The following is a 67720-nucleotide window of genomic DNA, read 5'->3' on the forward strand; positions in this document are numbered from 1 at the left end:
ATACCTGTCCTTTGAAGATTACAAAGGAGAGACGCCCGACTTCAAAGCCTGTCAATTGTTACCGTTACGTGACGGCGAGGTTCTTTTGATGTACATCAAAGGAACGAAATAGTCTTCTCTTCTCGTCCACAAGGTTCTCCATATTGAGCCTTCAGTTTCGCTATGACATATTCCAGGGGTGCAAAGAGCGGAAGTGAGCGTAACTCCTGGATATGGAGGATGAAGCTTGTCAGCAAGAGTGATAGTACAACAATTAGAAGACAAGTATTCGAACCCCGGTCTAAGCGAGGATGACAGGCTTAGGCTACCTGGTCGACGGAAATACACCGGCACAACTGTGCTACAGTTAAATATTAAACAAAATTATTGGGAAGTTTTTGAGTATACAAAACCCCACTCTACAATAGGACAAGGATTGTTAAACCTTGATTGAGTTCTCTCAGCATAATTACTGCAATTTCGTACATTATGACGATTAATGAGTCAGATATTAACCACTCTATGAATTTCTTCAGAACTTGAATCTTGATAAATAATATAGAAGATAGGGAAATCGTACCTGCGGTCTGTCAGGAAGTCGATACAAACCCGATAATAGATAGGAAAACAGTCAGGAAAAGGGCATGGCGACCTTTTTACTACATGGTCAATGCTTACAGACATTTGATGCGATTGTCCCACTGATGCTGTCATAAGCTGTAAAAACAAAACAAGAAACTGATTGATCAAAGTCATGGACATTTAATGATTTTATTTTTATTTCTGTCATTATAGACTTTGTTATTTCTCTAACCCTAACCCTATTTATCTATAAAAAAATCAGCATTTTTTGTTATGAGCAATAAGTTAAATATAATATTCCGAACATTAATGCTTAAGGATCCCTTTATCACTGCAAAAAACAACAAGTGGTTGATATGTGTTCTTTCTGGCATAACTATATCTTTGATCAATCATTTCTGATCAAATAATACAGATGAAATAAACTTAATCTAAGCAATAATAACGTTTCCAGTGTAAAAAAGCGGGACTACACCCAAATTCAAACCCTGGATTTCAGACCGCTTAACAACCGCTCTAACAGACGGAGCTACCTGGTCGACGGAAGTCTTAGATTCAAACGGATCCTTTATCTATTTTTTGTTTTATTTCGAACACTCAGTTTAAAACAAAAAACAAAAACAAAACAAGATACATTAAAAGCAATCGGCTATTTCTATAATTCCCGTCATTAATGTCAACAGCTATTTGCTATTTCTGTTATTACGAGCGTTAATGCTAAACACGATGAGCGAAATATGTTATTACGAACACTAATCTTAAAAGAATCGAGCAATTTTTGTCATTCCTAATATTGATGTTAAAAACAATTACTGTTTTGGTGTTATAATCATTAATGCTTAAATCAATAAGCTATGTCTGTCATTCCAAACATTTATGTTAAAACAATTGGATATTTATGTTATTCCACACATTGATCTTAAAATCAAGTAGCTATTGCTGTTACAACATTGATGTTATAAAATATAATATAATTCTGTCGTTCCAAACATTCATGTTTAAATAACTAGCTATTGCTGCCATACTAAACATTAATGTTAAAAACAATCAGATATTTCTGTCACTCCGAATATTAATGTTAAAAACATTTAACATCAATTCCTGTTATTCCAATCATTAATGTTGTAAACAATAAGATTTTATTCTTAAAATCAATAAACTATTACTGTTTTTCCAAAAATTAGTGTTTAAAGCAATCAGCAAATTCTGTTATTCCGACCATTAATCTTTTAAAACAAATATGTATTGCTGATTTTCCAAACATTTATGTTGAAAACAATTAGCTATTTCTGTTGTTCCGAACATAAATCTAAAAAACAAATAACTATTGCTGTTATTTCAAACGTTAATATTGAAAACAATAAGATATCCTGTTCTTACGAACATTACTGTTAAAAACAATTAGCTGTTTCTGTTGTTCCGAACATAAATCTAAAAAAAAAAAAAAAAAAAAAAAGTTGCTGTTATTTCAAACGGTAAGATATTCTATTCTTCCAAACAATTAATGTTAAACAATAGTATTTTTCTGTTATATCGAACATTACTCTTTAAAACAATTAGCTATTGCTGTTTTTCAAAACACTAATGTTTAAAACAATTAGCTAATTCTGTTAATCCCTAACATTTATAAGCTATTGTGTCATTCTGAACATTAACATTACAAATAATTCCCTATTTCTGTTATCCCAAACATTAATATCAAATGCAATGACTATGTTTATCATTTTGAACATTAAGGTTATCAGTTATTTGCTTTTTCTGTTTTTTCCTAACATTAATGTAAAAACAAGTAGCTATTTCTGCTATTGTATGTATCAATGTAAAAGAATTTAACAACTTCCGTTATTTTAGACAATTATGCTAAATGATAAAAGTTATTATTATAATTAATGTCAATGACTAAGTTTGTTTCGAACACAAACAGGAATTGAAAACTTTTCTTGCGAGCTTTTGAAAACGTCTGTTTCCTTTGTCAAGCAAAGAGTGCAAATGACCGGTGTCTCGACTCTAAACCACTGAAAACAACTCACAAAGACTCTGTGGGCCGAATCAAGTAAAATCAGCTGTTAAAAATCATAGGGACTTTTCGTCGAATTGCACTCTAGTACTGCCTGAAGTCAGGGGGGCAGGTAACGTCTTTACCTATTCCGCCCTTTATTGGATGTTAAAATGGGGTAACAGAGATGGCTCAGCTGATGGCCCCCTTAGTCTCTGTTCATCAAATCTATTTCTCTCCCAACCCAGATGGATTTCTTGATTTTCCTGACTTTTCAGTTGTCCTCCCTTGCAAGCATTTTCGAGTTGATGTGGTTGTGTGCGTTATCTCGAAAGTGCCTGAAAGGGAGGACAGCTGGAAAGTCAAGAATATACACTTTAATACTTAAAATATAGTGAGCATACCAACCTCAGATATTTAAGCATACTTATGAACATAAGTTGTCTAATATAGGATGATTTTGATCCAGCATATTTAGGCAAAACACCATATCAGACACCGTCAGGTAGTAATACTACAATATGTTTCTAGCCCAGCAAGTTGCATTTATATTGCTGAAACATTCTTTAAACGGTGACTAATATAAACATCTTCTTACTTACGACAATTAAGACAACAGCTACAGCCCATGTAAGATTTAACATCATTGCTCCTCCGAATGATATTAACTATTGCGCGCACAGATGCATTAACATTACAGTTTGCAATGCATGTACCCCTGAAGCCGTTTGTTTACCCTAACAACAGAATAGTGTTACGCAATTTTAGATATTGATTTAAATTACCCCTCTACCATATTGTAATGAAGCATGTCGTCCGAACAACACTGTTATCAGAAATACCTAAAACAAACACTAGTGATAATGACAAGTGACATTATATAACGATAGTGACAAGTGACCTTATATAGCCTGGCTCTCGAGGTGTTGGGATGGGGTAGAGGAATGCATCGCCCTTCTCTATTCTTGAGAGTTTGGAGTTTTGTATATATGTTCTATTAAAGCAACACTAGCCTGGTGTTTATGGGGCGGGTTAGATGAATATAGTGCGATTTAGATATTTCAGTGAGAGGGAGTGTTCTTTGAATGGCGGAATCACTGTTACGCTTTCCCCCACCCCCACCCCTCCCCAACCATAACACATACACACTTACACCTACAAAATGTACATCATCGAGCTTGATATTAACTTCATTTTAATGTTGCAAATGAATTGTTGATTTTTTTAGATATAAAATCCCACATACAAAGAGCCCGAGCAGGCCAGAATCACAATTGAATATCAAAACACTGTGACAAGGAAACTTATACACCATATAGCCAGTTACGTGCAGGTAAATGTAATTTAAACTAAATAGTGAATGCGGTCATGTAAACGGTCACTTAACAGTGAGTTTGGTCTCAAAATACAGATCCACACCACCAATAACATCAGATTGTTACCCGTGTTTCACACTTATATCCTGGCTAGTTCCACGTGGTTTGATACAAACCACTGTTGCGATCATGGTTGTTAATCCATGTGCAAGGTAACGGTACTTGACACTGATAAAGAACTTTTTTATTGCCTTTTGTCAGATAACCTGTTTTTCGTAACATATAGAAGTTATCAGCTTAACTTACAGCACCAATATATGATGCACGCGTGGACTAGTTATTTAACAGTGTGTAATGGAAAGACGCATTGGGTGATGTGTATTTAACACTGACATTGTTAAAACACACACGAACACAACGTGTAGAAAAAGACGAGTAGAAAAAATTACAATACGGTGACAACATAAAAAAGACAAAGCATGAACTTCGATTTGAATTGTGCAAGCATCATGGTTTTAATTATTCATTTCAAACCAGACAGTATATACATTAAAGTATCAGTTGACATCAAACAAGATCTTCTTCATAAACATACAACAAACTGTGAAGGAAATAACTCATGGTAAAAGGACCCCATAGAGAAATTTGTACTGGTCAATAACTATAGGAAAGGACGTGCGTGCGTAAGTAAGGCCCGTGCAACAAAACTCCTATCTGGATATTGATCGGGTTTTACACGTATTGTGCTTAGTTGCATGAAAATGCACCACGACAAAAATCGATCCGTACCGCGATACTGGTTGGGTGTGCATGTTTAAATCACAGGAAAGCAAACATGGCAACTGTTATAATTATATATATATATATGACATATTTGTTCTATACATATATACATCTATTGTACTTTATCGTCTCCTCACTGTATTAATAATCATCAAATGTTTCATACATTTTAATTCGCCAGGCTTATGTTAAAATAAAATGACCTAGGATTGCTCCCCCATCCGCTGTAATGTTTTGTGTTTGGGTGGTTTTTTTTGGTGTTTTTTTCTCTTTCAGTTTATTTGGTCTTGTGTCATGTGTCTGATGTCATAGGTTTATATATATTGTTGTTGCATCAGTGTCTCAGTGTATGTCTTAATGTATGTACATGGGATTGGCAATTTTTTAATATCTGCTTATGCTATCAAATGAAAATGATGACATAGGATAATGATGGCTGATGATGATGAGGATGATGTCAGACAATTATGATGATGATGATGATATTGATGTCAGATGATAATGTTAAGAATTATATCAGATGATGATGATGATTATGATGATGATAATGTTGATGATGTGATATGATGTCATATGATAATGTTAAGAATAATATCGTATATGATGATCATGTCTGATGATGATGTCAGATGATGGTGATGAGGATAATGATGTTAAGAATTATGTAAGGATGTTGGTGATTATGATGATGAGGATGATGATGGGGATGATGATGATGTAACATGATGTTTAGAAAAATGTCAGGATGATGGTGATTGTGATGATGATAACAGATGATGACGTTGATGATGTCAGATGATAATGATGTGAAATAATGATGAGGATGAGGATGAGGAGTGTAAAAAAAGTTTAAAAAACTATTTAAAACTTTATAGACACCTTTGTTTAATATGCATGAACAATCATGTACTTATGAAAAATGTCATATATGTTTTGCCTAGTCTTGTAAAAATAATAAAAAAAAAAAACAATAAAAAAAAGATGATCACCAGATTGGTTCTCCTTTACATCACTTAGACATGGATCAACTGAGTTATCTTCCCTTGTTATGACCATATCCAGTGTGTGGCCATGGGTGGGTGCTTCTGTCACATGCTGAATCAGACCCCTTGAATCTAGTAGCCCAGTGAATTGGCGAGCATCGACATTAGATAGATCGTCTAAGTGGAAATGTAGGTCACCCGTGGTGATAATCTCTTGTAGTACAACAACTTGGTGGTCTAAAAAGGTAGACCACTCATAAAAAACACTGTATTTCGGAAAGCATTCTGTTTAGATGGAGGAGGCCTATAAATGATACACAATCATCAGCAATGACAGAACAAGTCATGTGCTCAAAGTGTATATAAACATTATCATGGCTGGAAGATAGATGCCTCACACATAGGCCTTTCTTAAACAGAACAGCCACCCCACCTCCACGATTGCCGATTCTAGCATTGTGAAGGAATCCATAGCCTGTTGGTATTATCTCAGCTTGTACCTGGTCATCGATATCTGAACCTAACCAGGTTTCTTTCAATGCAAGAATGGCAATGCCCTGAGATGTTACAATATCTCCGATGGACAATGACTTATTCTTCACCGAGCGACAGCCCATTTTCAAGGTCAAATATGTTAAAATAGTTTAACGACTTCTCCTCATTACCCAAGAGGCCTATAATGATGATATTTGGTCAGTAGCATGTTAGGATGAAAGGCTACATGATTTGTTTAAACGAATGACCTTGACAGATATTTAATGTCGCAGGGGTCAACTATGTTAAAGCCTTTATGAATGACCTTTACTTATATTCAAGGTCACAGGGGTCAAATATGTTTAAAATCTTTAAACAACTTCTTCGTAACCAAAAGGCCTAGGATGTTGGTATTTGGCCAATAGCATGCTTGGATGAAGGGCTACCACGTTTTTTCAAATGAATGACTTTACATATATTCATGGTCGCAGGGCTCAAATATGTTTAAAACCTTTAAACGATTTCGTCTGAACAACCAAGAGGCCTAGGTTATGATACTTGGTCAGTAGCCTGCTGGGATAAAGGTTTACCATGCTTGTTTAAATTAATGACCTTCGTCAATTTTCAAGGTCACAGGGAGCAAATATGTATGAATCTTTAAATGACTTCTCCTGAATAACCAAAAGGTCCAACGTAATGATATTTGGCCAGAAGCATGCTTGGATGGAAGGCTATAAACTCTGTTCAACTTAATGACCTTGTTCGACTTCCAAGGTCACAGACGTGGTATGTTTAAATCTTTTAATGGGTTCTTATGAATCAAACACTGATATTTTGCCTGTAGCTGTATTTTAGTCCATTATTAAGATTACAGGTGTAAGATTAATATCAGCTAGGTAAGCGATTCAGGTCCATTTGGGCCTCTTGTTTAGAATTGCATTAAAACAAGCTCTAACATGCACCTTGTAAATTTAATATATATATATTATACCTACTAGAACCACAACAGAGAACGCCGCGTCAGTTCTCATCGTGTCTAGTGTGTAAGTGACTTCTACACGACAAGGAAGAGAATGTACGCTCAGAATCGAGCTTACGTATGAATGTTGTCTATGAAGCGATTGTATGATACGTGCATTAAACATGCAAATCAAGTGTTGATCTTATAAACGATATATATTGACATGCCCTGCCATCATGTCGTGTCGAGTTATCTATAATAATGAGATATATAAATTATAAGGGTCGTTTCATTCCCCAATATTTCTGTATAAATTGCAAAAGTATGTGAATTAAGATTTCCTTAAAAGCATCCTTTAGATACGAACATCAATAGACTGATCAGTTGTGTCTTAATTGTTTCTCTTGTAAAAGAGTATAATATGATGAACTATGCTATTTAAGATAATTTCTTTGTAGAATCGCTAAAACTACTGTATTGTATGACGTGCTAAGATCATTCATTCTTTACAGAACTAACCGAATTATTCTGACGTTTTATCGACTTTTTTTGTATATCGGTCTGTTAATTGACGCCAGACCGATATAAAAAAAGTCGATAAAACGTCAGAATAATTCGGAATATTACAGAACCTGCTATGATTGTGACGATTATTCAGTTGAAGGACTTAATATGTTTATCCTTCGTAGGGCGATGTAAGATTTTTCTGTTGTAGGACATGCTAAGATTTGTCATTTCTTATGTCCTGCTACGATTATCGCCTTCTAGGACGTCCTGTGATTATCGCTTTGTACGACGTCCTACGATTATCGCTTTGTACAACGTCCTACGATTATCGCTTTGTACAACGTCCTACGATTATCGCTTTGTACGACGTCCTATGATTATCGCTTTGTACGACGTCCTTTGATTTATCGCTTTGTACGACGTCCTTTGATTTATCGCTTTGTACAACGTCCTACGATTACCGCTTTGTACGACGTCCTACGATTATCGCTTTGTACAACGTCCTACGATTATCGCTTTGTACAACGTCCTACGATTATCGCTTTGTACGACGTCCTATGATTATCGCTTTGTACGACGTCCTTTGATTTATCGCTTTGTACGACGTCCTTTGATTTATCGCTTTGTACAACGTCCTACGATTACCGCTTTGTACGACGTCCTACGATTATCGCTTTGTACAACGTCCTACGATTATCGCTTTGTACAACGTCCTACGATTATCGCTTTGTACGACGTCCTATGATTATCGCTTTGTACGACGTCCTTTGATTTATCGCTTTGTACGACGTCCTTTGATTTATCGCTTTGTACAACGTCCTACGATTACCGCTTTGTACGACGTCCTACGATTATCGCTTTGTACAACGTCCTACGATTATCACTTTGTACAACGTCCTACGATTATCGCTTTGTACGACGTCCTATGATTATCGCTTTGTACGACGTCCTTTGATTTATCGCTTTGTACGACATCCTTTGATTTATCGTTTTGTACAACGTCCTACGATTATGGCTTTGTACGACGTCCTACGATTATCGCTTTGTACGACGTCCTATGATTATCGCTTTGTACGACGTCCTATGATTATCGCTTTGCACGACGTCCTGTGATTATCGCTTTGTAGGATGTGAGTAGAGCATTCTGTTGTAGGATATATCAGATTTTTGTTCTGTAAAATATGCTATTTTGGTGATGAGTTATGACAGATTTTTCTACCTATATCGAGTTTACCTTACATACAGTTCCAGGTAATATAAACTACCTAATCTTTACCAAACGCAACAAAATACAAAAAGATATACAAAAATACCGAAAAGTAAACATAACAGTGCTACTTTGTAAGCAAAGAAAATAGTACACTGGAAATTGAAAGGAGAAAAAGATCACAGTCCGTATTTATGAAATCGCTCTCGTCCTTGAACTCATGTTACGTGTTCAAGGCCAATACGTTTGCCCTGTTGATAATTTAATAAAAAGTCACATTCTGTCGATGATTTTGGAAGAATGTTTTGGGGACACTTAAAACCGAATACTGTTATCTATGTTTACGGTTGACGTTTCAGCGATGTCATATGACTTAAGCAAGTTACAAAAAATTAACTCTCTTTGGAGTCAGATGTCGCTCCTCTGTAATCTTCAAAAGTCAGTTATTAGCCTAGCGATGGGTAAGTTTCTTTTCGTCTGAAACCAAACACATAGCTATTACCGTCTGACTTCGATTTTGTCATGACATATTCCAGGGGTGCAGAAAACGTGTTTATCACGTTGAGCTATTGCAATTGTCCTCGTGGAAATGACGATGTAGTATACGAGCTTACATTTTTTGATCACCCGTCAATTGTGACCTCGAAATCCAGGGGTTACGCTCACTTTCACTCTCTGCAAATGGGATCTGGAAGTCAACATTGATAAAACAAAAGTCATGGTTTTTAGAAACGGGGGAAACATAAGAAATAATGAAGTGTGGAAATATAATAATGAGAACATAGAAATTGTTGACTGTTTCAAATATTTGGGAATGTTTTTTAATTATAATGGTAAATTTTATAAAACCCAAAAGCATTTAGCGGACCAAGGAAGAAAGGCTTTATTTTCATTATCATCCTCTTTAAAGAACCATTGTTTGAATTTGGAAACCCAATGCTCTGTCTTTGATATTTATGTCAGCAGCATCTTAAGCTATGGTGCAGAAATATGGGGGTTTCACAAAGCTCCTGATATAGAGAGAGTTCATTTGAATTTCTGCAAAAAAGTCCTTAGAGTATGTAAATCTACATTCAATGATTTAGTTTATTGTGAATTGGGTAGACTACCATTAATTGTTACAAGAAAGCTAAAAGTATTCAAATATTGGTTGAAGTTGACGAAATCTGATAATTTGATATTAAAAACTTGTTATGATGAATGTGTCAACGTGAATGATCCGTGGATTTGTAACATTAAGAATGAATTAACTGCCCTAGGTCTTGGTTATATTTTTGAATCGAATCTACCATTGGTAAACACTTTTGAAATTATTGAACACAGATTGAAAGATGTTACTAAGCAAAATATGTTGGCAAAGATAGCAGCTTCATCAAAAGGTAGACTATATCAATATCTTATAGACAGTCATAGTATTCAGTTTTATCTCCGTAAATATATTGAAACAAAATACAAATATATGTTAACTAAATTTAGAACGTCGTCTCATCAACTGAATATCGAAAAGGGTAGACACAATAATATCATTCGCAGAAATAGAAACTGTAGCAAATGTGATTTGGGAGACGTCGAGGACGAATTTCATTTCATTTTTGTATGTCCTTTTTATAATGATTTGAGGTTAAAGTATATAAAGAAGTATTATTATAAGAGTCCCTCTGTTTACAAACTTGTCCAACTTTTATCTGTAAATAATGTCAAAGAGTTGTCAAATCTAGGTAAATATTTATATCTAGCCACTAAGCGGCGAAATTGATTAATTAGCTACACGTATTTATAATTTTTATGCTTTTGTATTATGTTCTTTGTTTAGTTTGCACTTGTATGCTTATAGTCACTCTCCTATAACATATATACATGTACAATGTATCATGATTGCTTTGTACCTATAAATCTTAAGACTTTTGGTGAATAAAGAAATGAACTTGAGCACCCCTGGAAAAATTGAAGACACGAAGATAGCTGTTTGATTGGTCTCAGGTAAAATAAATAAAAAGACCAATCACTAGACTGATACCTGTCCTTTGAAGATTACAAAGGAGAGACGCCCGACTTCAAAGCCTGTCAATTTTACTGTTACCTGACCGCGAGATTCTTTTGATATATATCAAAGGATCGAACTAGTTTTCTTGTTTCGTCAACAAGGTGGCGCACACCGAGTCTTCAATTTTGCTATGACATATTCCAGAGGATGGTCAATTGTTGACTTTGAAAAGAAGAAATAATGTGAAATATTCTATAGTATATTAAATATATGTTTTATCGGGATTATTGATATTGATGTTCTGAGTTACAGTCTACACATCTACTGTTTATTGATTATCAATACCACGGCCCTGGTACATGTCAATGACACAAGCGCATTCCTAAATACACTAACACTGAGAATCACTTAAGAGCGAAAAAATCAATTCTACGACTTAATCTACCTTATTATACCAGTAAACTTCAATTAGCATTGAATTTTACAAAACACAATCTAAATCATAAATTCATGACCGAACTTAATGACGTACCAGCTAAATAATCTATGCATGGCTAACTTAATGATGTACAATCTAAATCATATTTGCATGGCCCAAATTACGGAAACACTCTCCAAATTAGCGGAGCACCATTTAAATTTAAAAACCATATCCAAGTTGTCGGGACATGGACCAGTTTTCAGGAACAACAACCAATTTTCAGGGACAACAACCAATTTTCAGGAACATAACAATTCAATAAGATTGTGCCTTTGTTCCCGAAAACTGGTCGTTGGCCCCCGAAAATTAAGTCGTTGTCCCGCTCACTCGCACAGCGGTATTCCCTTTGATGTAGCCGCGCTCCGGCGAAGCCCGTACAGGTGAGGCAGTCTATAGTCCCTGCCTTGCTGGCCGTGTTGTCGGTATAGCTATGCAACGACGGTTGCTCTAATTCCGTAATCAAAACGATATAATAACACAGGTCGATAGTACACTTATATTTACTTCGAATGAAATAAATAAAGACCAAGGAAATAATGCTTATTTTGTACTACGGCCAGGGTTAGGATCGAAATGAACGACCATTTGAGAATAATGCATAACTTTTACCGTATTGCTGAACTGGTGCTTTGATACATCACTCCAGGGACACATGAAGCCAGTATATACGTCTCTGATCACTCATATAATAATCAAAGACACAATATGAACTCTCAATATTAACGATATTTAATGACGAACGATAAGTACGTCCCGATGTCGTATACAACTTATATTACGTAAACTATATCCCCCGGCTCCGTTCGGTCCGAGGTACTAGTTGTCCAGTATTTATTGATAAACTCGTGCAAATGATGAACCGATTGTGTAAATGTTCATAAACGAACCACTGTATATATATATATATGTTAAGACAGTTTACGTTCCTATTTTGCTTCATATACCTTTCAATCGTTTTTTATGTTGTTAATAGTTTTGTGATTTATATAATCCTCTTAGTAAGGAGATTCCCGATCACCTGTCCTCTCAGCTTTTAATTTCTATTGTATTTAACATAAATGTATTTTATTCATATTTTGGTGTTTTTTTAATCATTACTGATATAATTTCAATTAAATGGAACTTTATCTTTCCTGTACTGTCGTAAGAATATCCCTTCTGATTTAATGTTTCATGTTATAATATTTAAGGTTGAACTTTCTATTTAGTTTAGGTTATCGGGTGATAAAGAAAAAATAATTTACCCGGGTTCCATTGTAGTTATCACCCGATAACCTAAATTGAATAGAAAGTTAATCCTTATATTTATAGCCTTTTTCTTTACATAAAACGCGTCCATTTATGTCATCAAAGTAAACGTATGTAAATGAACACACAATCCAGCCGTCCTGTCAGTCAACAACGTGACGTCATCGGAATGTATGAATTTCAACAATGTATGTTTACATTTCAACAATGTATCTTTTGCATGAATACACTAATGAGTTACACATCTGGTATCCGAGGTACTCCTGTTAACTTCCTAAAACAGCAATGTAAGCTCCCGGGTTGTTGAAACTTCGAGTGATAATGACAATGATCTCCACAAAGGCTTTCATTAGAAAAAATACCATTTAAGTTACGTACACTTATGTGTTTAAAGTGAACGAAATTTTCGAAATATCTTGTTTCTTTATTCATTTAAAGCGAACTTAACCATTTCAGAAAGATAATGTGCATCCGTATGTCAGTTATCAAAACTGTATAAAGTAAAGAGAGAAAAAAAATAGAGCATTATTCTTAACCAGAGACGTTATATTACAATATATACGACTTTGGTGTATAGTCTAAACAGTTGCTCTCGTCTAACGAACCTGTGATTACTAAAATTTAGAACCTATGAAACTTCTTATATAAAAGGCTAAGCGTGATCCGGTTGTTAAATATATGAATTATCAGAATTAATATTGAATATTGTATTACCTGTCTTCAGACAGAGACATATAAAGCCGTAAGTAGTATATACGTTTCCGCTTCAGGTCAACCATGACAATCAGAATAATATATAAACTAAAGGTATTTTGTTTTGGTTTCCTTTCTATCATAACCAGATACCTTCTCTGTATTAACGTAATATATTAGGTATCAGTACATTTCACTCATAGTTCCAGTAGTATTAGTAATCATTATCAAATACATATATAGATAAAATATATTGCCGTGTGAATGATGTAATTGATATACAATATGTGTTAAGATAAGTTCTGTGCACTGATCTTACACGAAAATGGCACCGTTTCATTGGTTGATATACCTGTCAATCACGCGCGGTAGAGAGGTGGGCCCTCGCGATGATTGGTTGATGTTCTTGTCGATGCTCCGCTGTTGTTTGATTGACAAGAATATCACGGGCCGTAATTCTCGTCACATTCTGGTGCATGTACTCGCAGTGACATTTGGTATTTCTTTTTCTGTTTCCTGTTGTACAATATATTTAAACTTGAAAGTGACATTCGTTCTGAATTCTTTTTTAATTGGTGCAAGCATCCCATGCATACAATTTTATTATGAGAAAGTAGGTTTACTTTGTTTGTAATGTATAATCGTGCACAGAAACCTTACATGTGGATGTACATTGTATTGGACATGTATGTTGAAATTGTAGGTGTATAAATATAGCTGTTGGTCTGTATGAACTTTCTAACTAAGCATTGAAGGATAATTAAATGTAATCACTACTTGTAAGCGTCAAGGAAAAATCATTAAACTAAGGAACTGTGACAATGTATTATGAGAATTATCGGTGTTCATGTTAAAATATAATAGACAAAAGCAAATATTTATTTATAGGACTGTTTTGCTATTGCTAATACTGAAATACTTTTTTCCTGCTAACACAATGTTCAAATACTAAAGTGACATTTGTACTGAATTCGTTTTACTTAGCGCAGGCAGCCTGGTCCTCGCATAAAATGTTAGTGAAAAAGTGGGTTGACTTGGTATGTAATGTATAAAAAGCTGTATTTGACAAGAGGGTATAATTGTACAAGTATGTGCAAAATGTTGTTGAATGTATAGGTAAGTGGTTGTTATGAAAAAAACATGTTGATATGATTGATTGTACATACGTGTGCATGTTTATATGTTTGCAGGTAGGTTGGCCCAGTTAATTATTTCTTTAACAAAGGAAAAATCTTGTTATTTCATTATCTGATTAAGTAACCAGCAACCGACCGTGGAGAAGTTGATTTGTACTTTAATTTTTAAATCATAGTATACTGTAAAAGCATATATTTACGTTGGTGGTTAAATTTCGTTGTTTTGGATTTGGGACAAGTTCGTGGGGAAAATATTTCGTGAAATCAATATTTTCAAACCCAGTTATTTTATGTTTGACACCTGGACAATAAGACTTACCGTACATCGCCCGAGGTGATCACCCATCCACTCCAGGTGAAATTTTCACACCTCGCTTCACCCCAGTCAGTGGAAAACAATAGATCGACCATCGCCCGATGGTCACCGTACTGCTTGCGAGGTTCAGGTAAGACCCGGCGAGATAAACTCACACTATGGGTATCGGTCAAATCCGTCATGCTCTATAATTTACATACAAAGAGCGATGTAACAAACGCTTGATTGACGCGCTATAGTTATAAGTGTTTAACTCTGTGTCTGTGACGATAAGTACACCGTTTATCATGACCTGTGTCTAAATGTAAATACAGCATGGTTTGTAATTAAAGTAATAGTTTATTTCATATTTTCGCTAATTTCTATTTCGTGCGATTAAAATTTCGTTGGGATTATATTTCATGGTTTTCTTTAAACCACGAAATAAACGAAATTAAATCCCCAACGAAATATTATGCTTTTACAGTAATCTGTATTTAACGTTGAAATAGTGTCTCATAGGTCAACTTGGCCGGATAATTAATTCTATCAATTTTGTTTCAACTAGAAACTTTAAATTGTGAATGGATATGTGACTCTTTAATAAAATAAATTATTATTATAAGGGTTAATATATATCACAAGACATCCAATCGACATTAGCCTATAATTGGATGACAACACGTAATCACCTTTTGTCATGCTGTGTACACAAACGCCAATCATGTCGTCGTTGAACAGCACTACTACGTGACCAGTTTCTGTGCAGGATTATATATATTGCAAAGTTACTGTACCGTTACAGTCCAAATATACGGAAATGTATCAGTGAAAAATGTTAACAAATAACTTCAACGTTGGTGTCTTCTGTGTTTGAGTGTCAAAAAAACGTATAGCATATTTTCGGTATTACCGTTTAATGACAAATTGACTACACTGTGTCGTCCTTATGTTAGGTCGACAATTCAAATAAACAACAAAATACCGACAGTTACACATTGAATATCATTATACAATACAGTACTTATTGATGCGATGCTAAGTTATATCGAGGACTTAGATAATCTGAGTCCGTGATTATATTTATCTCGAAAATATAATTGAATTATGAAGGTTAAACTTTTTCTCTCCATATACATGTAATATACACAAGTTATAATTTAACATCTTGGTTCAATAATGTAAAGCAACTCGATCCACTCCTTTAGCCGGCTTAGTTTTAAAATTTGGGTACAGGTACATCACACTAAACACACCGTGTCCAGTGCTTGATTGATAGGTTTTGCGTCCGCTTCACTACCGAGTAGTTTGGATAATCACAGGTAAAATATACAGGTGTGAAACCACGTGATTATGTGGCTTTTCAAAGCAATAAACTGAATTGAATTGGATTACCAGGTACAGTTTTCTTACCTGTGGGTCTTACCTGGGAATCTCCAATTAACTCATTACAGCATAATTATGACAGTGGTAATACAGAACTTGTGTGGTGTTTGATCACACCTCTAACCCCCTTAGAGCACAGGTCTGTTATTTCAACCGGCAGGTGTGATATGCTTGAATCTACCTGAAACTATGCTTTACCTGTGACTACATGTGCCATTGTAATTATCCATGTATACAGCTAATAATGTTTAAATATCATATCAGCATGGTAATAATGTAATGTGATCGCACTGCCAAAGTATTATAAAACATTTCTAATTTACATTTATATCATGGCAGCACCCCTACCTCTACAAAATTATAGAAACAACCTATATACTGAAAATATTCCGTTATCATAATTCTAATCAAAGACGAATAAAACCAGTATATACGTACGTATCCGCTATAATTTTGTTTATGATACATTGTATCTTATTAAACATTATTAATTCAATTCAGGTTATTGCATTGGATATCCACATAATCACGTGGTTTTCACACCTGTACATCTTACCAGTGATTGACCGAACTACTCGGTAGTGAAGCGGACGCAAAACCTATCAATCAAGCACTGGACACAGGTGTGTTTAGTATTTTGTACCTGTCGCAAATTTCACACCTAAGCCGGCTCAAGGAGTGGATCGAGATGCTTTTCATTATTGAACAAAGATGTTTAATTATATCTAAGTCCGTGGCATTACACATCAATAAGTACTGTATTGAATAATATCAAATGTGTAACTGTCGGTATTTTGTTGTTTATTTGAATTTTCGACCTAACATAAGGACGACACAGTGTCGTCGATTTGTCATTAAACGGTAATACCGAAAATATGCTATACGTTTTATTGACATTCAAACACAGAAGACACCAACGTTGAAGTTATTTTGTAAATATTTTTACTGATACATTTCCGTATATTTGGACCGTAGCGGTACAGTAACTTTGCAATATATATAATCCGGCACAGAAACAGATCACGTAGTAGTGCTGTTCAACGACGACATGACTGGCGGTTGTGTACACAGCATGCACCAGAGTGTGACGAGAATTACGGCCCGTGATATTCTTGTCAATCAAACAACAGCGGAGCATCGACAAGAACATCAACCAATCATCGCGAGGGCCCACCTCTCTACCGCGCGTGATTGACAGGTATATCAACCAATGAAACGGTGCCATTTTCGTGTAAGATCAGTGCACAGAACTTATCTTAACACCTACTGTATATCAATTACATCATTCACACGGCAATATATTTTATCTATATATGTATATGATAATGATTACTAATACTACTGGAACTATGAGTAAAATGTACTGATACCTAACATATTACGTTAATACAGAGAAGGTCTCTGGTTATGATATAAAGGAAACCAAAACAAAATACCTTTAGTTTATATATTATTCTGATTGTCATGGTTGACCTGAAGCGGAAACGTATATACTACTTACGGCTTTATATGTCTCTGTCTGAAGACAGGTAATACAATATTCAATATTAATTCTGATAATTCATATATTTAACAACCGGATCACGCTTAGCCTTTTATATAAGAAGTTTCATAGGTTCTAAATTTTAGTAATCACAGGTTCGTTAGACGAGAGCAACTGTTTAGACTATACACCAAAGTCGTATATATTGTAATATAACGTCTCTGGTTAAGAATAATGCTCTATTTTTTTTCTCTCTTTACTTTATACAGTTTTGATAACTGACATACGGATGCACATTATCTTTCTGAAATGGTTAAGTTCGCTTTAAATGAATAAAGAAACAAGATATTTCGAAAATTTCGTTCACTTTAAACACATAAGTGTACGTAACTTAAATGGTATTTTTTCTAATGAAAGCCTTTGTGGAGATCATTGTCATTATCACTCGAAGTTTCAACAACCCGGGAGCTTACATTGCTGTTTTAGGAAGTTAACAGGAGTACCTCGGATACCAGATGTGTAACTCATTAGTGTATTCATGCAAAAGATACATTGTTGAAATGTAAATATACATTGTTGAAATTCATACATTCCGATGACGTCACGTTGTTGACTGACAGGACGGCTGGATTGTGTGTTCATTTACATACGTTTACTTTGATGACATAAATGGACGCGTTTTATGTAAAGAAAAAGGCTATAAATATAAGGATTAACTTTCTATTCAATTTAGGTTATCGGGTGATAACTACAATGGAACCCGGGTAAATTATTTTTTCTTTATCACCCGATAACCTAAACTAAATAGAAAGTTCAACCTTAAATATTATAACATGAAACATTAAATCAGAAGGGATATTCTTACGACAGTACAGGAAAGATAAAGTTCCATTTAATTGAAATTATATCAGTAATGATTAAAAAAACACCAAAATATGAATAAAATACATTTATGTTAAATACAATAGAAATTAAAAGCTGAGAGGACAGGTGATCGGGAATCTCCTTACTAAGAGGATTATATAAATCACAAAACTATTAACAACATAAAAAACGATTGAAAGGTATATGAAGCAAAATAGGAACGTAAACTGTCTTAACATATATATATATATACAGTGGTTCGTTTATGAACATTTACCTCGGACCGAACGGAGCCGGGGGATATAGTTTACGTAATATAAGTTGTATACGACATCGGGACGTACTTATCATTCGTCATTAAATATCGTTAATATTGAGAGTTCATATTGTGTCTTTGATTATTATATGAGTGATCAGAGACGTATATACTGGCTTCATGTGTCCCTGGAGTGATGTATCAAAGCACCAGTTCAGCAATACGGTAAAAGTTATGCATTATTCTCAAATGGTCGTTCATTTCGATCCTAACCCTGGCCGTAGTACAAAATAAGCATTATTTCCTTGGTCTTTATTTATTTCATTCGAAGTAAATATAAGTGTACTATCGACCTGTGTTATTATATCGTTTTGATTACGGAATTAGAGCAACCGTCGTTGCATAGCTATACCGACAACACGGCCAGCAAGGCAGGGACTATAGACTGCCTCACCTGTACGGGCTTCGCCGGAGCGCGGCTACATCAAAGGGAATACCGCTGTGCGAGTGAGCGGGACAACGACTTAATTTTCGGGGGCCAACGACCAGTTTTCGGGAACAAAGGCACAATCTTATTGAATTGTTATGTTCCTGAAAATTGGTTGTTGTCCCTGAAAATTGGTTGTTGTTCCTGAAAACTGGTCCATGTCCCGATAACTTGGATATGGTTTTTAAATTTAAATGGTGCTCCGCTAATTTGGAGAGTGTTTCCGTAATTTGGGCCATGCAAATATGATTTAGATTGTACATCATTAAGTTAGCCATTCATAGATTATTTAGCTGGTACGTCATTAAGTTCGGTCATGAATTTATGATTTAGATTGTGTTTTGTAAAATTCAATGCTAATTGAAGTTTACTGGTATAATAAGGTAGATTAAGTCGTAGAATTGATTTTTTCGCTCTTAAGTGATTCTCAGTGTAATAAGAACCCTCGATTAGATATATTAATCTTCCGATCATAAAGAGTAAGAGAGGTGTTTTTATTGATCAATACTGTGAGCGGAGTAAAATTAAATTTTATCCCCTTTGTGTTTTCCACACAACTTGACAATTTGCAGCTCCGTCGTCAGGAATTGTTTTATCCCACATACTGTGGATGTATTACCTAACACTAAGATTTCTTACACAGGAGAAATGTGTTAACGTACCTAACGCTGTGAAGAGTTACCACATAGAAGATTTACTTTGAGATAATTTTAAAATATCGCCGAGGTAGAACAACCAATAACCTCCTTTTCGGCAACGTAACGCAATTATCACTTGTCCAATTAAGCATTTTAGTAGATACAATGTACCTTTGTTAGAGCCGATTGGTGGACAGCCTGATACCATCCGACTTTCTGATACGTTTTGTTTGAAGTCCCATGTACAATGTACCTCATTTGCATAATAAAACACATGTAATAGATATTTGCCAATCTTAAATAGTATTAAATAGAAACTTAAAATAAATTAGATCAAACCGGAGACATATAAAGCCATACAAACGTCACTGATCAGTGTACTTTCTGAACATTTTATCGAGCTACATATTTTCAGATAAAATAACATGAATCAAAGATAAAATCATGCACAAGTACTTGCACAAATTTTCGAATGACTCACGTTTTAATACTGCACTTTTACCTGGAATGCGACCTTAGCATATACGTAGCGTTAGCACATTGCTATTCATTTAGCAAAACACTTCTGAAGGTTTTACCCTCTCAGCCGATACTTTGTATCACGTGATTGTAGAGAAACACACTTAAAACCCGTTAGTATGCGACGATGGGGGTTTACCAGGCGGTTACAACAGACTAATTAAAATAACCTGACATAAGATGTGGGGGGATTGAGATGCAACTCCGCTTTTTGAGTGTTTCCAACGTTCTAGTTTCTATAATTTAGGGATTAAGATTTTGAATGTCACTTACAGCCCTACACTGTCTAAATATATAACCTATACTCCGTGGCGACTAGCAATTAGCCTACTCTTTTTCGAAAGCCAGCAGATCACTCACTGATACAAGTGCATTTTACGAGGTAGTACGCTGCAAATGTTGTGTTTGAAATTTTGTTTTTATTTATTTAATGTGATATGGGAGTGGGGCACAGAGGAGGTATAGCCTCCCTGGGTATCATTGAAAGAGAATAATATAGACATATGTATTACAATGTGTGCTTTACTGTATTTCAGATTGTTCCATCATTTGTGACTTACAAATAAATAGATCAAACTATACGAGTTCTTATCTACTTGGGACTTACATGCTTTTTGGTAATTAACGGTTTTTGTTTGTGTTTTGTTTTTAATTTTATAGGTATTTATTTCATATCAACAACACAGATCATTCATTTTTGCAAGGTCACCTGACGAGGTGTGAAGCTGTGGTTGTTTGTGTTGAAGATTTTATTTAATTATGTCATAGTTTATATATTTGTTTAAATGTCTGAGGCTATTCGAGAGTGTTGTAGATGGAGTCCTATCATATCGGTCTTTAATCTTATAAACATAACGTCACAGATCATTCACTGATACAAGTGCACCTGACAAGGTGGGGCGCTACAAATGTTGTGTTTGAAGTTTTGTTTTTATTTATTTAAATATACAGAGGAGGAGACTCCAGACCTCCTGGAATCTCAGTATATACAAATTCATGGGCAGACGAGTAGCAGTACACACTGGTATAGCCTTTCTGGGTATCCTTAGGCTTTATGATTATTAATGCTTTTTATTTGTGTTTTGTTTTTAATTTTATAGGTATTTATTTCATCATAACAACACAGATCATTCACTTTTGCAAGTGCACCTGACGAGGTGTGAAGCTGTGGTTATTTGAGTTGAAGATATATTTTGTTTTATTTATGAATTGGTTTCATTATTTGTTTATATTGATCTATACATAATCATGTCTTTTGACCCTGCATCATTCCCTTTGTTTTATAACGAGTCACTTTCCCGCCTGCAGGGTTTCAAGTGTAATGTATCTAAGACTCGCGTATTGTAACTCATTTTTATTTTATTTCTGATTATTTTTAACTTCCTTCGATAGAACACTAGTTCACTGTGGGATGGGAGACAATTCTCATGAACAGAACGTTAACTCCCCGCCTGAGGTCGGAACAGAGACGTTGCAGCAATCTATTGTCTATCGGAGGATCCTATACCTATATATATGTTCCGTAACGGATAACCAAATCTAGTTATAGCAACTTAAATTTAACTATCCCCACGTGTTCCTATATATCCCTGTTTTGTTTCGCTGACGTAATTTGTTTCGATATAATTTATGGCAATGAGGTAGTTGATCAAATACTCGTAAACAAGTTTCATATGTATTTTTGGTGAATTTTATAATCTGCCCTAACCATCTGTTCAAATTTAGCTTAGGTGTGCATCTCTTGTTCTGGTCAACGTCCAACATGTCGGTCAATTGTAGCTATCTCTAACTGCAGATTTCTGCAGATGCAGGCAGTTTTGTTTCTGTATCCAGCATCCAGGTAACCCCATACACTAATATTAGATAGGAGAGGGATTTCTGTTCCCTATACCGTGAACCCATTATTTAATGTATTCCTACTCAATAGCCAGGCCCTAAGTACTGAACTAATTTATTAGATAACAAATATCCCACCTACACAGCACCTTTGCTATACTCCCCTGCTGGTAAGCCTACCGTGCTTCATTCGTCCCCATATCATGTCAACATATTTTATTTAAGTTTGGAAGAGCTCAATTTGTCACATTCGTCCCCTTTTCAATAAGTAATTTGATTGTGTAATCAAAGTTATATAAGTTGCAATAATCGTTCAACCAACTTTAAAAAAAAAAAAAAATCCCGCCACCTAAGTTTCTATCACCTACTTTTTATTCAGTCATATATAGACACATGATCATAATGAGGACATGGTTCTAAAAACAAAGTAAACATTTAGATTGTTTCCTAAAATAAGATTAACCTAGAACGCACTATTTCTGTTCTCATTTCTACAAGTAAACATAATATTCAACTATTATTATCATAACAATATGATCGTCATCAATAGTGTTATAGTAGCATTCAACAATTATAGTAGTAAACAGTGTTCATAGGATACCTAGTTTTCCGTGTGAGGTTTACTTTACGATACTGCGAATTTCAAAACAAATACTGAAATATATCATTTTTACAAATGATTTTTCAGCTTAGATTTTTATGATATAATGACAACCCGTCAATACAATAGAAATGCCGTTTTCAAACATTCCGATATCCAACAACTATGTATCCTCTTACGCGGCCATTCGGATTACCTAGCAACAATGAGTTATAATTTGTAATAATAAGCAACAAAACACGTTTTCTTACGTGTATATACTGATACACATTGTTAAATTAAGTCAATAATCCATTCACTTAGTTTTATTGTTGACCAAAGCTTACATTCATCGTTCTTAGCCCTATCTGATTATGCACAACCGTCTACGCACAATTACTATCGCCACATGAAAACTTTCCGGAATCCGCCACCCGGCATACCCTTTTTTTTGCTTATCTAGCCCGAGTGTCAATAGCCACTCCGTTTAAAAAGACCAATATTTTTGTCAGCTTACTATAGCTTATCACAGAGACGTATATTACATATACGGCTCTGCTTATCATAAGATAATATAACACTGTTACGCATTGGTGTCAAAATAAACTTGCATTTAGAGACTCCAAAAACGCAATAATATACAATATTTACATTTGCATGGCATTGTCACTATATAGCCTCTTTGAAAGCTGTGTCGTTGATGGAACTTTAATTACCATGCATCACGAGACACAATTCTTAGCGTATTAATACAACACTGACCGGAACTACAATATCCAATATAAATAAATATGACGGCTGCTGAAATATCGCTGGGCATTGTGAGATTTGACAATGCCATTGTAAATTTATGTGCAAAATAAAAAGTAAAATAAAAACATTTTTATTACAACGAAAACAAGACCAATGTCTGCAATATCGTACAAAATGCACATCGGTTGAAATCACCAATGCCGGCAATGGAAACAATTTTAACGCTCATGCAATTTATCAGAAATATCGTCTGTTACACTGCACTGATCAACAGGGGTTCGTTACAAATGTCTGAAATACACATATTATATAGACCTACTGACACATATGTTACATACCTACTGATATGGGTCACAGCACACATAAACATTTCAAACATTTGTAACGAACCTGTGCTCCGTCGCAAGATCACTCACTTCAAACGCTATCTTTCACGCGTCTCGCAGCTCAGAGTTCTATTGATAAACTTAAATCATACGCAATTGTATTGATACTGAATTGTGGAATAAAATTGAAGTGTTTGTTAAAATTTCAAAGTAATACTTTGTTTGCCAATCAGCACGCGACAATACGCTGTTCAAACTATTGAACGAAATTGTGTGTACTGTCGATAAGGCGGGCATTTTTTAATTTTAAATATAAATCATAAGTTAACAAGAATACCGCGAGCGGTATATAATACGCCCGTCACACATTGAATGAGCAGTTGTTTGTATGATTGAAATATATGAAGTATTTGTGAGTAATTGATATTAAAAGAGAAATCATTCAACATAACTGGTAGATCAATGAGTGCAATACAACATCATGGAACGCATGCATCGCATTAATGAAACCAAGGGTAATAACTCCAGTAATTATGGTCGGATAATGGCGGTTATCGAACTTGTCCGTGGTTTCATGGTAATTAACCTTGTTGTGAAGTTTGAAGTTAATCCGTTAATAATTACTCGAGATATCGAGCGGACACTGTTTCGGCAAGTCCATAAAGGGGCATAACTCCACAAATTATGGTCGGATAATGGCGGTTATCGAACTTGTCCGAGGTTTCATGGTAATTAACCTTGTTGTGAAGTTTGAAGTTAATCCGTTAATAATTACTCGAGATATCGAGCGGACACTGTTTCGGCAAGTCCATAAAGGGGCATAACTCCACAAATTATGGTCGGATAATGGCGGTTATCGAACTTGTCCGAGGTTTCATGGTAATTAACCTTGTTGTGAAGTTTGAAGTTAATCCGTTAATAATTACTCGAGATATCGAGCGGACACTGTTTCGGCAAGTCCATAAAGGGGCATAACTCCACAAATTATGGTCGGATAATGGCGGTTATCGAACTTGTCCGAGGTTTCATGGTAATTAACCTTGTTGTGAAGTTTGAAGTTAATCCGTTAATAATTACTCGAGATATCGAGCGGACACTGTTTCGGCAAGTCCATAAAGGGGCATAACTCCACAAATTACATAATACGTCCCCGTCTTCGACGGGCGTATAAAAAGGACAATGTTGTTTGCTTGCAAAGCTGTGTCATTCAAATAGATCATAAATACCATAAAAAAAACAGTTAAATGCTTAAATATTTATATAATAATAAATTTACAAAAATTGCATCTCTGGTACCACTCCCGGGCTTGGTTTAATCATGTATGCCGATGACACGGTCTTTTTTTCTGAGGATGTAGTTGACCTCCAAAATATGTTGGATTTTTTAATTACTTATTCACGACGTTGGAATTTGTCTGTAAATGTAGACAAAACAAAAACAGTTGTTTTTAGAAAAAGTAATTGATTGTATCCAAAATGTCTAACATATCGCCTTCATTCCGAAGATAAGATCTCTTCACCCTCGCCTCGTAGGTCTTGTATTTCTTCTTTTCACGAACTAAGTTTTCTCTATTGCTAACGTTTACATTCGTTATCAAACCATGGTTTGTCAGGTTCCTTGACATTACGTCTAGACTTCTGATGACAAGAACAATTACAAGTACGTATACGTTTCTCCAAACAGCAAGACTTGTCAAAAATAGAGTGAACATTGTTAACCAGTACTTCCAAACATTTGTCAATACTGTCCGCAGTATTCTCTAAAGTATTCACTCTTGCTTCTTCTGTCCAGGACACAGACTTAGTAGTACTAAACGTATTACTGAAGTCACAACAATTACAAATATGAGTGTCTGCTTTTAAGGTGAAAAACAATGGCGCGTGGTAAGAATATTCATTAAAGTCCCCAACATTACAATTTTAGTGACTTTAGTAACATCACTAACCTTGACCTCGACCTCACGGACTCTCATTGGCAACGACAATAGCGATGATTGGACGTCATCTATTTTCTTAACTTGATATTCTATTGCCTTCAACCCTGTGTCAATATCATGCATGAAATCAGCAATAGAGTTGCCAGAAAGGGCCGTTTTACTTAAAGATTGAGAGGCCATAGTGTCCGAATCCTCGAAAATGACTTGGCTGAATTAGATTGTTATCTAAGTCCGTGCTCTACCTAATCTTATTGTTCTAATGTAACGATGTGGTGATCACCCTGTCAGTTGGGAGAGGACTATATACCATCTATTGGAATTGTCACCTGTGGTTTCAAGTACAAATGGTCACCAGGAGTGATCTATTTATTATACCTATTAAAAATATAACTTCAAAAATTTCAGACTATAAACACCTTCCTTAGCATCACTTTATCAGGTGAATAATAACCAATGTTATAGCATCAAAGCCTGGCGTGTACATCCTTTTCGTTAGGTGTTGCCCTTGGGTATATGTATGCATACTATTTCACAATAAAAGACAAACAGTTATAATTAAATCACAATTCATATTTATGACAATATAAATTAATATTTAATTGCCAAAATGCTGGCCTAAACAACATGTACATGTAGATTCACACGCATTATCAGGTGAATCTACAGAAAAGCCCCCTCCCCCCATTCATAAACTAACATGAAATATAAATACTCTACATTTTAAAAAAAAACAACCTCGAATAATACCGCAAACTCAGAAAACTATTCTACGCCTCACTCAATCTGTTTGTCAATGGAAACAATGTCCGATACATTCTTGCTTTCTACGCTCGGCAGAGCTTGAAATAGTTTAGAATTACATCTTCAGAGAACAAAATTGAAATGTCACAAGTCCCAATCTCGGAAAAGAGAAGTTCTTTATATTCTTTGGTGGCAGAAAGTAGTATACATGTAGAACTGACATGACAATTCTAATTAATAAGTTCTATATACAAAAAACTGTCTTTTTCTGAGTTGAAAACTTTGGGCAACACCCCAAATTAATTCCTGGGTCCACCGGTACCCCTGGTACCTACAATTCAATGAACCATATATAATGTTGAAAATGCCAGACATCGACAAAGCAGCAGTTCTATATATTTGTAAAATGACCACTTGCACAATCGAAAAGATTGATATTTGTTAACTATATAGGAAACCGTATAATGATATAATAAGGCATTTTATTACAAACTGTCATAGTACATTTATCTTGAGAGATACTTTCATGTCAAAAATAGTAGATTATTACGGTGTTCAGTCATATATTGCTCTCTCAAACGTAACAGAAGAATGTCTACTTCAGGCAATATTTAGAGGAACAATTCCAGATTTTGCCTCGTTAATAAATGTCCAGCTCCAGTACTTCTTCTGTGAATGCGGCGAGACTCAAGTTAAGTGTGACGGCTTGTTGTTTATTCTTGAATGAATACTCATCAGCTTTCTGGTTATCCATCGTTTTCAGAATCTTTTGTCCTAACTCTTTCGCCCTGTCTACGTTTACTGTTGTTTCCGCCGTAACTCCTGTTTCAATGTTTCTTAAACTGTTGTCCCCGATAAATGGATTCCTCTCGGACAGAAACTTTGACAGGATCTTGGCATCTTTGGAATCACGTTGTCGTCTTGCCTCGCCGTCTTCTTTGTGTTGTCCACTTGTGTTGAATTTGACTCCTGTGAGATCCTGCATTGCGTCATTCATTTGCGCACAATCTGGCATGGACAAGATCCATTGGGCGCGCTGCATTTCTGCCATTCCCCTTCCTATCGTAAGTCCACCGGTTGACTTTATGCTCCTCATCAACACGTGTTCTATAGCAAGATCAGATGATATACCGGACCAGTACTTGTCGCTCCGTCGTATTACGCCGTAACCAGACCTAAGAAAACCATACACTTCTGGGTTTTCTGATTCTAACTGATCCATTTGTTTGAGTTAAATCCGGGCCGACTTTACGTACAAATTATGCCCTGAAGCGGCCAAATATGGAAGCATAGCTCTAACAGTTTGCAGATGAAGCAACCAGTCTCCTATGCGCTATGCTTTGATGAACTTCTGCAATACGCTGACCATATCATGATACATAAACCACAACTGTGCAGTCCAATGATTTGCATGCTGTTCTCTGAACTCGTCGAGCTTGGCCTGTATTTGATCCAGAACATCGTCGTTGCAGACATCTATAGCGGTAGTAGTTCCTTCTAAAAGTCCATCGAGTAAGTTTGCAGCGTGTTGTATGTCCCTGTTGTGTGATCCATGCAGGTTTTCGAGAGTAGCAGAATGTTCCGATTCCAACGGAAGTTCGTCGATAACTGCTGAAGCTGGAATTGGAACACCATGGACATGCTCAATGACAACCGAGGTAAGTGCCCGATCAACAAGAAGATGTCCTCTTACTGCTCTGGAAATCGCTTTCCCGCTAAGCATGTGAATAACTGAGTTTGCAGCATATATAGTCTCCAACAGCTCCGTTAGTCCCGAACCAGCCATCAGATGACCTATGCTTCCTGTATAACTCATTTCTGTGTGAAATCCGCCAAGTTTCAGTACCAAAGACTTCAACGGACTGCCCTGTGGTTCATTGGCGATTATAGTGGCCGATTTCCAATACAGTGGTTGATCGAACGTAATGATGGGTGTACATTTATGGGATTTGGCTTCCTTGCACACAAAGTGAAGAGTCGAATTGATACATGTCAAGTCACTTGGGTTCATATCTATGATAGGGAGAAACTGTATAGAAGACTTTCCTGGATATGTACCTTCCGTAGCCTTGTGCATCATCGCCGACCAGCTTGGACTAAGACTTCTGAGAGGCCAACTTACAGATGAGAGCAAGTCCATTTTCCATGTTGGATCTTCAATTGCCATTTCCTTTAGAATATCAAAGACGAGGGAACCAGGAAGTTTAGCATAATCAACTATATTGATTCTGGCGATATTGGCTATTTCCTGCAGGGAAGGATTCTGCCGGGGAACGATCCTCTTTCTGATGATACCAGGAGTGATCGCCGCTATGATACCCATACCATGGAAAGTTCCGTGGCCGTCGATGGTACCAACATTGTGATCGACGTTATCAGCAACATATTGGATAAATGTTCCTTCAGGGAGGGTTGTGACATTCTCCTCGACTGTAGCTGCGTTTAGCTCATATTTTTGCACCTCCGAGTAGGATACAGCAAACCCCAAGTTGTTTAGGACATCCAGAAGAAAGCGGGAACCAAAGTGGTGGTGCATCTGGACACCAAGAGCTAACTGAAGGGGAGCTATTACTGTTCTGGGACGCGCTGCCTGGACAATAGCTTGCCCGATTGCCGCAATCTTGTTGTTGGCATCTGTAAGGTTGAAAATTTCTTTCAGTAACATCTTCAAGGTTGTTGGGAGGTAATCTAAGTTTTTGTCTGATGCGGAAATGTCCTCTGGAATAGGATAATGGGTCTTTGTTGTGTCCATTGATCGTATGTCAGCTTTAATGAGCTTTGCCGCCATTTGTACTATCGAATGCTTTTCCTGATCAGGGTCCTGTTGCGGTCGTTCGTAAAAGGTTTGAAGAAGCGTGGACACATTTCTTGTAAAGGTAAGCACGTTGTTCTTGCCGTTGATGTCCGTGACGGTAATATTTGATCCAAAGTTATTTAAAACTCTGTTTTTCATGTGGGCTGTACCGAATGCATCCTCACCACAGAGTTCTTTCATGTTTTTCACCAGATCGGATATAGCAATCTGCTCCACTTCGCTGTCTTCCAGTTGTCTAATCACTTGTAGAAACGCATCTTCAGACCTTGAACTTTTTGGTCTCCCAGTATCGCATGGTACTTTTTTCTTCGGTCGGCCGGGTGTTGCTTTCCCGTCGGATTCCATATGTAGAGGTCATTTGGCATTTGTCTTCCCGTACGAAAATTGACGCTTCACGTTTGATAATAAACTGCATCCGCTGCGTGTAGATCTGATAATGCAGTTTCCAGTCTGTTTAAGATTTGTTTCGACCATTCATCGTTCCTTTTCTCACAAGCGATTGTCATGGATTTCTTAAATCCCGTTGTTCGTACCCGGATAACATCGTAACCCCTTTGCGGTCATTAATTTTTGCGATTCGTCCACAAAACAGACAGTTATTTTTGAAATTTAAAGTGTGCGTCCTTGATCTTAAATGTTTGCACGTTTGGTTGTGGACATTTGCCTGCTGTTAACGCTTTCGCATTGACATAGTCCCGTCGGCAGCATTGATGCAGTTTCTGACCAGGAGAAGCGATTACATTGTCTCGTTTTAGCAAACTAACTCTGTTTATGGTGTCACTGCCCTTTCCCCTAAGAAGCGTAATGGGCCTGCCATCATCTAGAGAATCCCCACATATTCCGCAGGTTTCCATTGACACCTGCAAAAAATGTAAAAACAAAAGTTGTTTTAAGAAAATTATCTTATAGTCCGGAACACAGTTAAGTTATATCATGTGTACATGGTTATGACGGTTTAATTGCTATTGGAAATTGAAAAGAAAATGACCTAAGAAAGAAATAATACTTAATAGGAAATAAGCAAATTAAAGCAAACAAAACACACTTTAGAAAATAGGTCAAAACACAAGATGTATATATACTCACCACACATGTCTTCACAAATAATCTCCGTGGTAAATCAAGGTCAAAACTATTAAAATGAAGATTCTATAACAAAATTAACTATATAAAATTAAAAATAAATTAACAAAAGATAAATATTTAGAGTAACACACGCATTTTTAAACGTCATATGACAAAAGAAAAATTGCAAAATGTGTACGCAAAATGCCATATTTTGCTATTTTTGGCTGTGCTGGGCTTCCATACTTTTATTTTTTTGACAATCTGAATAGTAGGATTTTCATAAAATAAATTATGGCTAAAAACTCTAATCGTGTAATATAATGTACGAAAACAAACTTATTAACTACTCTTTACGTCATTTAGTTAATCTACTTGGGGGTCTTGATAAGTTTTCAACGTCTGAGAAAATGTAAACAAACTGAACAAGACCGGTCTGTTTCCATCACGTAGTTTCAACAAATAACATATCAATTTATGTTGATTCATGTTGAAAACATCAACATATAATATGTATGTGTCAAACATGTATTACAAGCCATAACAACAGTTACATATACTCACCAATATTAAAATTATCCCAGCGAGAAAATTCGTCTGCATATCGGCATTATCGTCTGCATATTGGCATTATCTCCCTTTGGTAACTCTTTAGTCTACGGCGGCCCGTATACGTACATGCCATACAATTTACGATCAAAATTGCAATATTTAATCAGCGAAATAAACAACTTCCCGATTTTTTTCGTCGTCCGATTTTTTGTGGAGGGTTAATAGATGTATATAATTTGTGATTCAAGTGGTTTTGTCTTTGTTGCAGTTAATTATAGGTTAAACCGTAGTTTGATTAGTCTACAAGCATTTTAATATAGTCACGTGATGTTGGTGTCGATTCCGAAAGGCTCCAGGAAGTTAAATTCAACTAGGCTGGAGTTAGTCGTGACATATCAGAGAGATAAACACGGACAGCATGGCTTTAACACAAATAGGCATGGTCAACAATCCCGTAAGTATATTTATTCATTTCGTGGAACTGCCAATTATAAATATCTTGGACTTTTTAATCAGTTTATCTACTGTTATATATAATATCAGGCCGGGGACAGGAAGACAGTCAACGTTGACAGTTATCTGCTTATATTTTCCCGTCCATTGTTTAACAATTACCATTCTAATGGAATGGATATCATAGTAGAACTGATTGTAGTCGGTGCTTATATTATTCGATGTGTTTACATGCATGGATAAATTGAATAATATATATTCCTCTATACGAATAAAGTATGAGAAAACGAAAGTAGATTTCTTTGAATTGCACACAGGTGCATAGATTTTTGCGAATTGCACACAGATGCATGGATCGATAGCGTCCGTCTCTACAACACCCTACCACCCACTTAAAGTTTTCCGGTATTGAGTAAGATTACTACCACTACTACAGATACATGTACCGATCAGAGTAGTCTTGCTGAAGTCCGAGTTTGTGTGCAATAATTTATAAACACACATATTTATATATTTGTGTTTGAAAAATATCTCAAGTCCTGTTAAAACATTCACATTGAAGAGAGAGAAAAAGAGATAATAAGATTTTTCCATACCCAGGCTGAGGGGTGTAGGATAGAGAAATTCCACCTTCATATGACTTCAAATTGGTGCAATAATAATTTATGTCAATTTAACACTGTTTTTTAAAAGCACTTTATGCTTCTAAAGGCGTTTCCTTGTAAAACTTAGTTGATCAGTCCGGCAACACTATAAGAAGTAGGTGAAAACTTGGACTATTCATGGTGCCAATGTTAAGGCGTGACTTGAAAGAGTTCAAGGATTTTGGCCACGATTATTCATAATTATATATATTACGGTCATTTGATGCAATGATACGTGTAGTGACCGAGACCCTGTCTCTCTCTGTACTCAAATGATAGACAGGCCAGCTGTGACGCCCCATCTATATCTTCCTTAAGTTAGTATATATAGTGAGTATGCATATTTTGAACTTGGTACGAGGTCACATGATATATGTGGCACTGGCATGACTCATACGATATCCTGTTCATCACGTGTACCCATTCTGACACGCCCCCTTTACATATATATATATTATCTGCAAAACACTTTCAGTGTGAGTAATGACAGCAACCAATATATGTTGTATGGGTAAAATCATCAATCGACAAATAAAGACATTAATTCGCTCCAAAAGAGAATCAAAAATCAAATTTGTGTCCCTGTTTTTTCTATCATTGATCTTTCGTGTCCTTTGGTTCACTAATTTTGTCTCTTTATATTTCGTGGACAATTTCTTCCTTCATATTCACTTTGATTCATTTGGTTGACGGGTGATAAAGCAAGAACCAGATATTACAAGAGAAAAATGTCACTGTCCCTTCAATCTAGGTATGTGGAATTTACTGTATAAATGTCATGTAAACATGATCTCTTAGTCAGAAAATGATGCAACTTAAAGTTACTGTTGACGTGACATTAATTGGTAAAAGTGGCAAAAAGATGGAAGGAGGAAAGGATGTAGGATGAAATCAAAGTTCTACTGTATAACATGAAATGTTCGTTGTGTAGAAACATTCGTGGGTTTCGGGGTTGCTTTTGAACCACGATAATAAATACAAACAAATTTGGAAGATATACGACACGTGTCTACTGTTTGTTGATATACATTTGTAAGATGTCCACGAAAGTTTGTACCATGAAAGTATCTAAATGATTTCAAACCAGGAAGGAAAGTACCCACTAACATTTCGTGTTATACAGTATTATAGCTGATAATCAACTGAGTTTGTGTATATTTCAGACTCTCCCATACACTGGGAGTATCCCAGGAGGTCTTTCACCCGGAAAGCAGATCTTTATCCAAGGGGTCCTCCCCATGACTCAGGAAGGGTAAGTAAATTAATTAGATGGCATAGGAAAGACCAGATTTATTTGCTGATTGACATCATACATATACTCATATACTGTAGTTGCCAATGTGAAGCTGCATCTATAATGTATAAGCAAAATAGACTTAAAATTTTCTTATTTTCTCCTGAAATTTTATCAACCATAAATTGTTTTTCCCTGTGATACCCTAATATCAACTTAGTGGATTTCAGTTAGCTCAGATGACGTTGGTAATGTGATGAGATAAGACTAATATGAAGGGCTGTATCCTCGAATTTCTAAGGTTTTGCTCTTTTATGTTCCCTGCACCCCTGGAATATGTCATGATGAAATTGAAGGCTCTGCATGCACCATCTACTGGTAGACTCATTTGATCCTTTGATGAAATCAAAAGATATTTGCACGGAAGCGTATTGATAAAATTGACGGACTTTGAAATTGAGTGTCACTCCTCTTCAAATCTTCAAAGAACAGGTATCAGCCTAGCGATTGATCTGGGTTTTTTTAAACCTGAAACAAATCAAATAGCTAACCACATATCTTCAATTTTGTTATGACATTATTATTGTGACTATTTATCAATTAAAAACTCTCCTTCAGGTCCATATAACCACATTTGCACCAAAAATGAAAATAAAAGTCCTTAACTGATAGATACTAAAGGTGTTTTATCATTATTTTAAACAAAATAAAAAATACATCGAATTTGTAAAAACTTTTGGGTGCAGTTTTGGCAAATTACAGTGAAGCAAAAACAAATTATCATATAAAAAAGACTGATTCACGACTTCTGTTGACTACATGTACAGTGAAATCTGTCTAATCCAACATCATGCAGGACACAACAGACATTTATGTTTGTCAGATTAGACAGGGTACCTGAATACACAGTTCTTTGTATTGTAGTGTTCATTAGAAATAGTATTTTACATTATTATTTTGTATAATATAGGGTGTCAGTTATTCTGGGGTCGTATAACACAGGTTTCAGTGTAGTTGTAAATAAGTTAAATATGGATATCTATTTTGACTCTGTGTATCGACCATTGTTGTATTACAGTTTTGCCCTGAACCTTCAATGCAGTGCTCACACCTATCCTAAGGTTGAGGTCGCTCTTCACTTCAATCCTCGCTTTAATCAGGGTGTCGTGGTACGAAACAGCCACCAGAAAGGCTGTTGGAAGAAAGAGGAGACGTATGGCAACTTCCCATTCCACCCCGGACAACCATTTGAAATTATCATTGCTGTGGAGACAAGCCAGTTTAAGGTATGATACCGTACATCGTAGGGCTGTTCCAGACTCAATAATCGACTAGTATACAATTAGTTGAGTTTACATGATATATAGAGGATATTGATTTTATATGGACTTTTGTTGAGGCTTTATCAACCTGGGAAAGCAATATTGACGGAGACGAAGTTAATACATTAACAGCTTAGTTGTTTCAGTTTTACAATAGCAAGTAATCTAGTATGAAAGGAAGAAACTTTCTCAACATGTATGTATCTGCTTCACTACCTTAAATATTTTATAAATGATACTTTCACCACTTTATAAGGATTGAGCTGTACAAATGTAAGCAGTAAATTATAGTTTGATCCATGCATGCCAAAGCATCAAAATTTCAATAAGCTGTTGAATACATTTTGCAACTTCTTTTCAAGGTGATGAAATACAAAAATGGCAGGCATGTGATACATGCCCAATGTACCTTTTGTTTCATTGTAATACACTATAAAAGTAAATGTTTTTGCAATTATGTTAAATTGGTCAATAAATGTGCAGATTTTAGATCTATTGGCCATTGACTAATTTTTAGCTCACCTGCCCAAGGGCAGCTGAGCTTATGCCATGGCGCGGCGTCCGTCGTCCATCTGTCCGTGCATCTGGCGTCTGTCCGACGTCCGTCAACTTTCCTTTAAACGACTTATTCTGAAGAACCAGAAGGCATTGAGTCATGATATTTGGCTGGTAGCTTCCTTATATGGAGCCCGACAAAGTTTGCGAAAAAAACAGAATTTGACAACTTTCAAGGTCACAGGGGTCAAATATGTAAAAACCTTCAAACAACTTCTTCTGAAATACCGAAAGGTTTAGAGTCATGACAATTAGTTGGTAGCTTCCATGGAATAAGCCGAACAAAGTTTGTGTTTAGAAAATGGCCTTGACTTACTTTCAAGGTCACAGGAGTCAGATATGTCTAATGCTTAAAACGACTTCATCTGAAGAACTGAAAGTTAAAGAACCTAAATATTTGGCTGGTGACTTCCTGGGAGAAAGCCCGACAAAGTTTAAAATGAAGATGACCTTGACTTTCTCTCAAGGTCACAGGAGTTAGATATGTCTAATGTTTAAAACGATTTCATTATGAAGAACTGAAAGTTATAGAACCTAAATATTTGGCTGGTGACTTCCTGGGAGAAAGCCCGACAAAGTTTAAAATGAAGATGACCTTGACTTTCTCTCAAGGTCACAGGAGTTAGATATGTCTAATGTTTAAAACGATTTCATTATGAACAACTGAAAGTTATAGAACCTAAATATTTGGCTTGCGACTTCCTGGGAAAGAGCCCAACAAAGTTTGAGAGTGAAAATGACCTTGACCTACTTTTAAGGTCAAATGAGGCAGATATGTCAAACACTTCAAACGACTCCTTCTGAAGAACTGGAAGATATAGAACCTTCATATTTGGCTCGTAGCTTCCTGGGAAAGAGACCAACAAAGTTTGAGAATGAAAATGACCTTGACCTACTTTCAAGGTCAAAGGAGTCAGATATGTCTAACGCTTTGAACAACTTCTTCTGAAGAACTGAAAGGTATAGAATCTTTATATTTGGCTGGTAGCTTCCTTGGAGAGAGCCTGACAAAGTTTGAAAATGAAAATGACCTTGACTTTCTCTCAAGGTCACAGGAGTCAGATATGTCTAATGCTTAAAACGACTTCTTCTGAAGAACTGGAAGGTATAGAACCTTAATATTTGGCTTGAAGCTTCCTAGGAAAGAGCCCAACAAAGTTTGAGAATAAAAATGGCCTTGACCTACTTTCAAGGTCACAGGAGTCAGATATATTTAACACTTAGAACAACTTCTTCTGAAGAACTGGAAGGTATAGAACCTTAATATTTGGCTGGTTATTTCCTGGGAAAGAGCCAAACAATGTTTGCGAATGAAAATGACCTTGACTTACTTTCAAGGTCACAGCGTTCAAATATGTCAAACGGTTTAAACTAATTCTGATGAAGAATTAAAAGGCATGAATTTATGATATTTGGCTGGTGACTTCCTGGAATAGAGCTCACTAAAGTTTGCGAATGAAAATGACCTCAACCTACTTTAGAGGTCACAGAGGTCAACAACATTTTAAAGGATTTGTTCTTAAGAACTAAAGAAATGGATTAATTAGATTTGGCTGGTAGCTTTTTGGAATAGAGCTAACCAAATTGAGAAGAAAAATGACATTGACCTACTTAAAAGGTCACAGGAAAAAATATGTCAAGCAACTTCTGAAGAAGAATCAAAAAGCATAGAATCTTATAATAATATTTTGCTGGTAGTTTCAACAGATGGAGCTATGACTGATTAAATATTCAGGTGAGCAATACAGGCCCTCTTGGGCCCCTTGTTGATTTTAGTTTCGTAGTATTTTTCACGGAAATGTCACGAAAATTAGAATCCTGGAAAGAATTTAAAAAAAAAATCTTTAAGTTTATATATCATTAGGATGAGTAAAAGGGATTACACACAATTGATTTCGTTCTACAGATTGCTGTCAGTGGACAACATTTCACTGAGTTTCAGCACAGGATGCCAGTCCACCAGGTGAACACCATCAACATTAGTGGAGGGGTGACTGTGTTTTGTATCAGATATGATGCCCCAGGTCCGGTGAGTATGGGTACTTTGGGTCTCTAAATAAACCAGGGTTTAGGTTATGTGACAGCCATATTTATCTGGCCATTAGCCCATGCCTGGTAATATATATATAACCAACCATGTATATTGCATTTTAGTAAGTAGAATGCAAAGACCTGTGTCATGATCCTGTAATAGGCTCACCGCTATACATTGAGTCTGATATTATGTGTTAGCCCCGGGGCTTATTGCATGACAAATAAGGTATGTATATATGTATTACCCAAACCATTTCTTTGAGAATTTTGTTAAATTTTATGCTTGATAATCAGCAAAAAAGAATACCATAAGAGTTTATTTGTTTCTACATTTGTAGGCCCTGCCAGCTAGTTATCCTCAGAATTTCCCTTATGGACAACCCCCAATGATGCCACAGCCTCCTTTTGGGTTTGGACAGCCCCAAATGGCCCCTCATCCACATGTTGGGTTTCAACAGACTCAGAACAGCACCGAAATTTTGAACCCAGTAAGTCCCTTGATGTGAGAGCCTAGTATTGTCCAACAGGTGACTAAGATATGGTACACGTGCAATATGTGTATATACATGTATGTATGATGCATATGTGAGTACATACATAAAACAACATATTCACAATCTCTTAATTGACAATCTGTACATTTTTCGTGTTTACAAAATACATTCTGAGTGAGTAAAAAGGATATTCCTCCATGTATATTTTCCTAATATAAGTCAGGACTCCTAAATTTATACCTAATGTTTATATATATTCACTATGAAATTCATCCCCAATATATTTATGAGGCTGAAATTCATTTTTAGAAGATGTGTATAACGCCCAATTTCTTGAGAGATTAACTTCATAGTTTCAAATTTCATCAATGTATACCAATTCATGAATAAATTTATTTCATTTAATAATGGTTTGCACTTTAGCAATGAAATACATAAATTTTGTACAAGGCTGCAGGTTGATTTTGAATGATTTATATTTTCAATCTGTTTGCATAAAGTGGACAATTAAAAAAGTGTAATATGAAAATTATAGAATTCGATTATTTACAATCAACAAAAAAGTCATTTCTGCCTTGTAAAGTGCACCCAACACGTATTTCATAATATCTGCAAACTGAAACACTCAACAAAAATAAGCAACTAAACATCCTCCATTTTAAAATAAGTGCATCAATGACTATTCAATGTGTTTTAGTCGGTTCCCTATATGGGTGATATTCACGGAGGTTTGGCTGCAGGCAAATCCATTGACATCCAAGGGTCACTGCCCCTAACACAGGAAACGTAAGTCTTTGTACTTGTGTTGTCAAAATGCTTTATAAATGGATAAACCTATTTTTATATTTTTCTCGAAATATTGTGTCCTATTTTGCTTTCAAACTGTGATATAAAATAATGATTAATTTGTCTACCACATTGATCTACACCACACTAATTGTAGCCATCCTAAACTACTCCATAATCGTTGCTATCCCAAGATGTTCAATAGTCATTGTCACCCATAGATACTCAATATTCCTCATCATCCCAGGATTCTTTATACTCACTTTCTCCCACCTTTCACATTTGTGTCAAACTTGTTCTAGTCATTAAATATCAGTTTATCGCTCCTAGGGAAATGTATCTCTGTCTAACCTTAGGGTCAAGACATGGGTATTCCCTATCATATAGTTGTACGATGTCGCATCAACAATGCATTGATGTTACATCAACAATAGAAGATCTTGGAAGTTAAATATGTATTACTCAATAATCATTGACTCCGGATCCCCCAGGTACATGTTAGTAATTGTCATCCCAAGATACTATACTTAATACTCATTGTGTCCTAAATCAACATTTTGACAAGTTATGAATGGTTCCAAACTCAAAAGCCTCGTGGAAGAGAGTGTACTGAAAAGTTTATAGTCCTGACATCACTCCTAAGCTCAATCATAAGCCAACTCTGTGTATTAATGGGTGGATATCAGGTTTTTATTCTCATTTAAATATACAATTAACGTACATGTAAACTTGGAAAAAGTACCATGTGCTTTCTCTTTCATTCAAGGTTTGTCATAAATCTACAATGTGGCCGACAGGCATACCCACAGCTGGAGGTAGCTCTCCACTTCAACCCACGGTTTGACCAAGGCTGTGTGGTACGCAACAGCCATGAGGGCGGTTCCTGGAAGAAAGAGGAGAGGTTTGGGGTTTTCCCTTTTCATCCTGGACAACCCTTCAGTGTGAAGATCGTTGTGGAGGTGAACCAGTATCAGGTAGAGTTTACTGGAAAATTAGGGGGTTTTCAGTTTATGATGTGACATCACACAGTGAGTGGAAATTATGATGCACTAACAGCTTTTGGTGAAACACATTTCACCCTGGTAAAATACTAGTCGCTTCCTACCGACTAGGCAAGGGAGAATTTCTCTTTAGCTCATTCAGTTGAGCGTAAGACTAGTAAACCAGAGGTGCCAGGTTCGACTCCTGTTAGCTCAGCTACAACACATTGCCTGTGAGGTTGTTCCATATAGTGTGTCAGCACATCCATCACCATCTTTTACATGTAAAAACAACTTCTGCTAAAGAAACGTAAGGCCAAGAGTTAGGATATTTACCATGTTGCCTGTTGAAGTGCAATCAAATTATTATTAGTTCAAATTAATTTTCTTGGTTTGAAGACAAGGTCAAAGAGAGCAAATGTATTAGAATAATAAACATAAGCTCTTCTGATGAACCAGGAGGCTTAGAGTAATGATATTTGGCCCATAATTTGCTTTAGAGAAGGGCTCTATTGTTTGTTCTTGATGAAATAAAGTAATCATAGGAACCTTGACCCACATTGAAGGTTACAGAGGTCAAAATATTTTGAAGTTTATAAACAACCTATGATAAACAATTAACCTAAAGTACTATTTGCTTAGCTTATTTCTAGCTTACTTGGTGACAGGCTATCTGATTTAGAGATTGTTGAATATAACAGTAGTAAATATCATCTTCAAGAATTTCATTTTTGTTCCCAATCAGATCCATGTGAATGGGCAGCTCTTCACAGGGTTTCAGCATAGGATTCCTTTCCATCGAGTCAACACTCTCAGCATTTCAGGAGGCATAACAATCTCCAGTGTGCGGATTAGCAGTTCAAGCATGGTGAGTTATTTTTCCTTTGACTTTTCTTCACAAATACTTACAAAAAACTGTTCCTCATCTGCTCTTTACCTAGTCATATTTTATACACACATCAATATGTCTTGTTATATGGAAAAAAAGATGCTTCTCAAATATATTAAGTCTGTTTAAAAAATAATGAAATATCACTTTCCCGGGACTACTACAGTTACCGGTTGCTTTTGAATGGACTGCATTATTGTTTCGTTTTTGGGATCAAGTTTCTGTGCCAACATCTTTGAATAACCCTGAGGGTAGAAATTTGTTGTATAGATTGCTCGACCAAACTAGACTGTATGCTTATAAACCATAACAGAGACATCAAGGTGGACATATGTGTAATTGTCTTTGTACTGTGTTATCTTCTCGCACCTCTGAAATAATTTGAAACATGGCAAATTAAATTAGGGAAGGCATGGGCCATGGATGATATTTATTTTTAATTATCTAATACTGTCAATTCTTTCATGGACAGCACAATTCTGATAGAAAGAATGAAATCAATAATAGATACAATAATTTTTGGATTTTAAAATATAAAAACAAATTTCACAAACTTTTGTCAGGGAATACAGTTCTTATTCTGTAGATTTTCAAGAATGTTTAGAAAGACAGTTTGTTTCATTATGCATAATGTGGAAATCAAATTGATAGAGAGATATAACTATGAGTCAATGGAAGGGCACATAACAATGCCCTAGCAATAGATGACATTGCAAAATGTTGATTGTGGAAAGGGTAACAGTGCAAAATGTTGACTGTGCAAAGGGTAACAGTGCAAACTGTTGACTGTGCAAACAAGATGGTCATACAGTAACTGTCAGCTGCCATGTTATTTTTTCATCATGCTTTTCTAGAATGACATTCATTTTCAGTCATGATGTTGAAGTTTGAATTGCTGTCATTATTGCTAAATTTGATATAATTTCTAAATTTGTTACCCATTTGAAACCTGTGATGTTGATTTTTAGCTCAACGGTCCGAACGGCTAGTGAGCTTATATCATGGTGCGGCGTCTGTTGTCCGTCCGAAAGGTTTCCGTAGCATATTTCCCGTGCTGTTTCACCTACGGTTATGAATCTTGGTTTGTGGGTACATGCATAAAGGTGGTGTGTCCCAAACCATATGTAGGTCACTGTGACCTCTACCGTGACCTCTGACCTATATACATGTAATATCGTCAGAAAGGTTACCGGATCAAATATCTCCCGTGCTATTTCACCTACGGTTATGAATCTTGGTTTGTGGGTACATGCATGGAAGGCGTTGTGTCACATACCATATGTAGGTCACTGTGACCTCTACCGTGACCTCTGACCTACATAGTGTTGTCGGAAAGGTTTCCGGACATATCTCCCATACTATTTCACCTACGGTCATGAATCTTGGTTTGTGGGTACATGCATGGAAGGTGGTGTGTTGCTTACCATATGTAGGTCACTGTGACCTCTACCGTTACTACGTTATCATGTATCAAACTACCTTCAGTACAAATACTTGCAGCATATAATCTTTTCATTTGATATAAAAATGACTGATGTACTTGTATCTAGAAAAACCATCTCTAAGTTGCTTCTGTTGTATAGGTTATCGTTACATGTACAGTGGCTTATAATATACCTTAGCTGAAGTTGGTCAAGAACATTATGTTTTCTCCATTCACCACATTCCAGGAATAATTCTCATCTTTACTTGTATTACATAAATGATATCTGTTTAGTTTTACTCTATTGTATTTTTCCTAATTTAACCTGTAGGCTACACAAAGCTCAACCTCACTTTCTCAGGTAAATCAGTTGCCATATATTGTATCCATTCTAATGACTATTGAAACCTTGTTATACTGCCACCTGTATAATGTCACCATATTTTGAGTAGACATGAAAAAGAAATGGGTTAATTAAAAGAAAGGCTTAGGGAGCCTTCATTGATATATAATGGCAGTAAGTGAGGGGCATAGGGCTATTTCTGGGTAAATTGGGAATAGATTTCCAACATCTATTTGGAAACATTATGAACACATCATCTGTCATTTGGACAAAATCATTCAATATAGCGGCTTGACTTGTGTCCAAACAACACACAACACTTGTTTGTGATGTTTTGCTCCTTATTCGATATTCATAGAGCCAGTTGTATGTCTTTCCTGAGATCATTTCTTTAAAAATATTAGCTGAACGATTAAAACATTCATATTTATCAAATATTATTTCAATTTTTGTCCCAAAATAATCCCACAAAAAGCCCAAGGGCAGTATACCTGGGTTGTACCAGAGACGTATAAATGTGTTATATACGTCTCTGGTTGTACTGAAACTAATTATTTGTATATCAAATTTCCACAATGAGGAGATGAGGCGTTTTTTTTCAGACCTAAGAAGCAGTATGTAATGTAATCTGAAAAATTCATTAAGCACTCTCATAATCTTTCCACTTTTTTGAATGAATCAATTTTATCTAGACCTTTTGAGCATTGTGGAGATTTGAATCATCTATCTAACTTACTGAAAGCATTCTTGTTGTCAAGCTTGAACTCCCTCTATTTTGCCTCATTTTACCTGCAGGAAACCAGATCTATTGGCAACTATGTGTCAGTTCATCAGGTAACTACGTTCCATTCATTGACTGAAACACTCCTCTTTAAGGATGTACTCTTCTGAGGTTTCAGTCACGTTCAAGTCTCGTTTTGATCTGGTGTAACGGGTTTTTGTAATATTTATCAAATTATGATAGGTTTAATAGCAAACACACATCTGAAAAACATTTTAAAAAACTAGATGTCTGTTGTGTGTAGATTTTTTTTTACAAGAATTTGAAAAAAATGACCAATTTGGCGGCCATTTTGAAAAAGTGTATTTATGTGAATTTCTTGCGCTTCAGAAAGGGCAAAATTTCACCTTTTTTGACACTAGATTAATCACTTAAATTGTCATTGTGTCACCATTTTAAAATGTAGCAGGTTCAATTTTGCTGTACAACTTTATAATGTTCAATATGATTAAAATAATATGCAAAAAAAAGGAAAGTTATATATTATTGGTATTTTGTTTTTACATATTAGGGTAACTGAAGCACTTTTGATTTTTGACCCCGAAAAAGGTGAAAAATAACAAATAATAATGGGACAAAAAAAGAAGCACACCGACCCCCCATTTTTGTGGCTGTTTTAGAAAGAGAAACACATTTTCTTTTGATTCATTGAATACCAAAAAAAGTTTAATACAGGTTTTTTTTTATATCAAGCGTTTAATCTGCAAAAAATGGTGAAAAAATGTGCATTTTTTCATTAAAAAATAAGGGGTAGGGGTAACTAAAATCGCATTTCTGAGCAAAATGAATAAGATTAAGAAATTTTATTTATATAATTTAAAAGAAAATAATATTTTTATCAATTCTACAAACATTCATACATATCTGATAACACACTTGGAAGAAATTGTATGAATTTGTTCTGCAAATGGTCAAAACCCGAAAATTCACCTAAAATCACCTATTGTGTTAAAGGGACATCACGTCAAAAGGCGTTTTTTTTTAATGAATGTATGTATTGTATGCACTTCTACTTATGTTACCACGCTATCCCCATATTCATAGTCCGTTCCAAATGTCCAGTTTGACCACTTGAATTGTTCAGGAAAGCCCTGCTATAAATAGCGCCATTAACGTCACCTGACTAGGCAGTAAACACAAGTGGTGCGAGCGAGATGAAACGGTTTCAAAAGAGGCCCCCAGAGAGGGGCCGTCAGGCAATGCAACTTCTTGCCGCACTATGAAACCAAGTTATATGATTTCTAAGTCCGTATTCAAACTTATTGAACAGTAATTATTCATCATTAGAAGTTAATTGCACACTTGCCAATATTCAGAATTTAAATTTATTTAGCTTTAAACATAAATGTGTTGCCAATAAAATTAAACAAGGGATGGGGCACAAGTTTTTACAATTTATCTCAGCCTTCTCCCGTCATACATTTACAATTAAATGTATACAATGATAATAGGCATAAACATAAAGTAGATATATTTAAATATATATTGAATTTAGTACCGAAATGTGACCGGTACAGATGGTACGTGGCTAAACACCTTCCCTACACCAAGGGACAAACCTTTCTGATTTTTTTTTATATGTTGCCGGGGCAGAGGCCGGGTATTCATATTAGTACTAATTTAAATCTTGCATGTAAAAACAAAAATAATCGTTTAATTCAGCAATATAATTAAATCATACCATATTATTGAACCCGGTAATATTATAAATTATGTAAATCCACGGACTTCGATAACACGTATCTTGGTGACCCAGAAAATATGCCGTGGGCCATCACAACAGTTATCCCTTGGAGGGCCTCATGGAAAAATCAAACTAACCAGTCTCTTATCCCTTCCTTTCAGATAAACCACTGTATAATTATAAAAACACAAAGTAAACTCTCTCCAATACATGCCCATTAACAAATTAAACTAAGTGCATCTGTGTTCAAACTCAGACAAAGATACTAGCGAGCTTAATAGTTTTAGATATTTATTCATAACATAAACAGCGCTAGCATTTCTGTCGATTCCATTTCAGCTTAACCGGCTATCCGGAAGAATACATGCACCGTACTAATTGCTACGGCAGTTATTTTCTCCTTTGAATACTGCCCACCTGCAATAATGATTCCGTAACGTACTCCTTGTGCTATCTTTTTACCATTTGGCAACTTTTCGTTTCGTAGCTGACACGGTACAACACTTTTCTTTCGCTTACTTCACACGGCCAGTCATTTTGTTTACAAAGAAATGGTGTGCTATGTGCATGCACTAGTAGAGGGAAATCCCTGAACAAAACGTTGGTCAGACAGGTAGAAATACTGATGATTTTCTTAGATTTAATCATTTTTATGAATCTATTTCAGCCAAATCCGATCGTTATTTTCCATAAGGAGTCTCACTTGATATGTTTATGTAGTATTTTAAAAAAAGACAAAAAATAAAGTTACTTCACCGTTATGCCCCTTTAAATTGGTATCTTTGACCGATCATACTACAAAAACGAACACACGGACATATATATTTTTTTGCATTTTCTACTATGCCATTATCTCCTTTTTCCAAAAATCAATATAAGAAAAAAAGTTTATTACAGGAATTATTTGACTTCTCAGAGGTGTACATCCTTAAGCCAAAAATCCTGGAAAATGGTTTACAAGTTTTCTTAATTTTCAGATTTAATTAAGTAATGCTATCACCTTTTGTCCATTGCCTTCTGCTTTATGTCATACCTCATTTTACAAATGTCTATTTCACCTTATGCCATACTGCAGCGTCCATCGTCCGTCGGTCCGTCCGTCCGTCAACTTTTCCTTTCAAACGCTACTAGTCCTGAACGGCCAAGTAGATTTCGACTATATTTGGTCTGGAGCATCCTTAGGCCAAGGGGACTCAATTTTGTATAAATGGTGGGTGTGGCCCCCCTGGGGGCAGAGGGGCGGGGCTCAATAGGGGAAATAGAGGTAAAACCTTCAAACTCCTTCTTCTACCGTAGGGATTAAGGAATTTTATCCTTATTAAGTCTAGAGCATCCTTGGGCCAAGGGGACTCAGTTTTGTATAAACCGTGGGTTTTGCCCCCCAAGGGCCTGAGGGGCGGGGCCCAATAGGGGAACATAGCAAATTATTCTTTAAAATCCTTCTACTTCTGTAAGATTGACAGGATTTGGTCCATATTTGGTGTTGAGCATCCTTGGGTTAAGGGAAACCAATTTTGTATAAACGGTGGGTCTGGCCCTCTTGGGGGCTGAGGGACAAGGCCCAATATGGGAAATATAGCAAATTCTTAAAAATCCTTCTTCTGTAGGAATGACAGGATTTATTCCATNCCCCCGGGACCTGAGGGGCTGTGGACCCTATAGGGGAAATAGAGGTAAAACCTTTAAAATCCTTCTTCTACCATAGGGATTAAGCGATTTTATCCTAATTCAGTCTGGAGCATCCTTGGGCCAAGGGGACTCAATTTTGTATAAGCAGTGGGTGCATAGTGGTCTCCCAGGGGGCAGAAGGGTGGGGTCCAATAGGAGAAATAGAGGTAAAACCTTTAAAATCCTTCTTCGACCATCATGATTAAGGGATTTTATTCTTATTTAGTCTGGTCATCCTTTGGCCAAGGGGACTCAATTTTGTATAAACGGTGGGTATGACCCCCCCCCCTAGGGGCATAGGGGTTGGGCTCTGTTTGAAATTTGTTATAATCTCAAGTACTGGATGGATCTTTCTGAAATTTCCTATGTACTTACAGCACCTACCATGGAGTGCTATATCTTTACTTCATACCAATTATTTTAAATATATTCAGGTGAGCGATACAGGCCCTCTAGGCATTACCTCGACTGATGAGGTGTATATATTTGTATTAGATGTAGATGCACTGATGGTTACGTAAAGGATCATACCACTGCCAAAAATACCATCATGACTATATAGCTTTGATGAATCATTTCGGGAAAGCGAACCATATATACTTTGAGGGACTTTTATGAATAATCACAAAGATGAAATAAATAAATATAATCAACAACAGTGTTCTGAATGTAAAAAAAGTATCAGCAGGGCTGGACCGAGATTGGAACCCAGGACTACAGATTGTTATACTATTGCTGTAGCTGATTGGGCTACCTGTAAGTGGAAGTGTGGCGCAAGCCCAAAATTAAACAGTTATATCGTAACAGAAGCTAAGGGGAAGCTACTATATATACAAAATGGCAGTGCAGTCAGACTGATATCCTTAAGTAGTCACACTTTTATTCCTTCGTCATTTCAGCACTGATCGATATTTGCATGGACAGCATCATTATATATTACATTGTATTAACATTTAATGTAATTTTGGTTCTCTGAAAGTATTAATACAGAGTTAGGGCCATTTTGGAGCTGATATTTAGCACCTTTCTCAATGGAAAATAGTCTTATTGAAATTGAAAGTTATTTTTAAGAAAAATATAAGCTTGTAGATGGCAATGCAATTAATGCTAACATCAAAAATGATCATTTTGCACAGATAAGGGCATGTTTCTCTTTAAATGTTTTTCTTTGTAGCACTAACAGAATCTTAACAACTATGCATACTCAAATCTAGTGAACTAACCTAGTACGTGTTGATTTATTACTACCTTATTCACTGTAATTAGCACCTTTTCTCTTTTTGGGCACTTCATTAATTGATGTAAGCTCCCCTTTCCTGATCGTTCTCCATGCTGACCCTCTCCTGACAACAAAATACAGTATTATTATAAAGTCACCTAATATATTGACAGGTTGTTCCTGGTGTTTTTGAGAAAAGAATAAGAGAACAGTTTTGAAATTTTCCTGGGAATGTGTCCAACAATTACATCATTACATCAACTGCCACACTCTGTGTTTGTTATCTCAATAAAATTCATGTCCTTTTCAGACATTTTTTCATGTGCCCTGGGTGCTAATTATGGTGACCATGGTACATTGTACATTGCATTGCTGTATTGAACTGCTGTTAAGCTATTAATGATCACGAGAAGAACTAATGCTTTTAGAGTACATATAGCCTTTTTATAGTTCGCTTTTAGTTATTCATTAAGCAATTTAAAAAAAAACACTTTAAAAGTTATAAGTTACACTTATTTTAGTTAGAAATCAAAAGAAACATGTTTTAGATGCAAGTTTGTACTTTTATTTGAAAGAGTTTTCAGTTTGCAATTAAAACAAATATAGACTAATCACTAATTAACTAATGACTTGTTGAAAGTGGATTGAGCTCTCTGACTAAATACTTACATTTATGTGTAAAAACTGACTTTACTTCAATCTGCTTTTACCCAATGTTGAATGACCTCAGATCAGTCTTTTCTGGAACATGGAGGTTTTACACAAACTGTTGTAGTCTTTTTCCTCATTCCATAGTTAGGGATCCCTGTCCAACAGCAATGTTTTTTTTTCTATATTCGACAACCTCTCCTTAAACTTCCATTTGATAATCTATCTTTGTTTATTTTTAATACCGAAGTTTGTCCACAGCATAACTTCCATGTTATTTGACCTACGTTGACCAAACTTGCTATAGTTTTAATGTATCTTGAGAAGTACGAGTGTCGCATTCTAAATTCGGGTTTCGTGCCCCACTTTATAAAGAGACATGGCCTTTTGTTCATTTTTGATACCGAAGTTTGTCTTTTGGCTAATAAGGGGAGACATATGTTTTTGTTCACAAAAACAAAATTCTAGTTTATGTTTGACCAGTCCAAAAATTTTGAACCTGATTCATCCATCATTCTCTTTCAACCAGATTGGGAATCTGTCCAACAGATCGATACTGTAAGACAATGTGGACAGAACTTGTTTTTATGAAAATTGAAAATTAATGTGCTCTAATCATCTGATTAATATATATATGAGCTTTTTTATTTTCAAAGCCAATGAGTGCAGCAGGATCAGGATTTGGAACAGGAATGGCGTACCCTTCATCAGGAGTAGTGGCACCTATGCAGCCTATGTACAACCCAGTAAGTCATAAAAACCACACAAAGTGATAGATGGCCGGTCCCAAATATGTCTATCAAGTGTCTTTTGAAAACTGCCCTATTGGGAATACAGTTTGACTTCTTTATCTGGAACTCTTATCACTTGAGGTGCCCGTGTAATGCCAAGTACATCTTCAGTCGCAGCCAAACCTCTTCCATGTGTGTTTAGTGTAAAATCACATAGGGAATATGATAATGAAGGAATTTCTTTTTATTTTACAGTGAATGTTTTTTTTTTTTTTAATTGACTTTTCATAGACATTGACTGTCAGAAAAAATCAACAACTAATATAGTCTCATTGTTGATTAACCATTATAACAAACTTAATACCAAACATGGAAAATCACTTGAATACTCGGATAACTCCAGTTTTCCAGCGATCCGTTGACTGAAGGAAAATAAAAAATGAAATAACGAGGTTAAATTTATTCTAATTTCTTTCCATTTTTACAAAATTTCAATTGCTTGCTTTTACTAATGAAACTCAAACCTTCCAATAATGTTGAATTATGATAAAAACAGTTGATAATACAGATAATTATGTACTCTGACAATATAAGTACTGTACCTGATTGAAGTACTTATAGTCATAATATTGATCCCTACTGTTTTTTGGGTTTTTTTTTTACAAAACATTTTTTCAACTACAAAACCTACAAGAGCATACAACTTTGGGCTTGATTTTCATATATTTATACAGCTTTATTAATTTGGCTTTTTATCCTGATTAGGAAAATTATTTAGACCATACTCTTCTTCTCACATTTTCCCTCTATTGAGGATTGCATGCAAGTGCAGCTTTCATAAGAGTTTGAGCATGTCCTATATACTGAAGGCTATAAGTAACAATGAGTGTGACTCATGTTAAATTACACATACCATTGTATCACTATGTAGCATGATGTGAGTCATTGTTTATCGTTGATGGAGATGACACTTTAGAAGATAAAGGCCATTATAAAGTTGTGAATAAATATTGTGTTGTAACACTGTTTTGTAAAATTTTATCTCAATAACATCTGGTATGTTCTTTTCTAAACTCTCTTAATTCTTTCTAAATACACTCGGTCACTGTTTTTTTGTTTTTTACTGAGGCTGCAGAATGTTGTAGAACATTAATTGTAACATCAGAATGTATTGTAATTTTTTGTCATGATTATTTTGAGAGCTATCTCCCCTCTTACAGTTGGCTAAAAAGTTAAAATATCAATTAACACAGCAATTATTTCTTTGTTTCATCTGAGATTCAGAATATAATTGTAAGAAATACTATTTAGTTATTTGGACCATATGATAGTTTAATGGACTGGTCAGTTTCTTTATTTGCAAAATATATTCCATTATGATTTTTTTGAGTGACTTACAGTCCTTAAAGCTTGCACGTGGATTTGGTATCAAGTACGTATTACATACACTAGCTGTCAAACATTTATATGCACTGATCGCAAACTATTAAAAAGTTTATGCTGGGGTGGTACAATGTATACAGTACATTTGATCAAAACAAAAATGACTTAACTGTGCATGATACCTGTAGAATTAGTAGGACAATGCGTTATGCCGATCTTAATAGATGGACTATATTTTCACAGCCTGTGCCATTTGTATCTGGGATCCCAGGCGGCGCTCTTCCAGGAAAGATGATCTATGTTATGGGTAATCTTGGCTCAATGCCAAGCAGGTGAGCAGACTACAATATAGCCTGTCCTAGAAATAGTTGGTCTGTCCTACATAAAATTAAAATGCACTATGCTAATTCTGAGCTTCGCTCAAGTTGAAAAATTGATGTATAAGAGTCACACTGAGAAGTAGCCAAAGAGAAGGTAGGTAACATGGTTATCTAAAAATAATTCAGGGACTAATTAAGGAACTTAATTATTGAGTCATAATTTTGAAATGGTTGAGATCCCCACCCCATGACCATTTAAATCATTGCTGGGCATTAACAAATGGGCACAATAATGCTATAAGAGTTGACTCTGGGGATTGCCCCGCCCTTTGGGACTTCATTCTTGTGTCATAACTTTGAAATGGTTGGGATCCTCACCCTTTGATTATTTATACCATTGCTGGGCATCAAAAGATGAAAACAATAATGCTATTAGTATTGACACTGAAGTCACCCAACCCCTAGGGACTTACTATCTGGGTGTTAACTTTGGAACAGTTGAGATCCCAACCCAATAACCATATATATATTTAATAGGTATAAAGAGATAAAAACAGTCATGCTATTAAAATTGACTCTGGAGTCTGACCCCACCCCTAGGGACTCAATTTCTGGTCCATAACTTTGGAATGGTTGAAAAGCCATATACATGTTTATATCATTGCTGTGCATAAAAATCCTGGTAAGCGATAAAAGCCCTCTGAGCCTCCTATATCATATATGAAGTAGTATTATAACATTTGATACACTTCAAAATCCTGCCCAACAGGCTGTTACTCACAGATTATTTGTATAACTGACATATTTTACCTTGTACAGGTTTAATGTGAACCTTCAGGAAGGAACTCTGGACTCCAGTGACGTTGCTTTCCACATGGATGTGAGATTCCGCTTCGGGAATGACGTGAATGTCGTAGTGCGGAACCACAAATCTCGAGGGACTTGGGGATCAGAAGAGAGGGGCATTCCATTCTTCCCCTTCAGTGTTGGAGGTGCATTTGACATGATCATCCTGATAGAACCTACCTGTATAAAGGTACATTGTACTTGTAATCACTTGTACACCATGCATTAAACCATAGGTGTCAACCTCTGAAACTTCCAATAAGGGAGAAAGGGTGTGAAACACGACAGGAACTGCTATGCTTATTTCATTTTTCCCTATTTATGTATCAAAATAACTCCAAAAAAACATTCACCTGTTATGATCATTACACACACCATGCAGTAACTAGGAGGCCATTTGACCACAGGATGTAGATTTTGAGTTTGTGTGAGTTTGGACATAAATGAGGGAGTTTCGAGGGAGATTGGTGTATTTTGGTCAAAATGAGCAAGTCTTCCACTAAATGATGGAGTTTTGACAGCTATGTTAGACAGACAGTTGTTTATCCATGTAATGATTGGGGTTAGACCAACATATTGCTACTGATGATAAATCATTGTAGTATTTTACCTAATAAGGAACATGGCTTTTTCAAACATATTGTATTTCATGAATTATCTGAACTATTGTAATTGGACAGCATCCATTTCCAACTATCTACCGTCAACTTTTTCCTTAATGTAACTTTTTAAGATCCATTGATATTCAGCCTGTAACTTATTGTGCTGTGCTCACAGTGTACTTAGTGTAATTTTGTTCAAAAGAATTTCCTTGACCCACTTTTAGTGTTCAAGGGGTCAAATGTGTTAAAACGTTAAAGGATTTATAAACATGAATCAGTCCTATAAAATTATCAGCCAATATCTTGCTCGGATAAAAGGCAACCAAATGTGTTCTAATCAATTTCCTTGACCCACAAAGGTCAAAGGTGTAAATATTTTCAAAAGACTTCTAACAAACCATAAGGCCGAGTAATGATATTTGTTTTGTAGCTTATTTGCTTGGGTATAGGGTTGTCAAATCGTTTTAATAAGTTACCTTGTCCCAATTGCAAAGTGTTACTTATAGTCATGGATGAAATGTCTTTATGTGTTACAATATTCAAGCAATGTTTAAAAGACCATGAGATATAGAGTCATTCAAAGATATTATGCTGTAGCTTGCTTGAGTGATGAGTTCTTATAATTGCAAAAGAAATAACCTTAACCCTCATTCAGGATCACAAAGGTTAGATATGTTAAAAGTCACCAAATGTCTCCTTTAAGTGAACCAGGAGGCCTAGAGTCATGATATTTTTCAAGAAGCTTGCAGGAGTGAATGGGTTTCAACTTGTTCATATAAGTTATGGGATACATTTGTTAAAATCTTTAAACATTTTTTTTATGAAACCACGAAGAATAAGAAGAGTAATGGTATTTGGTGTCCATTTTGCTGTGATGTCGGGTTTTATTATGACCTTGACCTAAATTTCTACCAACTCCTGTTCATTTTTCAGGAGAATGATACAGGCCTAGGTCCTATGAGCATTTTGTTGCTTAATTCATTCACTCCTGAAATGTCATTATGAAGTATTCCAACCTTTGAATTAGATAGATTTCACTCAAATTTTAACATTATCTTGGTGCACAATTTGTGCATTAAATTGATCCTCAGTAAGTGATTGTGTTTGTTGTGCTATTGCAGGTTGCCATCAACAACAAACACTTCCTGGAGTTTCAGCACCGCCTTCACCCTCCCGCACGCTACAGTACGCTGAAGATTGACGGCGACATCAGGCTGACACAAGTGAGGTTCCAGTGAGGAAAGCAGATCTTTCCTTCATTTCCACGTTAATGATTAGTGACTAACAGTTCATGTGCCTGGCAACATAGGACATTCATATTCAAACTTAAGAGTAGTTTAAACTCATTACATGGTCATTAATATCATATGCAGTCTTTTCCAAAATTGCATTTTAAAAATTTTGATATTAAACTAATCTTGCTATAAAATTAGGACATTCATCATTAAACTTAGAGAAAGTGTTTTTTTCAAGGTCATTAACACTATTTGNTCTAATAGGCCGATCTCACTTAAAATTGGTCTAGGAATGATCAGCTCATGGTCCTGACAAAGTTAAGTTAACATTATACTATTTTTTACTCAAATTGGTACATATTTCAACAACAAAAATAAATACTATAGACTCAGGTGACCGTTAAGGCCCATGGGCCTCTTGTTGCTTTTTAAATTTCTTTTTCAAAATTAGGTTTTTAACTTATCTTGCTGTTGGATTTTTTACATATAGTAAACATGAGGCATCTCCATCATTGAAATACATAGACCCTGTAAAATAGAATTCAGTTACTGTAATTGGACTACTGTAAAAAGTAATATTATAGCATGGACTTGATCAGTTTGCTGAGTGAAGTTTGCTAACCCATACACAGGTATGCTGGCCATGTGACCAGATGATATTTGAATTGAGCCCTCTGTGTTATATTCAAAATTTTCCATGAGTCTTGATCTTGAGCCTTGCAGGAGCTGATATTGTCCGCTCATCAGATACCTGGCGAACGCAAAAAGAGCTGGTCTTTTTTAGCCTTTCATGACCAAACATCACTTTCTATAATGACATTTTAAGATGATTTGTGCTGTTGGTACATTTATGCCGGATTCTCATCAACGAAACAAACAAAAGAAATAGATCTATAAACCTATTTACGAATTCATTTCGGTGATTTTGAAATTTGAAATATGTTTTATAGAGATGTCATGACTATAATATAAGGGAATCGTGTCATATATCTGTTTAGATATTTCTATCGTTAAGAGCATATGATGTTTGTGTTTCAGCATTTTAGTTGGACCTGTCTTAAAATGTTTGTATTTTTTAGATGTTACCGGCTTAAAACTCTAAGCAATTTATCTAGATAATAAGATTTTGAAAGTATAATCATAGGAGTAAATAATCAAGACAGCAAGGTTTCATTTCCTGATGGGACATCAGAAGGTATGGGGTCACCTGACTGACAACATCAGTTTTTCTCCAGAACTCCGGTTTCTTCCCTCATTAAGACCTCTTGTGCGCTACCGTCCAGGCTAACAAGAGTTACTAATATTAGTTGATAGAACTTGATGTAAAATAAATTTGAAAGCAAATTCCTCTATTTTTAATAAAAGACTAAAGGAAACTATCCGTATTTTCCACTTAACATTGAACCAAATGTATATATTTGTTAATTGTTATCACTTCCTGTATGTTAATGTATTAATATTTTTGTTTATGAATTAAGAGATTTCTTAGATCAAGAAATATTTGTATTTGTTAATGGTTGATGTAAATTATTGATCCTACTTGATTTTTCTTTTAGTCAGTGCCTGAAGGTCAAAGGGTTTAAAGATCAAAAGTTGTGCCATATTCTTTTGCCGTCAGTCACAGTCTGGGGCACAGTTACTTGTAAAGTAATGAATTGTGCCATATCGCGTAAAATATCTCTACGATTATAACATAACGCACACTTACATATGCCAGGCAGCATTGGAAATCACGTATGACTGTAATGTCCTGTGTATAGTGCTTCATGTTTTAGGGGAAGCATGAGTGTTATCACAGGGAATCAAATTGTTCCAGTGTTGCATTATGGGTTGAACTATCACAGTGTTGCATTATGGGTAAGATTTTTGAATTTCTACATGTGAAGCCAAATTAGGGGCAGTATTACAAGAGGAAACAAACTGTCTGAGTGGTGTATTAGAGGCCAAATGATCAAGTGTTTCAGGAGTTGTCAAACTGTTGCAATCTTGCATGAAGGGTCAAACTGCTTATCTACGTCTGTTACTGTTCTGTCAACCTGTTGCGGTCACATTGCATTACGGATTAAAATCTGGGTTAGACTGTCACAGTGTTGCTGAGAGGTCAGAATATTGCAGTGTTGCATCTGGACAAAAAAGCAGTTATTATTTTGCTTTGGTTTAGATTGATGTATTTTTTTGAATTTTTGGCATGTAGCTTGCACTGTTAACACATTTGTGAAAAAATTGTAGGTTGTGCTTTACTGCATATATATATAATCTATAGAAAAAAAAATCTTCTTGTCATAAAAACACTGATGGGTACATGTCGTAGTATATATTTATCATTTATATGGATGGCATATCAGTTTAATATTTGTATTGTGGGTTTGGTGTTTTGTTCTGTAAGTGGAGGTGGAGGTGAAAAGTTCAAGTGCTTATCTGAAGTGCATTTTGTTACGTAGGGTTTCCTTGATTTCTCATGTAATTAGTAAATAATTGATACAATTTTATAAACATGTAGTAGATAATCAATCTCTTACAATTGTGCCATAATTGAAAAAAGGAAACACCCTCTTGTGCTAGACGACTGTACTATTTGAATGTCATATGTGTATGTAGGAAATACTTTGGTAAGAGGATTTCTGAAATTTCTCAAACTTGTTGTTCATTTTGTTGAAAATACACAATGTTCCCACCAGGTGGTTTTAGTATTTTTTTCAGCTTTTTAAAATTTAGTTTTAGGTTTTGGGTTATTTGTGCAATGTTATTTAGATTGAATTGTTAACATTGGTATAATAGCTACATATTATATGTAGTTAGGCTCCAGAGAAAAAAGAGGGGGAGGAATGGAATTACATAAAATCGTGTGGTACCGCACCGCCACCTCCCCCCACCTCCGACCCCTACCCCCATTCATATTAAGTTCTGAAATAGCCATTATCAATATATGATGTTAATAGAGCTTGAAGGTTATTCATCACTATTGCTAGCTTTTGGACCCTAAAGTTTTGTATGTATGTTTGTTTTATAATTACTTACCCATTGTTTTTGTTTTTCTCATGCTATAATAATTGTCTCCACATTGGATAGATTTAAAATTAAGAGGGTTGTAATAATATTGTAATGAAATTACTAAACAGTAATTGTATCATTATCAATCTGAATTATATACTTAACAAATTAAATAGCATGTTGTATTCAATGTAACTAGTGTAGGAATAACTAACCCAACGGGAAACCAGATTCTATATCCCATAGGAGCATAATAGAGTAAAACCTGGTTTATCAAGCCCACCCAAAGGGGAAGATAAGAATGGTCTTAATAGGCAGGTGATCTTTATTGACAGGTTGCTAATATTGAGATAGAATCCATTGGTGAATTTGTGATACCATCAGGAATAAGAAGTGTTATTATCCATTGTCATGTGTATGAGGTGTAGTGGTGATCACACATGTAACAAGAAGTGCGCTGTGGTGCTTAGTAAACATTTATCAGTTATGCACTTTTGTTGAGGTGAATATGTGGTATCATGAACCTGAGAAAGTTTGTCTCAGTCAATATCACTTTTTCAGATCCATATAACCACATATTCACCTAAAAGTTCTCAATTGTTATATTAGATGCTAAATAATGTTTCACTCATTTAAAAAAGATAGAAAGTATGGAAATTGTCAGGGAAAACATTTGAAAGGGATAGAAAATATGGAAATTGGCAGGGAAAAATACTACCTTTGGCAGAGGGCATTGTGACATTACAATTGAAATGAAGCCATGAAATGAGTATTGACATGCTGTACTAGACTGAGTCAATATCATAGTCATCAACCTCAATGACCTCCACACGATTATGCATCATCTAGCAAATATGTCACTATAAAACATATACCTGTATAATTATGATGGGTGATATACACTTCGTTCCTTAATTTACATTTTTTAGGATTATCTACATCATTCAAAGTTAATTCCTAGATTACAGCATTCCAGAAAAAGTACAATCTTGTTAAACAGGCAGGTTTCTTTGGTTTCGAAAATATTAATTTTCCTAATAAAACTATATTGGTTTTTTTATAATTATCACTACCGTCTAGAAATCAAGAATTCTATATGTATAGAAGCCTGCCAATTTAACAAAGCTTGACTGTTATATATAAACTACCCCAAACCACAAACAACGGTTGTGAACTGGGATCCACTGGGAACTGGTTTTTATCTATAAATATAGATTTGTTTGATGTACTTGTACATTGCATTTTGAAATTTTGTGTAATCAAATAAAATTTGTTTTTAATGCCTTTTTGTTAATTTCATTTTTATTATGAATTCTATTAACCTGACATCACTGCCATGTGTTCTTCCCAATATTCGTGGACAGTTCCTGAAAGTGACCCACTCATGTATGCTGAATACTTTTGAAACGATCCGGATCCCTTACTAAAGATAGGTACAGTTGTTGGTTCCTCACTGGTTACCAGAGCTGTGGGGGGCGGTTCTAAGATTCACATTCTGTCCTTCCGTATTTATTCTGTCTGTATGAAAAGTTTGTCGGGGCATACCTTTTATACGTTTTTCACCTGGAGTAACCATAATATAAAAACTAGGACATTGTGACCTTTGCTATGACCGTTGACATTAACCTTTGAAACAGTTTGTCCCGGGCATATCTTCTATACTATTCCCACTGGAGTAACCAGATTTGGTATTCAAATACATCCGGGGATGGTGGAGTGAAGGCTACGAGAAGTTGGACTCTTTGACGTTTGCTTTGACCTTAACCTTGGAAGAATATTTTCTCATGCATATCTGGTGAAGTATTGGGATGGTGTACAAGATGTAGGTCACTGTCACATATGCTTTGACCTTTGAGCTTATCCGGTGAACAAAAATATCACTGTATCAGGATATCTTTAAAGGTGGTTGATCAGATCTTAATATAAGTGTACAGCTTGGTAAATAAAGAAATAAATACCGATGAGGGACCATGGATTGACTTTTTCTTGTTGCATCATTGTTTTAGTTTGTACAACAGTAGTGGTGTTTTGGGGGTAATAAAACAAAACAAAAAATAAGACCAAAACCCGAAAACATTAAAATATGAACAAAGGAAAACTGCATGATGACCCTTGAAGATTTGTTTTGTTTTGTTTGTGTTTTACGTCCTATTATCGGCTATCGGCTATGGTCATTTAAGGACGTGCCAGGTTTTGGTGGTCGAGGAAAGCCAGAGTTCCCGGAGAAAAAAAACACCGACCTACGGACAGTACCTGGCGACTGCACCACGTAGGTCTCAAACCCGCGACCTAATGGTGGAAGGCTAGTGGTAGCAGAAATTCAGAAGACTTTGCCACCGCGGCCCGACCCTTTAAGAAGTACAAGTATAAAATAAAACCATGTGTTCGGGAGAGGTAAGCGTCATTTAAATCTAGGTCAACGCCGAGCAACGTCGTGTCCTCACATTTGATTCCCCCATTAAACATTGGCTTATTTTCTTGGACCCACTCAGCATCTTACCCGGAATACACTTGTCCATCGACTTTGGAAGTTGATTAAAATATTTCCTATCGTCATGGCATCACGCTTGTCGTTGAAGAATTGCCATGCTATCTTATATAATTAGGTCACTCTCTATTATACAAAAAACATCGTTTCTGGTTGGAAGTTTACTTTCATCGCTTTTATACTGAACTCCATAACATTTGGTCAGAAATTCCTGGTAAGATAAGTGCCGAAAAATGATTGCTTACGCAATTTCAGTAACCGTGTTTTGCTTCCCCACAACATGTTGCAGCTATTTGTACACCTTTAGAGTGTCAGGAATTGTGTACACAGTTATACATCATCCTGACGAATACTGTGGAATTAGATGTTTTCGCGGTGCAAATATTTTGGTGGTTTCCCGACAAAACACAATTTTGTGGGTATATGAATTCGTGGATTATCAGTACCCACTCAAACGGAGAATTACATTATATCAAACTTACAATTCATATTTCGTGGACCTATGAATTCGTGGATGAAGATTACCCACGAAATTAACGAAATTAAAAAAAAACACGAAAATTAGTGATTTCACAATACTTCTTGAGTGGCTTTATTAACAGCCAGAATAACACCCCTCTGATCCATATATGGAGACCGCATGGAACTGGTATATATGTAGGCGATGTGGTGTAACACACAACACACAAGCATTTCCCATTGCCCTTTCGTCCAAAAGTGATGTACCGCTGGGCGTGACTTATTGATCAACCTACGAGTCGGTACTAGTGATATTGTCTCTCTTACATAATAAATTGAAATATAAACAAAATGCAACTCGACCACGAAGTAAAAATTCCAACTGAAATTATTTTAGAAACAAACTTTAGCAGTATTTGAATGATATCTAAACTCAGAATCGTTTATCTGGGCAGTAGTCGGGTGTAACAATCACTTTTTCTCGCTACACCGGCAAAAAAAAACACTTAAAAAACTTTTTGAGTATTTTCACCAGTAGCTTGGCAGTCTGGTAAGAAACTATTTCCATCTGTCAACATTGATCAGTTACGAGTGATAGAACTAAAATGATACAGTAGTATAGATTTAAAGGGAGGGTATGGCTCCCCTGGGGGCAGAGGGGTGGGGTCCATTAGGGAGAACATGGAAATATGTTTAAATTCCTCCTCTTCATATAGTTGGGCAAAAGGAAATCAATTTTGTATAAATGAAGGGTGTGTATTTACTTGGGGCAGAAGGACAGGGCAAAGGGGATAATGTTAAAATATTCCTCCTTCTGAACGAATGGAGGGATTTGAACCAAATTTTGTCTAGAACATCCTTGAGTAAGGGAAATACACCTGTATATAAACGAAGGGTGTGACTCCCCTGGAGGCAGAAGGGCAGGAAAATTAGGGAGAGCATAGGAGAAATGCTTAAAATTTTATTACTTCTGAATGAATGGAGGTATTTAAACCAAATTTGGTGTAGAGCATCCTTAGACCAAGGGGAATCAATTTTTATAAATGGAAGATTTAGTGGTTAAGAATTGTACCAGTTGAAGGGCTGACCTCTGGGTGTGAGGGGTGGGGCAAACAAGGAAAGTTTAGCTTTGACATACCCGAGATCCAAACCCTTTAACCATGTATACAATTGCAGGGCATTAAGAGATATCACATTCATGATAAAATAATTGACTCTGGGGTCTGGCCCCACCCCTAGGGACTTGATCTCTGAAACATTACTTTGAAACAGTTGAGATCCCAACCCCATAACCATATTTACCATTGCTGACTATCAGGAGACGAACACATTCATGATATTATAATTGACTCTGGGGTTTGGTTCCATCCCTAGGGACATAATTCTTGGGTCATAACTTTGAAACAGTTAAGATCACAAATTCTCAGGTCCCTGTGAAATCAGTCACCATAAGTTTTTTTTTATAGAATGACGGTCTTGCGAAATACTAAAGCTAACACCGGTGATAACACACCCTGCTATCTGTCGAGACAGATTTACTGATTGATATGTACATGTATATATATATAGTCACATATCAGTATTTACACTAGCTATAGGTGTACACTCAGGTCGTGCTAGTTCCTAACGCTCGTCCCACTTTTTGACCAGATACTATCGTCCCACTTTTTGACCAGATACTCTTGTCCCACTTTTTGACCAGATACTCTCGTCCCACTTGATAGACAGACACTTAACCCATAGGTTGACCAGATATTTCTCCCCTCCGTTGACCAAAAGTCTCCTTCAAGTTATTATACACATCGCTAATTATTCCAAAATAAACATGTAAATCATAATTGACAAGAAAACCGTTGCTTAATTCAAAGTTTAAAATGAAACCATTGGTTAAAGAGATTCCAAAGATACTCTTCCAAAGGAATCTAAATTACATTTTCCTTCGCCTCTGGATTTTTTCTGTTGTCATCATCAGAATATAGACACTTTTTATAGAGAGAGCTAATGGTAAAATTGACTGTAAACTACACGAGAAATATAAATGCAGGATAATCAAAGTGATTATGATACTTCTTTAGAAATCCCGATTTTATTAAACCAAGAAAGCATTATTATCAAAGGTAGTGAAATCCTTCTACAGAAATCCATAAGATAAAGCTGTATCCCTAATTGAACAAATCACACATAATTAATGTCGTGTTAAAGTCAATTCGAAAATGTATAGTTGAAAATATTTGAACCGGTAACAAACAACATAAAAAGGTCGGGCTTCGGGGTAAGTTCAATTCATGTAGTCACTTTCTCCGGCAATATAATATCAAATAAAGAAGTACAGAGGGGGTGGGGGATAGACGCTCCTTTTCTTTACCTAATCCTTCAAGTCTTCGACGCTTTTGTGTATTCGATCGAAATAAAGATAGAACTGAATTAAATAACATGCATTGGCTATAATCGGTACTATGCCAGAAAATGGGTTCAGTATAGAAGATTAGTGACGAGACAGCATTTAAAGGGGTCTCCCTAAAACATGGAATTGACTGGAATTGACTATTCAATAAATGTGACCAGACCTAGCTATTTAATTGTTCACCTAAAGTGTTGTACACACAGGAGGTCGTACTTTTCTATAAGTTTCACTCTTTAAGATTGAAGTGTGGAACCACTTTAAGTAAACCTGCAAGTATGCGTTTTTAAATTAACATATAATTTTTTGATAGAAAATTCCTTTCTAGAAAGTTAACATGTATCGTGAGTGCGTTCCTCCTTCAATAATCCTGTAACTCACAGCGACAACTCGGCCTGTCCCATACTCTTGACAATTATCAGTGATTAAGCAATTCGAGGTAAATATTATCAACCTACTGTAATGTATTGCATTACAAATGTATGTATCAAGTGACACTGCCGCACAAATATTCACGAAGAAGATTTTTCAAAATTGTTTGCTTGACGTACAGAAAGCAATGAAAATCCCTTAGCCACAGGTTTAAGGTTATAAAATTAGTAAGAAAATATTTTGTATGAAAATTAATTGTAAATTTGTTAAACCATTACAGTTTTTTTTTTGGTGAAAGTTCACGGGAATAAAAGCGATTTAGGAGATATTTTAGGCAAGACTATATTCAAAGCCTGGATGAGGAAGTTGACTACGTTTTAACCTTGATTTCATCTTCGTAGCAGAGAAGAGAGAGAAAAAGTAACAATAGAAGTTTGAGCCTAGTTCATACAAATGAGGGATTGAAATTTATTTTGGTCGATTTTTTTTCCCATAGAAGAAGACAAACATGAAAGTATCCAATTCTGCATGGGGTTCAGGCATTAGTTGCCTCTAACGATCATGCGGTGGGTTACAATCCCCGGCTGCAGGGATGGATTTTATTGAAGTTGTCTGCTTACAGTTCGTGTATATTTATTTACACAGTGACGTATTAGCAGTGAGTTTCAATGTACGGAAACTTGTACGGGTCATCGAAAAAATAATATTTCGAAAAAAACCTATAACTATGTCGTTATATACCTATTTATCATTTCGTTATAATACCATTGCTATGCTGTTAGAGCGAATTTCTATCGGTGTCGTTATAACGACTTACTGTAAGACGTTATAGCGAGCTAGTGAATTAGGCCTCCGTACCATGTTTATCATTTTCTTCAAACTCTCCCTACCATTGATCCTAGCCAGTTCTTATATTCTGAAACAGCACATCTCTATTCTAGCTCACTTACTTTTGATTTTTTCGCATTTTTTGTGAAGTAGTTTTACACATTTTAGGGGTTTACATCAAACTTCAGTAAAAAATGCCACCCCAATGATGATATCATAAAACGTGTAAAATTACTCTGAACACCTTAATTAGTTTAAGTCCAAATAAAGTTGTACCAAATCATCTTGAGTCCCTGTACTACTTTTATAAAGAGTACAAAGTCTCAAATCTGGATAAAAGATCTGTTGACTGTAGATACAGGTCTTGCCAACACGATGGACGAGTGGCATGTCAAAAACTGGGACGAGTGTCAAGATCTAGTACGAGGTTTGTGTACATATATATAGTATCTACGTTGGTCCCGTCACAGTTAACAAAATATACATAGAGGCCGTTTCTCTGTGTTGACACCGGTTATACATGTAGTATTAGCGTATCTCTATCGTCTGCTGATCTGGGCAGTACCAGGTAATCCCGGATATATGTGTACAGCCAAATTTACATTTTCAGGTATTCAGTTTTTAGTGACACATAACTTTAACGTGAACACTTAACAGACTTCAGGACACTGCTGGGATTGCAATGTGAGTAGTCAAATACTTCCCTCAATTATATCTCGCCCTAGCGTGTCGCGATCGTGAACCGGCCCCATGTGTGGTTCACTGTACCAGAACACGGTCCATAACGATATGTTAAGGTAAAGGTCAGTTATAATCGAAAAGAAGAGTTCCATTCACTGTTAGTACTCGATCCTTCTTTATATGTCTGACGAGGCAACTTCAGAATCTCTTGACATGTTCACATCTTTAAAACCAAACTTCACTCTCTAAACCATTAAGTACTAAACATCCTTCTTTAGCATTGCATACACTTTCACATCCCTACATTGACATAATCTTGACTTCAATATGATGAAGTAGGTCAATTATTCGGTAGACGTTGACGCAACCAAATGGACTTTTTCTGACTTTAGAGTAACCTCACATGTGAAGTTTTTTATACAGTGACCCATACATTGGAAACTTAGGTAAAGTGCAAGGTTTGTAATGTAAAAATTCCGAGTCCGACCCTTGCAGTTTTCTTGTTTATCTTTTATTATCATTATTAGACCTAGCTCACCTGGTCCGAAAGTATGGGGCGTCCGTCGTTCGTTCATCAATCTCCTAGACCACATATTGGAAATTGACCAGATTTGAATGGAAGCATCCCTAGGTTGTGGGGATTCAGAATTGTACAAATTAGGGGGTTGATGGGCGGGGCAAAAAAGGGATAATTTGACCTTTGGCCATATTGCTTGAAGAGACTTCTTCTCTTGAACTAAGAGAAGGATATCAACCATATTTGATTGGAAACATTCTCAAGTGTTATGGGTTTTGAATTAAACAAACGGAAGGGTTGACTCCCCAGAGGGCTGAAAGGTGGGAACAATATGGCTATATTGCTGTAAGCGACTTTTTCTCTTGAACAAAATGATGGGTATCAATCAGTGGTTAAGAATATAAAACTGTACCTGTTGAAGGGTCTGACGGGCAGGGCCAAAAAGAATTAGGACAATTTTCGAGATCCCCACCCTATAACCATATATTCAATTGCCGGGCATCAAGATAAGAACACAATCAGGATATAACAACTGATCCTGGGGTCTGGCCCCACCTTAAGGGACGTAGTTCAAGAGCCATAACTTTTAAATGATTTGGATACCCACCTCATAACCATATATACATGTTACATTGCTCGGCATCAAGAGACGAACACAATCATGATACAATTGTGGGATCGCACAACGTTACACGATGTGCGGTGTGCGCGCGATGTGTGCACGGTGTGTGAATGTGTGCACGATGGACGGACGTTTTGCGATAACAATCGTGGTTGGTGTAAATTGAGGAATGCCTTAACAATTTATACGGTTTCGTGTTTAAACATATAAACTTGATGTTTATGTATGTTTCTATATTCTAACGACATCTATAAACTTATCTTTCTGTCTATACATTCTTATATTTAGAAATTGTGTATTCTGTGTTTTTAAACAAACTTAATCGACACATGTAAAATTACAACACAATCCCGTATACAGGTAAACATAACCACTTTGTACATGCATGTACCTGGACCGTAGTTTTCTCCCCGACGTAACTCGTCGGTTTAGTTTAAATCAATTTTATTGCAACAAAAGACAAATGGATTGGACAAAAGTTATCGCAACTTACTTACGTCCTTTCCGTAACAGAAAATATATATACAAAATTAATGAGTCGCGTAATAACCTAATACAATTCATATATGTATATATATATAAGATGTTAAAGATGGGGAACAGCAAAAGAGGTAATGATAGGATTAGGGACACCAACGTATAGTTTTTAAATATGTATTCGGAGAGTTTACTTGAGATCGCGTGCGTGATTTTCCCAATCAAGTCGGCGTAAGCAGTATAACTAATCTATACATACATGGCCTTCTGCTTTCCTAAAGTTCAATCACATTCCGTGCCGCATTTGCCTTTCTCCTGTGTCACTCCAAGTCCTTTTGTGAATTTGTCGGTTATGGCCGGGTGTGTGAAAATCCAGGTGAAGGGGAGCTATAGGCAAACGAATGCAAATAACAAATATTATTCATTAGGGCCAAACGGTATCGCATATCAGCTCTGTGTGTCAGGTACTGGGCAGGTAAAACTCCGGACACTCATGAAATTGTATAATCTTGATTATTGTGATGAGAAATAACAGATATATACACTGTATACATTATCGCATACGAGCCTTCCGTATTTTTGTCATTCCGTAATTTTGATATACAAATGATACCAAATCGCACAGTTGTGCGGAGAGAAGCGCACAACGGGGCGAACGATTGCTAAATCGCACAGTTGTACGCACCATGTGTGGACGATGTGCGGACGGTGTGTGAATGATGTATGCACGGTGTGCGCACGCTATTTTTGGTGCGTTGTGCGATCCCACAACTGTATAATAATTGACCCTGGGTTCTGGCCTCATCCAAAGGGATTTACTTGGAGAGCTATAGCTTTGAAATAGTTGAGATCCCTGTTGCATAACTATATATATACCACTGTTAGGCATCAAGAGACGGACACAATCAGGATATCAGAATTGACTCAGGGGTCTGGCCTCACCCTTAGGAGCTTAGTTCTTTGTTCATAGTTTTGAACGGTTGAGATCCCAAACACATAACCATATATACATACCATTACTAGGCATCGAGAGACGAACACAATCACGGTATTATAATTGACTCTTTGGTCTGACCTCACCCCTACGGACGTCATTCTTGGGTCATATTACTGCTTGGCATCAAGAGATGAACACAACCACGATATAAGTATTGACCCTTGGGTCTGGTCCTACTACTACCCCTACCCCTAGACCATGCAGGACTAAATTTCTAGGCTATAACTTTGAAATGGTTGAAATCCCAAATCCATAGCTATATATACCATTCCTTGGAATAAAGAGTCAGTGAGCGACACAGGCCACCTGTGCCTCTTGTTTCTGTTTTCAAACAATTCGAATTTACAATACCCACAATTCTCTCGAATCCATGGCAACATATGATTTTTATGAAATATTTTAAACTAATATTTCACAATAGTGACAGTAGTAATAAGATTGTTTAACCTGCTGATACCATTTACCTTAAGGTAGCATATTAAAGTAATTTATCAGAAACATAAAAATACCTCCAGTAGGATATTAGGTATATCTTTGAATGAACGCCATTGGCATGGTGTCAAGTCCCGGTATTATAAAAGTAAATTCTGAAGATATACATTCAAGACGGTGACGTAATATGGGGAACCATGATCCCCTCCTTTATGGGGGAGCTGGCAATACCTGGTGTGACGTTTCCTTATTCATATGCCATACCGCGTACATGTATTTTTGGGTCAGTTTGATTATTTCAACACTGATGGGGATTTCACCACCTAACATGATAATCCTGACATAGACCGGGGGTTCTATGACTATTACTTTGACATGAGCAAGTCTGCAAGCGCTCAATTCCATAAAACCAGGCAAACAACCATATAGACTGAAATTTATCCTCAGCATGCACCATTTATACATAAATCGATTCCATCCTCGAAATGCCAGGAGTTAGACCCACTTATGTTTCGGCATTATATATATCATGACAAAATCGAAGGCACAAATGTGATTCAGGTTAAAAAAAACACCTGACCAATCGCTAGGCTGATACCTGTCCCCTTGAATAGCACAGAGGTGTGATACCCGGCTTTCAAGCTGGTCAATGTTACCGTTTTGCTGCCGCGCGATTCCGTTGATGTGCTTCCATCCATGAGGCGACATGTACAGTACAGATCCTTCGATTTCGTAATGACATATTCCTGGGGACTCGAACTTCAAGGATACAATCAACCTGTGATGACATGTTTACACATTGTCCTTATCAGTGCACTTATACCGATGATATCAATTACAGGATAATATTTTTTTTATTTACATCTGTTATCGGTGATATATAGAGGTCGATAAACAGGTAGCCATACATAAAATGCAATTTTTTAACCCGTCGCCGATGTGTCATAAGAATTTGCATTTCGGTTCTTTTCTATCACTCATCTAAGTCGCAATACAGTAGAATTAATTAAAATGATAGGCTAACGGGTCGTATTGAACTTGTATATAAAGGTATTGATATCATGTTGCTTACTAGTATACAATGGTAGAATTGACGAAGGAAAGTAATACACTTGGGTAATGATTAGCATCTAGTGCTTGTTAAGCCTCGCTCTGAAGGCGTGTAGATAGGGAGCTTTCAAAAATGTATGAATAGTTTTTCCAGTTATTAAGCTTTTCGATGTAACTATGGGATGTCTTTCAGGCGCGTAGCTAGCCCCTTTACCATGTGTAAGCCCCGACATGGGGTTGCCGTAGACACCCCCCCCCCCCCCCCCCC

At 36.0% G+C, this 67720-nt stretch overlaps 3 protein-coding genes across 7 annotated transcripts in view; 2 read left to right on the forward strand and 1 right to left on the reverse strand.

Annotated features, from left to right (window-relative positions):
* LOC110466090 overlaps positions 1 to 3233 on the reverse strand; it is an 11466-nt gene extending 8233 nt beyond the window's left edge. Inside the window, exons 1-2 of the mRNA XM_021522387.1 lie at positions 3160 to 3233; positions 560 to 696 (exon numbers count right to left, since the gene is read on the reverse strand). Coding sequence (XP_021378062.1) covers positions 560 to 696; positions 3160 to 3204 — 182 coding nt within the window. The 5' untranslated portion in view covers positions 3205 to 3233. The remainder of the gene's footprint in view (positions 1 to 559; positions 697 to 3159) is intronic.
* Positions 3234 to 31194: 27961 nt separating this feature from the next.
* On the forward strand, positions 31195 to 53382 carry LOC110466071 (galectin-9-like). 4 transcript variants are annotated; one of them, XM_021522348.1, is made up of 14 exons: positions 31195 to 31317; positions 33124 to 33212; positions 34273 to 34480; positions 36978 to 37100; positions 37444 to 37593; positions 38297 to 38385; positions 39152 to 39359; positions 40111 to 40233; positions 42009 to 42038; positions 42816 to 42854; positions 48677 to 48766; positions 50378 to 50466; positions 51274 to 51490; positions 53024 to 53382. In XM_021522348.1, the coding sequence occupies exons 1-14, from the start codon at positions 31282 to 31284 to the stop codon at positions 53138 to 53140; spliced, it is 1608 nt and encodes a 535-aa protein (XP_021378023.1). In that variant the 5' UTR covers positions 31195 to 31281; the 3' UTR covers positions 53141 to 53382. The 4 variants fall into 4 exon arrangements, with proteins under 4 accessions (XP_021378023.1, XP_021378025.1, XP_021378024.1 ...); XM_021522350.1 differs by lacking the exon at positions 42816 to 42854; XM_021522349.1 differs by lacking the exon at positions 42009 to 42038.
* A 9775-nt stretch (positions 53383 to 63157) lies between these two features.
* LOC110466093 (steryl-sulfatase-like) overlaps positions 63158 to 67720 on the forward strand; it is a 22085-nt gene continuing 17522 nt past the window's right edge. The window contains exon 1 of one of the 2 annotated variants that reach the window (XM_021522391.1): positions 63158 to 63360. In XM_021522391.1, coding sequence (XP_021378066.1) covers positions 63359 to 63360 — 2 coding nt within the window. In that variant the 5' untranslated portion in view covers positions 63158 to 63358. The remainder of the gene's footprint in view (positions 63361 to 67720) is intronic. The other variant, XM_021522392.1, reaches the window with a different exon arrangement.

Source organism: Mizuhopecten yessoensis, unplaced genomic scaffold, assembly GCF_002113885.1.
Source record: "Mizuhopecten yessoensis strain PY_sf001 unplaced genomic scaffold, ASM211388v2 scaffold11115, whole genome shotgun sequence".
In the NCBI taxonomy this organism is placed as follows: Eukaryota; Metazoa; Mollusca; class Bivalvia; order Pectinida; family Pectinidae; genus Mizuhopecten; species Mizuhopecten yessoensis.

Excerpts from the sequence above, each read along its gene's own strand:
- LOC110466071 (XM_021522348.1), top strand. The coding sequence starts at position 31,282 with ATGGCTTTAACACAAATAGGCATGGTCAACAATCCC. Across the intron at positions 37,594-38,296 it reads GCACCGAAATTTTGAACCCA|TCGGTTCCCTATATGGGTGA; the intron begins GTAAGTCCCTTG and ends AATGTGTTTTAG. Across the intron at positions 38,386-39,151 it reads CTGCCCCTAACACAGGAAAC|GTTTGTCATAAATCTACAAT; the intron begins GTAAGTCTTTGT and ends CTTTCATTCAAG.